General features: G+C 41.3%; 3 protein-coding genes and 1 pseudogene across 3 annotated transcripts; 1 reads left to right on the plus strand and 3 right to left on the minus strand.

Moving 5' to 3' along the window:
* Nucleotides 1-22,142: 22,142 nt before the first annotated feature.
* LOC131354318 (tripartite motif-containing protein 16-like) lies at nt 22,143-25,757 on the minus strand. The gene is made up of 6 exons (XM_058391825.1): nt 25,082-25,757; nt 24,367-24,462; nt 23,958-24,200; nt 23,693-23,882; nt 23,484-23,543; nt 22,143-22,930 (listed from the first exon to the last, which is right to left on the minus strand). Exons 1-6 carry the CDS (start codon nt 25,673-25,675, stop codon nt 22,392-22,394), a joined length of 1,722 nt encoding a protein of 573 aa, XP_058247808.1. The 5' UTR covers nt 25,676-25,757; the 3' UTR covers nt 22,143-22,391.
* A 6,931-nt stretch (nt 25,758-32,688) lies between these two features.
* On the minus strand, nt 32,689-38,016 carry LOC131354322 (tripartite motif-containing protein 16-like). The gene is made up of 6 exons (XM_058391830.1): nt 37,310-38,016; nt 36,719-36,814; nt 36,315-36,548; nt 36,043-36,202; nt 35,834-35,893; nt 32,689-34,764 (listed from the first exon to the last, which is right to left on the minus strand). The coding sequence occupies exons 1-6, from the start codon at nt 37,910-37,912 to the stop codon at nt 34,232-34,234; spliced, it is 1,686 nt and encodes a 561-aa protein (XP_058247813.1). The 5' UTR covers nt 37,913-38,016; the 3' UTR covers nt 32,689-34,231.
* Nucleotides 38,017-47,152: 9,136 nt separating this feature from the next.
* Nucleotides 47,153-48,203, plus strand: LOC131354334 (uncharacterized; the record flags this gene model as incomplete). The annotated part of the gene is made up of 1 exon (XM_058391854.1): nt 47,153-48,203. A coding segment is annotated over one exon (672 nt), but the record flags the coding sequence as incomplete, so codon positions are not given.
* Nucleotides 48,204-70,937: 22,734 nt separating this feature from the next.
* LOC131354323 (tripartite motif-containing protein 16-like) overlaps nt 70,938-72,089 on the minus strand; it is a 2,660-nt pseudogene continuing 1,508 nt past the window's right edge.

Raw genomic sequence — 72,089 nt, forward strand, 5'->3', positions numbered from 1 at the left:
TGAATGCAAACTTTTGGAAAATGGTGCAGGACATGCATGAGGATGAGATCACAAATGTTGTCTGCAAAGAGAAATGCATATTAAAGTTTGGAGAACATCTGTTTAATAAACATGGGCACGATGTTACAAAACACGAATACATCCGACAAAAGATACGTGAGACAGGGAGACTAGTTCTCCAAGGAAAGATAAATGGCAAGTTGAAGATGCTGTCTGATTTCTTTGTACCAGCTAATTTTCCTCACCTAATTAAAGCTGTTAGGAATGTGGTTGGCTTAAATGACGACACAAACACCTTCAAAACACCATCTGTGGCACTGAAATTAGGTCACAACCTAAAATAAATTGCAAGTGTTCTAGAATGTAAAGCAATGATTTCTGGTGATGAGAATGTTGTTCACAGTGTTCGTGTGTTCAGACAAATATGTGATGCCAAATGGAGTGAGTGTGTATCGTCCCAGGCCCTCAGGAACTTGAATGAGATAGAATGGAATGCCCCACAACTTCTTCCCCTTGCTGAAGATGTGAGAAAAATGCACCAATATCTTGACACACAAAGAGCAGAGTGGCAGACAAAACTTGAAAACCAACCACGTAAGAAGCACTGGGCAGAACTGGCAAAAATCACTCTTTGTGATGTGATACTTTTTAATCAAAGAAGAGAAGAAGTATCCAAGATGACCCTTAATGCTTTTACTCTGAGAGACACCTCGTTGCCCCATCCAGATATAGAGCTTGCTCTGTCTAAGCTTGAGAAGAAGCTTTGTAGGCTTTGCACTTCCAGCGAATCTGTAACAACACACCTCAGAGGCACAAGGTGAAGTGGACGCACTTTTATTAAACTGGCAGACAAAAGGCAATAAGGTAACTCAAGCAAAATGTAGACTTAGGCAGGCAGGTAAGAAGTCACTACTGGCAGGCAGGCAGGCAAAATGTAACTTAAAGGGATCACAGACAGACAGGTATTTTAAACAGTCTTATTACTCGTCGTTGTCACTGGCGAGTGAGCGCTTTAAATACGTGTTTGGTAGATTGGATGCAGGTGGTGATTAGTAGTCAGGTGACTGAGAGTGAGGAAGTGCTGCTGGGGCCGGCATGCCCGTTACAGTACCCCCCACGGGCATCTCCAGACATCCGGGAACAACGACGGGGGTGGTCGAGGCCTCGGGGAGCGGGATGGTCCAGACGGCGCTGATGGAATTCGCTGAGTAGTGACGGGTCAAGGATATCATCTCGATTCACCCACGACCTTTCCTCCAGTCCGTACCCTTCCCAGTTGACCAGATAATGCAGGCGACCACCTCGACGCCTTGAGTTCAGGATGTCCCGGATGTGGTAGACAGTGTCGTCCTTGTCGATCTCGGGCGGCGGCGACACCTCGGGCTCTGTGGAAGAATGGACAATAGGGTTTAGTATACGGTTTTAGAAGGGATACATGAAACGATGGCGAGATCCGGTAGCGCTCCGGGAGCTCGATCTCATAGGTCACTTCGTTAATGGGCCGCCGAATGGTGAAGGGACCTACACTATATTGCCAAAAGTATTCGCTCACCCATCCAAATAATCAGAATCAGGTGTTCCAATCACTTCCATGGCCACAGGTGTATAAAATCAAGCACCTAGGCATGCATTTGTGACAACATTTGTGAAAGAATGGGTCGCTCTCAGGAACTCAGTGAATTCCAGCGTGGAACTGTGATAGGATGCCATCTGTGCAACAAATCCAGTCGTGAAATTTCCTCGCTCCTAAATATTCCACAGTCATGAAGTGGTAGGCCATGTAAACTGACGGAGCGGGGTCAGCGGATGCTGAGGCCCATAGTGCGAAGAGATCACCAACTTTCTGCAGAGTCAATCGCTACAGACCTCCAAACTTCATGTGGCCTTCAGATTAGCTCAAGAACAGTGCGCAGAGAGCTTCATGGAATGGGTTTCCATGGCCGAGCAGCTGCATCCAAGCCATACATCACCAAGTGCAATGCAAAGCGTTGGATGCAGTGGTGTAAAGACTCTAGAGCAGTGGAGACGCGTTCTCTGGAGTGACGAATTGTGCTTATCCATCTGCCAATCTGATGGACGAATCTGGGTTTGGCGGTTGCCAGGAGAACGGTACTTGTCTGACTGCATTGTGCCAAGTGTAAAGTTTGGTGGAGGGGGGATTATGGTGTGGGGTTGTTTTTCAGGAGCTGGGCTTGGCCCCTCTGAATGCTTCAGCATACCAAGACATTTTGGACAATTCCATGCTCCAAACTTTGTGGGAACAGTTTGGAGCTGGCCCCTTCCTCTTCCAACATGACTGTGCACCAGTGACCAAAGCAAGGTCCATAAAGACATGGATGACAGAGTCTGGTGTGGATGAACTTGACTGGCCTGCACAGAGTCCTGACCTCAACCCGACAGAACACCTTTGGGATGAATTAGAGCGGAGACTGAGAGCCAGGCCTTCTTGTCCAACATCAGTGTGTGACCTCACGAATGCGCTTCTGGAAGAATGGTCAAAAATTCCCATAAACACACTCCTAAACCTTGTGGCCAGCCTTCCCAGAAGAGTTGAAGCTGTTATAGCTGCAAAGGGTGGACCGACATCATATTGAACCCTATGGATTAGGAATGGGATGTCACTTAATTTCATATGCGAGTCAAGGCAGGTGAGCGAATACTTTTGGCAATATAGTGTATGTAGCAGGGACTGAGCTTCTTGCTTGGGAGTTTGAGCTGGATGCCCCATGTAGAGAGCCAGACTCGGTTGCCTGGATGATATTGGGGTGTTTCTCTCAGATGCGAGTCTGCTTGGCTCTTCTGCTGGCGCACCGCCCAGCGCAGGTGGCCGTGCACTGACTCCCAGACCCTCTCACTCTCTCTGAACCAATGGTCAACTGATGGTATTTCGGATGGCTCACCTGACCATGGGAACAGAGGTGGCTGGTAGCCGAGTACGCACTGAAATGGAATGAGTCCGGTGGCTTCTTGGAGGAGTGAATTTTGTGCGTACTCATGTTGGCGATAATGGCAGTATGCTCGGAGATAGCATGCGATTTCCTGGACTTTACACTCAGTCTGCCCGTTAGTCTGAGGATGGTAACCTGACGACAGACTTACTCATACCCATAGCTGTTTAAAGAAGCCATGCCATACTTTGGAGACGAACTGAGGTCCTCTATCGGATATGATGTCTTTGGGGATCCCAAAGTGCTGGAAGACGTGATTGAATAGAGCCTCTGCGGTTTCCAGAGCAGTGGGTAGACCCCTGAGAGTTATCAGTTTGCATGCCTTAGAAAATTGATCTGCCACGATGAGGATGGTGGTGAAGCCATTGGACGGGGGCAGATCTGTGGCAAAATTGATTCTGAGGTGGGACCAGGGACAGTGAGGAATCAGAAGGGGCACGAGCTTACCCTCCGGCAGACGGCGTTGTGTGGAGATCACGGCGCAGTCTGAGCATCCTTTCATGAACTGCTCAACATCGTGGGCCATGTTGGGTTACCAATACCTGCCCTTGATGAGTGAGAGGGTTCATTGTCTGCCAGGATGCCCAGAGCCCGGAGAGGAGTGCACAGAGTCTTGAAGAGATAACCGCTGAGAGTTTGGGACATTCGTCTTTCCTTCTGGACCTCCCGGCGGAGCAGGTCCATTGGTGGTGGCGGCACAGATTTTCTCGTTGACGGCCCATATAAGAGGGCAGACGAAGGGATCAGGAGGGAGTATGGGCGCGTCTTCTTCCAGCTGAGGCTCGGGTGAATGGATCCAGGATAGCACGTCAGCCTTCATGTTTCGGTTTCCTGGGCAATATGTGACTGTGAAACAAAACCTGGTGAAGGACAGCGCCCAGTGAGCTTGCCACGGATTCAAGTGTTTAGCTTCCTTAAGGTACTGAAGGTTTTTGTGATCCGTGACAACCTCAAATGGGTGGTTAGCTCCCTCCAACCAATGCCGCCACTCTTCTAGGGCCAGCTTAATAGTGAGTAATTCCCGATTGCCGATGTTGTAGTTCTGCTCTGCCGGGGATAATTTCTTGGAGAAATAGGTGCTCGGGCGGAGAGCAGGCGGTTCACCTCCTCTTTGTAATAGCACCGCCCGTACTCCTGAGGATGTCATCCACCTGGAAGCATCCACCTCCACCACAAATGGTCGACTGGGATCTGGGTGCACTAGGGTAGGAGCTGAGCAAAAGGTGGCTTTCAGCTTTTCGCAGGCTTCGACTGTGGAAGTCGTACAGTGCAGTGATTTGGGTTTGCTGTGCAGAAGGGATGTAAGTGGTGCGGTGTGCACGCTGAAGTTGGCAATGAACCAGCGGTAAAAGTTCGCAAACCCCAGGAAGCGCTGAAGTTCCTTGATTGTATGAGGTTGCGGCCAGTTCCTCACAGCTTCCACTTTAGATTGGTCCATCTGAATGCCCCTTGTGGAAATGATGTAGCCCAGGAACTGGATGACGGGTTGGTGGAACTCACACTTTTCAAGTTTCAGATAGAGGTGGTGATGGCGGAGACAGTTGAGCACCTGGAGCATAGTGGAGCATATGGTTGATATGCTCTGACCGGTTGGATGAATAGATGAGAATATCGTTGATATATACAATCACAAACCAGTGGAGCATGTCACAAAAAATTTCCTTCATGAAGTTCTGGAAAACTGCTGGAGCATTGGAGAGACCATATGGCATGACTCTATATTTGTACTGATGCAGGTGGTGATTAGTAGTCAGGTGACTGAGAGCGAGGAAGTGCTGCTGGGGCTGGCATGCCTGTTACAGAATCGAGATAAGAGGCAAACATCTTCTTACACCTGATATGCTGGCATCAATGAATTTACTTTTTAAGACTCGTCGCAACTGTGAAGTGTTGGATGAGAATCCATTCATGTTTGGGAGACCACAAGCCCTCAGCCACTTCAGAGGATCAGATGTTATTCCGACAACTCTGGAGCATTATCTTCCACTAAATTAAGAAAGCATGTGGCCACTATGTCCGAGGTTCTCAACTTAAAGGACAATGAAATGGATGACCTTGCTGACTTCCTTGGCCATGACATCAGAGTGCATCGCCAATATTATAGGCTGTCTGAAGGCACACTACAACTGGCAAAGATAAGTAAAGTTCTTATGGCCCTGGAAAGAGGACAGCTGTCTGAATATAAAGGGAGGAATCTGGATGAAATCAGCATGGATGTAATCAGCATTGATCCACAAGGTAAAACAGACTGCACAAATACCTAAAACACATCTATTTATGGTAGTTTTGCAGTTGTTAAAATTCTAAAAATTGAATTGTCTGATGTACTGTACACTCTCTAGCATCATAATCTACTAGCTATATTCCTCAGCTCACATTATTTTGTGCAGTGTTGCTCGTTTAAAGTGGTTTGTGCTAATAGCTTTATCCACATGGTTGTTGTTTGTCCTAGAGGAAATAGCTGAGGGCAGTGAAGAATCAGACCGTGAAGGGGAAGAGATCACTCTGAAAGATGATGCGTCTTTATCTTCAAGTTCACTTACATCTTCATCTTCACATCTTCAAAGGTGAGCTGTTCAAAATGTTGTCCAGTGGCTTATGAATGGGTCTGTCCCCTCCAAAGTTGTGATGGAGGACAGGTGAATGGGACTTGAGACAACACCCCGTTATCCAGTGTGCTTAATACAGTGACGGCCAAAAGTATTGAGACAAAAGTTTGTAAAATAATGACAATCAAGACAATAAGAATAATGTGTTATTTTATAGAATGAAATTTCTATACAGCAGTCAATATTTAGTTTGAACTTCTTTCAAAACCTGCTGGATCCAGCTGGGCATAGATATAGTCTCATAACAGGTCCTGTCACTCTGTGTGTAAAATGTCGCTCTTTTTAAAAAATACTGTCATTTTCTCATTTTATTCAGGATCAGAATAAAGGAAGTGGTCAACAGATGAGATACAAGCTGTGGAGAACACTCTCATGGACTATATCAGCTCTGGGAAGCTTCTTGGGAAAGCCCAGTGTCTCAGATGTATTGAAACATCACCCCTGGCACTTCAAGGCAGAAGTTGGGAAGGTGTAAAATTTTATGTTAAAAATCGCATTGATGCTTTGAAGCAGGAGGCTATGAAAAGGTAAGCTTTGGCCTTTGAACTTTCCAAGCGATACAGCAGACAATCCTCATTTTACCTCTGAGCATTGCTTACTACCTCTGATGGCCACTGGTACAATCCTCCAATTCACCTACTTCACTCGTTTACAGGTATCTATTGACTGTAAGAGTTTGCTGTCTGATGGCTTTACTATTATTCTTTTGTGAATGGAGGCCAGTTTAGGGCATGAATGAGAAAGCTTTAGCACTTTGACTGTAGCATTTAATATGTGGGACATTTCTTTTATTTTTTTAATGGTTAAATGATCTAATTAGCAGATATCTGCTTTTTCGTTTATGAACACAAACAGTTATGTGTTCATGTTGCACACGTGTGTGTGTGTGTGTGTGAATGTGCATTTTTGTGTGAGATTGTGTGTGAAAGTGTGTGTATGTGTGTGTGTGTGTGAGAGAGAGCGAGAGAGAGAGAGAGAGAGAGAGAGAGAGAAATTGTGTGTAAAAGTGTGTGCATGTGATTGTGTGAAAGTGAATGTGTGTGTGTGAAATTGTGAAAGTGTGTGTGTGTGAAAGAGAGATAGAAATTGTGTGTATGTGTGTGTGTGATGTAAGTGTGTGCGTGTAATAGATTGTGTATGAAAGTGAGTGTGTGTGAGATTGTGTGAAAGTGTGTCTGTGTGTGTGTGAGGTTGTGTGAAAGTGTGTGTGTGTGTAAGATTGTGAAAGTGTGTGTGTGAGAGAGAAAAATTGTGTGAGTGTATGAGTGTGTGAGTGTATGAGTGTGTGTGTGTGTGTTTGTGTATAAGTGAGTGTGTGTGTGTGTGTGTGTGAGAGAGAGAGAGAGAGAGAGAGAGAGAGAAATTCTGTGTAAAAGTGTGTGTATGTGATTATGTGTGAATGTGAGTGTGTGTGTGAGATTGTGAAAGTGTGTGTGTGTGAAAGAGAGAGAGAAATTGTGTGTGTATGTGTGTGTGAGTGTATGTAAGTGCGTGTCTGTAATAAAGTATGAAAATGTGTGTGTGTGTGTGTGAGGTTGTGTGAAAGTGTGTGTGTGAGAGAGAGAGAGTTATTGTGTGTAAAACTGTGTGTGTATGTGATTGGGTGTGAAAGTGAGTGTGTGTGTGTGTGTAAGATTGTGAAAGTGTGTGTGTGAGAGAGAGAAATTGTGTGAGTGTATGTGAGTGTGTGTGTGTGTGTTCTGGAACACATATGAGTTCAAAATTCAACACAAACCGTGTCGCCATCGCTCAAGATACACACAAACAGACCAGTTGCTGGAAATCGCTTGGATTATCGCTTGGAAACATGGAGACATCTTCAGGACATGTTGAGGGCATGAGAGAGGAACGAGCCCCGCACTCTGCCTCAGGTACAAACTCTCCTCTCTCTCTTTCCTCTGCTCACTAACTCACTAACACTGCTTGACTGAACCTTTTTGTCATGGTGGTGTTCATTTTTTGTGTAAATGTTTTGGTTTAGGTTGTGAGGAAGAGGAAGAGGGAGGAAGAGCAGCAGGAAGTTGGACAGGAGGTGACCAAACCTGAGAAAAAGCCTTTGGTTGAAAGTCCTGCTCCGGTGTCTGACCTCCAGCAGCAGCCGTCTGCTTCTGCTGGCAAAAGAGTGAGTTATTATTATTATTATTATTATTATTATTATTATTATTATTATTATTATTATTATTATTATTATTATTATTATTTCCATGTACACACCTGTATAAAAACACAGAGATGGCTCATAAACATGTGAGGAGACCATTAAAGAGGAAAAGGAGAGAGAGACATTTCTCTGAGGGACAAGAGGGTGGGTGTTTTTTTTTTTGTCTACACCAGGAAGAGATCAGTGACTGGTGGAACAGAAAGACGTGGATGAGTGTGAATGGAGTGAAAAACAGTGAAGAAAGTGAAGAAAATAAGATTGGATTAGATTTTGTTGTCATATTGTCATGTAGAGAGAAAGAGAGGTGTACACAGAAGCCAAGGGACCATGAAACCCAGACCACCTGCTGTTATTGTTTAAAAACTCTACTACTACTACTAATACTACTACTACTACTGCTTCTATCTATCTATCTATCTATCTATCTATCTATCTATCTATCTATCTATCTATCTATCTATCTATCTATCTATCTATCTGTCTGTCTGTCTGTCTGTCTGTCTGTCTGTCTGTCTATCTATCTATCTATCTATCTATCTATCTATCCAAAAATAAAATTAATAAAATATTGGTATTTATTCAGTGCATATTTCAACTCTATCTTAATGAATGTGATCACATTTTTGATATATGGAATGAAAGTGATAGATTGTAATTATGCCACTTTAACAAAATTTAATAAATTATTTGATAGATAGATAGATAGATAGATAGATAGATAGATAGATAGATAGATAGATAGATAGATAGATAGATAGATAGATAACCTTGAAAAACGTCTTTCATTTAAGTTTAGAATGCAAAATCTGCCCACTGCTTGGGCCCTTACACAAAACCCGAAACCCTCGGTTAAGTTGTATAAATAAATAAATAAATTAATGTAAATAAATGAAAGACCTGGAGCTGCTTGTAAAAGGGGTTTCAGTCTGCATAGGAACAAACCGACTTCCAGACTCTTGTTATGTTTCTTACCATGTTCCTATCACCTTGGCCTGGGTTTAGCTTTCATATGTAAATGACTACAGTGAGCTATACAAATGAAAACCAGGGTAGTGTGTGGAGGGGGGACTCACTGATTGAGAGTGGGCTTATTAACAAAAAAGAAAGAAAATCTAGTATAAAAAGCTCAGTCTTATTTTAATTATAGACTTTTAAATTGTTGCTTGAATTTTGAATTGAGATTTGTCTTACATCGTGTCCTAACTACACGCGACATGATGCAGAGACACGCGAGTAAAATGTATCTTTTACATGTTAATCACTTTTTGTCCTGACCAGACTAACCAGTTTTAGAAAATGGCTGACAGCTGACAGCTCCTATACAGAGATCTCAATAAAAGTTCTGTGCATTAATAATATTAATCATCAAAAATGGATGAGGAGAGACTGATTATAGATGTTTAATAGCAGAAATATATAATAAATCCCTCAAGTTTTATAAGGAAAGCCATAAGAAGCAGAGGGGTGTATCTCTCTATGCATGTGTGCTCTTGTATGTAAGTATGTGTGTGTGGACTGTGATCTCTTCACCTGCAGTATGAGAAAGCACACAAACAGAGCTGATTGTCAAAACTGTTATGATTGGCTGTGTTTTATGATTGATCGTGTTCAGTATGGACACAAATTTCCTATTGCTGGAATCATATCACATCGCATCTAGTTAGACTAATTACCTTGTGTACCACTAAAAGACACAAAACATTAATAATAATAAGCAAATAAGTGTGTGTGTTATATATATATATATATATATATATATATATATATGTATATATATAAATATAAAACACACACACACACTTATTTGCTTATTATTAATGTTTTGTGTCTTTTAGTGGTACATTATATATATATATATATATATATATATATATATATATATATATATATATATGCACACTGTCCCTGTTTCTGATCCCCGCATATGCCCTCCTCTGTAAAACTGCTTCTATCAGCACAAAAGTCATCAAAACTTGGCCTGATGGTGCCTCTCAGCAGCTGCAGGACTGCTTCGACAGGACCAACTGGGAGGTGTTTGAACATAAGGACCTGGGAGTGTTCACAGACAGTGTGCTGTGCTACATAAAGAACTGTACAGACACTGTCACAGTGGACAAATGCATCTGGGTTTTTTCCAATCAGAAGCCCTGGATGACCCGGGAGGTCAAGCGGCTGCTCAGAGAGAGAAACACCGCTTTCAGGTCTGGAAATCGGGAGCAATACAGTGCTGCCCGAGCTAACCTGAAGAGAGGCATCAGAGAGGCCAAGCTGGATTATAGGAGGAGGATCGAGGACCATCTGGACAGTAACAACAGCAGGCAGGTGTGGCAGGGAGTCCAGCATCTCATTAATTTCAGGACCAACCCTGGAGCTGCTGAGGGTGACGCCACACTGGCAGAGGAGCTAAACCTCTTCTTTGCACGCTTTGAGGTGGAGCCACCAGAGACAGCCACGCCACACCTCAAGGCCCTGAGCAGCTTAACCCTCATTGTCAACGAGAGGGAAGTTAGGCATACGCTGAGGTCCGTGAACCCAAGGAAGGCTGCTGGACCGGATGCCGTCCCTGGCCGGGTACTGAAAGACTGTGCGGATCAGCTGGCTGGAATCTTCACCAAGATCTTCAACCAGTCGCTGGCCCTGTCCACTGTCCCACCGTGTCTGAAATCCTCCACCATAGTCCCATTACCAAAGAAATCTCACATCTTGAGCCTGAGTGACTACCGGCCAGTTGCACTCACACCAGTGGTAATGAAGTGCTTCGAAAAACTGGTCCGGAGTCACATTACATCATTCCTGCCACCAAGCTTCGACACTCGCCAGTTTGCCTGCAGGGGAAACAGATCCACAGAGGACGCCGTGGCCACAGCCCTCCATGCTGCACTTTCCCACCTGGAGAAGCAGGGGAGCTACGTCCGGATGCTCTTTGTGGATTATAGCTCAGCGTTTAACACCATTCTTCCCATCAAACTGGTGGACAAGGTTAAGGACTTGGGGCTTCCACACTCCACCTGCATGTGGATTAATAGCTTTCTGTCTGATCGCAGTCAGAGGGTCAGAGTGGGCCAACACACCTCTACAGCCCTCAGCCTCAGCACCGGCTCCCCACAGGGCTGTGTTCTGAGCCCCCTGCTCTACACTCTTTACACCCATGACTGCACCCCCGCTCACCATAGCAACACCATTGTGAAGTTTGCAGACGACACTATGGTGGTGGGACTCGTATCAGGAGGGGATGAGTCAGCTTATAGGGATGAGGTGGAGCGGCTCTCATGGTGGTGTAAGGAGAATAACCTGCTCCTCAACACCACAAAGACCAAGGAGCTGATCATTGACTGCAGGAGGAAAAAAACGGACATTACCCCACTTTCCATCAGTGGGGACTGTGTAGTGAGGGTAGCTGACTTCCGGTTTCTGGGAGTCCAGATAGAGGAGGGCCTGACTTGGAGCACAAACACCTCTGAGCTGCTGAAAAATTCCCAGCAGAGACTCTACTTCCTTAGGGCGCTGAGGAAGAACAACGTCACTCAGAGACTACTGGTGTCCTTCTATCGGTGCTTTGTAGAGAGCATCCTAACCTACTGCATTGGCGTATGGTTCTCCAGCTGCACAGTGGCTCAGAGGAAAGCGCTCCAGAGGGTCATAAACATGGCACAGAAGATCGTCGGCTGCCCTCTCCCAACACTGGAAGATCTACACACTTCACACTGTATTAAGAAAGCCCAAAGCATCCTCAAAGACACATCACACCCCGGACATGATCTGTTTGAACTGTTACCATCAGGGAGGCGATACAGGACAATCAGAGCCAGGACAAACAGACTAAAAAACAGTTTTTATCCAACAGCCATAACCACTCTCAATAATCATGAGATGTGAAACAAAAAAAAAGATGGTGAATGTGACTGTGTACAATTTTCCGTGCCTATTTATTTATTTTTTATCTTATTTATTTATTTTTTATATACTAATTAGTACTTTTTTTAAATTGTTTGAATGTATGTATGACTGCTGCACTTTGACTGGTTGGCACTTTTAAATTTCGTTGTACATGCAAATGGTACAATGACAATAAACCTCTATTCTATTCTATTCTTGTCACAAACACCAGAGACAAACGGAGTAGTTAAACCCCGGAAGGGTCTGTTTATTGAACACAGAAAGTGGGTGGAAAAGGAAAGAGGGGAATACTCAGCTTGGCACACATGGCGACTGGAAGATGGAGGCAGATGGAACAAAGATGAGATGATAACGCGGAGGAAGGAGGGATGTGGCGATGGGGAAATTATCAGAAAGGCAGGGATAGCGGAGTTAAAGCTATATGGGAATGCTTTAGACTATAGCTAATGCTATGGCTAGCGAGTCAGCGTCTACGTGTGAGACCACACGAGGAAGGGGTGAGAAAGTGGTGAATAAATAGGGGAATGTGTGCACAGAGAACAAGGTGCAGGTGAACTCAATTAAAATTCGGGTGAGTGAGTGCGCTGGCGAGGGGTGGAGTCTGGTGTGCCCGTGACAATTCTATTCTATTCTATTCTATTCTATTCTATTCTATTCTATTCTATTCTATTCTATTCTAAAACTCTTACATTTAATCAGCATGTCACTGTCAAATGTCTGTTTTCCTAATATTTACTATTAGCCTTTATGACACCTATATTGTTATAATATACACTATATTGCCAAAAGTATTCGCTCACCTGCCTTGACTCACATATGAACTTAAGTGACATCCCATTCCTAATCCATAGGGTTCAATATGAGGTCGGTCCACCCTTTGCAGCTATAACAGCTTCAACTCTTCTGGGAAGGCTGTCCACAAGGTTCAGGAGTGTGTTTATGGGAATTTTTGACCATTCTTCCAGAAGCGCATTTGTGAGGTCACACACTGATGTTGGACGATAAGGCCTGGCTCTCAGTCTCCGCTCTAATTCATCCCAAAGGTGTTCTATCGGGTTGAGGTCAGGACTCTGTGCAGGCCAGTCAAGTTCCTCCACACCAGACTCTGTCATCCATGTCTTTATGGACTTTGCTTTGTGCACTGGTGCACAGTCATGTTGGAAGTTCATTCCACCACCTTGGTGCCAGAACAGAGAAGAGGCTAGATGAGTACCTACCTTTTACCCTGAAAGATGGTGGGACCAGTCGGGCAGTGCTAGTGGATCAGAGGGAGCGAGAAGCAGTGCGAGGAGTAATAAGATCTTTGAGGTAAGATGGTGCTGGTCTATTCTTGGCTTTGTAGGCAAGCATCAGTGTTTTGAATCTGATGCGTGCAGCTACCAGAAGCCAGTGGAGGGAACGCAGCAGTGGGGTGGTGTGGGAGAACTTAGGCAGGTTGAATACAAGCCATGCAGCTGCATTTTGGATCATTTGCAGTGGATGAGTTGCATTCAGATGAAGACCTGCCAGTAAAGAGCTGCAGTAGTCCAGTCTCGAAATAACCGAACAAGCCCTTGAGTAGCCTGTGTGGATAGGAATGGTCGGATCCTTCTGATGTTGTACAGAAGAAACCGACATGAGCATGTCACATTGGCAACATGGGAGGAAAAGGACAGTTGATTGTCCATGGTTACCCCAAGGTTGTGAGCAGTGGCTGAAGGGGAGATCATTGAGTTGTCCAGAGATAATGCAAGATCCTTGTCTGGGGATGAATCACCTGGGATGACCAGCAGTTCAGTTGCTGGGATTAAGTTTCAGCTGATGAGCTGTCATCCCGGATGAAATGTCTGCCAGACACTCTGAGATTCGGGTAGAAGCTGTGGTATCTGAGGGAGGGAAGGAGAAGATAAGTTGGGTGTCATCAGCATAGCAGTGGTATGAAAAGCTGTGTGAGGATATCACTTTTCAAGAGTGTGAGTGTAGAGGGAGAAAAGGAGAGGACCAAGTACTGAGCCTTGTGGGACACCAGTAGAGAGTCTGCATGGGGCAGATGTCAATCCCTTCCATGTTACCTGATATGAGCGACCATCCAGGAAGCAAACCATTCCCATGCTGTTCCACAAATTCCAAGACTCCTGAGGGTGGACAAGAGAGTCTTGTGGTTAACCGTGTCAAATGCAGTAAGGTCAAGGAGGATGAGGACCGATGACAGCTTGGCTGATCTAGCAGTATGTAGTTTCTCAGTGACCACCAAAAGGGCAGTCTCTGTGGAATGTGCTGCTTTGAAGCCAGACTGGTTGGGATCATGAAGGTTATTCTGCAAGAGATAGTCAGACAGATGATTATAAACAATTCGTTCGAGAATTTTTGAAAGAAAGGAGAGGAGTGATACTGGTCTGTAATTATTGATGTCAGAGGGATCCAGAGCAGGTTTCTTTAGTATAGGGATAACACTTGCTTGCTTAAAGGCAGTTGGTACCTGTCCTGATGTAATGGATCTATTGATGACTGTGGTGATGAAGGGCATGAGGTCAGGTGAGATGGTCTGGAGCATAGTGGAAGGGATTGGATCCAGTGGGCAGGTGGTGGGATTGGAGGAGTGGATGATTTGCAAAACCTCTTCTGCTGCTATGGTTGAGAGATGCTTCAGTGAAGGAGAGGCTGAGTCCTGGCTGTGTAATGCAGATGAAGTAGGGGCGGACGTCTGGCAGATGTCTGATCTTTCCCTACAGTTTTCAGACCTCGAATCTGGCATTTGTAAGACTTAATCTGGTTTTGTCTGGCTTTGTCTATCAGTCTTGATTGCTTTTCTGTGCTTTCGAAAGGTTCTCTTACTGAGTTCTAGATCAGCATCTGGCTCCGGATCAAGACGCACTTTCTGCAGTAAAGGAAGGATGTGATTTTGATGAAGGATTTTGACTGGTCCACTTCTGTTCACTGGTCTTAATCGGAACATAGGCAAATTTGTCATCTGACTTTCCACCACATAAGGTGTAGAATTCCAGCAGTCTGCCAACTTATGTTTTCCAAGTAATCCCAAATTGCGTATTAAGACTCTGTCTTCAGGCAACAGCTGGGAAAAATGGATCTTTCAGTCATAGCTTTGTTTGTTCACCTCATTCTGCTTGACTGCAGCTGTCTCTGCAAGTTCATATGCAACTTTCAACTCTTTTTTCATTTTCATATTTGAGGTAATTTCCCTGTGGTATACTATCATTGGATGTCCCAAGACATAAGTCCACAAGCAGTCTTGCCTCACAGCCAAACATGAGGAAATAGGGTGAAAATCCAGTTGCATCATTGGGAGTAAGGTTATATACATGAACGAGATGTGCAAGGTGTTGACTCCACCTTTTCTTTTTGTTCAACTCTAAAGTCCTAAGCATGTCCAGCAATGTTCTATTGAACCGCTCAGGCTGGGGCTCTCCTTGAGGGTGATAGGGTGTTGTTCTAGATTTCTCAACCCCAAGCATGTTAAACAATTCATGGATCAGACGAGTCTCAAAGTCTCTCCCCTGATCACTATGCATTCTCTTGGGCAAGCCATAATGAACAAAGTATTTCTCCACTAACACCTTGGCTACTGTGGAGGCTTTTTGATCTCTTGTCGCAAAGGCTCAAGCATAGCATGTGTCCTGATCAGTTATGACCAGGACATTTCCTGTATTGCTTAAGTCAGGTTCAACCGACAAAAAAGTCCATACATACAAGATCCATGGGTCCATCACTTTGTAAATGAGACAGTGGAGCAACTTTCTTTGGCAGAGTTTTTCGTTTGATTCATCGCACACATGATTTACAATACTCTTCAACATCTGTCTTCATCCGCGGCCAATAGAATCAGTCTTTTACTATCCATATGTTTTCTCACAGCCCAAATGACCAGAGTCATCATGTAAAGACTACAAAATCACCACTTGATATTTTTCGGGCAAAACCAGCTGTGAATGATGCTGTTTACCAGGTGGACTATTGATTTGGTACATGACACCTTGCTGGAGCTTTAACTGTTTCCACTCTCTTAGAAGCAGAGAATTTTTTCGGCATTTTGTCTGTCCAACCTTGGTGACATCTCCATGGTTCAGGGCTGACCATACTTTACCATTACCAAGATCCCCTTGTTGAGCCTTTGACAGTTCTGAAGAACTCAGGACAGGCATTTCTTTGACACACAAAGTTGATAGATTACAGTAAGCTTGTGGGAAAGCATGTACGGAAAACCCCAAGTGATCAGTGTTTTTGCCAGCACACAGTTCTCTAGGGTATTTCACCCCAGACATCTGACATAAGGTTCTCACACTGATGTTCGACTACAACACAGGGATGTGGTCGACGAGAAAGAGCATTGGCATCAATGTTTTGAACTCCTGATCGGTACTTCAAGCTGAAATCATAGGTCGACAATGCAGCAAGCCAATGGTGACCAGTTGCGTCCAACTTGGCAGATGTGAGCACATAAGTCAACGAGTTGTTGTCAGTCCTTACTTTGCACTTTACCCCTTACCAGTGCAATTTGTCCACTACTGCCCACTTTAGAGCCAAGAACTCTAATTTATGTGCAGGATAATGGCACTCAGATGGAGTAAGGCTGCAGCTAACAAAGCAACTGGTTTCAAACCTTTGTCTTAATCTTGATATAGCACTCCACCTAGACCTTCTTTACTGGCATCGACATGCAGTACATAAGGTAATTGTGGGTTTGCAAAAACTAATACAGGTGCTTGTGTGAGCCTCTGTTTCATTTCCTCAAAAGCTGCTTCACAATCATCACTCCATCTACTACCAAAAGGCTCTGATGGACTTAGGTGGGTTTTGTCCAATTTTGCTTTTGACTTTCTACCAATTGGGGGGTAGCCTGCCAGTAGTTGGTTCAATTGGTATGCCACTTTGGAATAATCCTTCACAAAATGTCTGTAATACCCACAGAATCCAAGGAATGATTGCAATGCTGACACAACTGTTTTCTTCACAGCTTCTGTTTTCTTTGGATCTGTAGATACACCATCCTGAGACACAACATAATTGAGTCCCAAGTAATTCACAGATGGTTGGCAAAACTGACAATATTTTTAATAGGTTACAGACCTAGTTGATGTGCAAAAATTGGTTATGTGCAAAAACTGCGTGTTTATGAGTCCTGTGCAAATCCCAGTTTATTGAGAGTTCTGTATAAACTGGAGTGTATTATGTGTAGTGTGTGGTTTATTGTACAGTCCAGGCTTCAAGTTTTGTTTGTTTATTATATTGAATGTTGAAAGAAATACAAACAAGGTAAAATAATAGCCATACTTACTAACAGAAAAAAATGACAGTCAGTAAAATAAAAATAAATTAAAAAAATCATGGATTAATGTCAAAATCAATAAAAACAAACTGAAGATGAAGATTCACTTTTAACCTTTTAACACGTATAGGCTTTGACTCTATTCCTTAAAATGCTTAAAACACCAATAAACATAAAATAAATTGTTTTTAGAACTGCAACTTTAAAACATAGCAGTTCAACACTGGATGGTCTTCCCACCTTTCAACAATGTAACATTGCCAAGAATGTCAACATGTTCCTTACAAAATACACTGCGATCAGCATTACAATTTTCACAAATTTCACAAACAATAAACTAAAAAAATAGTACGAATACAAATGAAATTCAAATAAAATGGCATAATAAAGAATGTGAAAAGATGAAAAATAAATACACAATCAACAACAAAACAAATTAAATAAAAATGACATTGTAAGACATTATATTCACTTTTCAACAACTCGGTTGAACAATCATTTTGATTAATTAACATTTTAACATTAAGATGCTAATATCTGTTTAACTTCAAAGATGCTCACACAAGATTTCAACGTTCACAGAAAGAGTTTAGTTTTCAGGGACTGTACTCTTGCAGAGTAGTGAGTGCCCATTTCCATAAACACCTTTCAATTACCTCAAAAGTATATTTGAGTTCTTTTGGGTATTGAAAATCCAAGGCAAAGATAAGGCCAAACAGGTAAGAAACAGCAGATTGTAGGTCTGAAATGTCTTTCAGAAGATTCAATTCAAGATTCAAGATTCAAGAAGCTTTATTGTCATTTCAACCACATATAGCTGGCGCAGTACATAGTGAAATGAAACAACGTTTCTCCAGGACCTGGTGCTACATAAACATACAACAACAAGTTCAACATAAACAACACCACAGAGCTAGGACAGAAGTTTGTCTTAGCCACGTAAAATGCACAGTGTGCAGCTAGGTGTAAACAGAGCATAGAAAAGACAGTGCAAAAGACAATAAATACAAGAAAGACAACACAAAAGAATACAAGACACTTAGTGCCGAAAAGAATGAAAAGAACATGTGTACTGGAATGTAAGTGAAATAAGATAAGATAAAGTGAAATGATGTAAAAAAAAAAAAAGTAATTGTGCAAAAAAATTGTGCAAAAATACACAGCAGCAGTTGAGGTAGTGCAAATAGAAATAAACATAAATATGACTATAGCAGCGGATGACAGGTAGAGGTAGTGCAATAAGTAATGAACAATATAAATTGTGTGTGCGTGTGTGCATCCACACAGTCAAGAGAGAGTGTGTGTGTATCTGTGTGTGAGAGAGACAGACAGTTGATATACAGTTCAGTCCTGAGTGAGTGTGTGTGTGTGTGAGAGAGTGTAGAACAGTTCAGTCCAGGGTGTTGAGGAGCCTGATGACTTGAGGAAAGAAACTGTTACACAGTCTGGTTGTGAGGGCCTGAATGCTCTGGTACCTCTTTCCAGATGGCAGGAGGGTGAAGAGTGTGTGTGAGGGTGTGTGGGGTGTGTAAGAGTGTGTGTGAGGGGTGTGTGGGGTGTGTAAGAGTGTGTGTGAGGGGTGTGTGGGGTCGGCCACAATGCTGTTGGCTTTGCGGATGCACCGTGCGGTGTAAATGTCCGTGATAGAGGGGAGAGAGACTCCGATGATCTTCTCAGCTGTCCTCACTATCCGCTGAAGGGTCTTGCGGTCTGAGACGGTGCAGTTCCCAAACCAGGCAGTGATGCAGCTGCTCAGGATGCTCTCGATGGTCCCTCTGTAGAACACAGTCAGGATGGGGGAAGGGAGATGGGCATTCCTCAGCCTCCTCAGGAAGTAGAGGCGCTGCTGGGCTTTCTTGGTGATGGAGCTGGTGTTGAGTGACCAGGTGAAGTTCTCCGCCAGATGGACACCAAGGAATTTGGTGCTCTTGACGATCTCCACCGAGGATCTGTCAATGGACAGCAGAGAGTGGTCACTCTGTGCTCTCCTGAAGTCAACAACCATCTCTTTGGTCTTGTCAACGTTCAGGGAGAGGTTGTTGGCTCTGCACCAGGCTGTTAGATGTTGCACCTCCTCTCTGTATGCTGACTCGTTGTTCTTTCTGATGAGACTCACCACGGTCGTGTCATCAGCGAACTTGACGATGTGGTTGGAGCTGTGCATTGCTGCGCAGTCGTGAGTCAGCAGAGTGAACAGCAATGGACTGAGCACACAGCCCTGAGGATCTCCAGTGTTCAGTGAGGTGTGCTGGAGATACTGCTCCCGATCCGGACTGACTGAGGTCTCCCAGTCAGGAAATCCAGGATCCAGTTGCAGAGAGAGGTGTTCAGGCCCAGGAGACTCAGCTTCTCAATCAGCTGCTGAGGGATGATTGTGTTGAATGCTGAACTGAAATCTATGAACAGCATTCGAACGTAGGAGTCTTTACAGTCCAGTTGTGTGAGGGCCAGATGGAGGGTTGTGGTGATGGCATCGTCCGTGGAGCGGTTAGGACGATATGCAAACTGCAAGGGGTCCAGCGAGGGTGGTAGCTGTGATTTGATGTGCCTCATGATGAGCCTCTCATCATGAGGCTCATGAAGCATTTCATCACGATTGGTGTGAGTGCGATGGGACGGTAGTCATTGAGGCAGGAAACCGTAGACTTCTTTGGCACAGGGACGATGGTCGTTGTCTTGAGGCATGTAGGGATGATGGAGCTGCTCAGCGAGATGTTGAAGATGTCAGTGAAGACATCTGCTAGCTGCTCTGCACACTCCCTGAGAACTTTGCCGGGAATGTTGTCTGGTCCAGCAGACTTCTGTGGGTTAACTCTGCATAGAGTTCTCCTCACGTCAGCCGTGGTGAGACAGAGCACTGGGTCATTAGGAGGAGGGATGGTCTTCCTCGCTGTTGTGTTGTTCTGTGCCTCAAACCGAGCGTAGAAGTCGTTCAGAGCATCTGGAAGGGAGGCATCACTGTCACAGGCAAGTGAAGTTGTCCTGTAGTTGGTGATCACCTGGATGCCCTGCCACATGCACTGGGAGTCTCTGCTGTTCTGGAAGTGGCCGTGGATTCTCTGGGCGTGTGCACGCTTCGCCTCTCTGATGGCTCGGGACAGTTTGGCCCTTGCTATTTTTAAGGCCGCCCTGTCCCCTGATCTGAAGGCAGAGTCTCTCGACTTCAGGAGAGCACGCACTTTCGCAGTCATCCACGGCTTCTGGTTGGAGCGTGTTGTGATGGTCTTGGAGATGGTCACGTCATCGATGTACTTCCTGATATAGTTGGACACAGATGCTGTGTACTCCTCCAAGTCAATAGAGTCGCCGTTGGTTGCAGCCTCCCTAAACATGTCCCAGTCAGTGCACTCAAAACAGTCCTGAAGAGCAGAGATGGCTCCTGCTGGCCAGGTCTTAACCTGTTTCAGAACCGGTTTAGAGCATCTGACAAGTGGTCTGTATGCTGGAATCAACATAACAGAGATGTGGTCTGAGTAGCCGAGGTGGGGGCGGGGCTCCGCACGATATGCGCCAGGAATGTTTGAATAAACAACATCCAGCGTGTTCGCCCCTCTCGTAGCAAAGTCCAAATACTGATGGAATTTAGGGAGCACTGTTCTGAGATTTGCATGATTTAAATCTCCGGCGATGATAAACAGTCCGTCGGGGTGAGCATTCTGCAGCTCGCTAATAGCTCCGTAGAGCTCACACAGAGCCTCCTTAGCATTAGCGCTGGGTGGAATGTACACTCCAATAATGAAAGTAGTGGTGAATTCCCGGGGTAAATAAAAAGGTCTGCATCTAACAGTCACAAACTCCACTACCGATGAGCAGTAGTTAGACACAAGCACAGAGTCCTTACACCATTCCGTATTGATGTAAACACACACGCCACCACCGCGAGTCTTACCGCACAGAGCTGCATTCCTGTCGGCACGAAACACGGTTAGCCCGGCTAGCTGAATGGTGGCGTCCAGAACTCTGTCGCTGAGCCACGTCTCCGTGAAAACAAAGACGCAGCAGTCTCTGAACTCACGCCGTGTAGTTCGCTGGAGTCGGATGTAGTCCAGTTTATTATCCAGTGAGCAGACGTTGGACAAGATGATGGAAGGGAGTGCCGGCCGGCCAGGGTTGGTTGTTAGCCTAGCACGGACACCCGCCTGTTTACCGCGCTTCCGCTTCCTCGAACACCGTTTGCGACGTCCTCTCTCCCGGCCACCGGCATCAGGCAACGCCGAGGACTGAAGGCCTGAACTTCGCAGCAAGCCGAGTTCGCGAAGTTTGCAGAGTAGTTCATCATGCAAGTTAGTAAGTGCGTGATTTCTGTACTGTAATATCGTCTGGCGGTCGTATACATGAACACCACTGTCTTTGGTGTCCATGCACTTTTAATTTCGTGCTAAAACAAAAAGAAAGCACCATTTTGGTTCCGGAGTGGCCGCTGCATGCTACTGCCGCGCCGCCATCTTGGGGCCCAAGAACAACTGCCTCCTCCAAAACAACAGCAAAGTTTGTAAAATTAGGCAGTGCGCTAGGGGCAACATCATCCTCAGTTATAGCAAGAATTCCCATTTTCATCCCTCTGGTCTGTCTGTCTGCTGGAGATGTGTCCTAATGAAACAACAAATACATCATTATCAGCTGATTTCAGTTTTGTATCTTTTTTTCTGAAAAACCCAACTAATTATATGAAACAACCAAATATAAGTTTTAAATAATATGAATAATAAATAATATCCAAATATAGTTTTAGTGTGGACGGTTTATGAAGTTTTCTTTTTAAAATTTCATGGAAAACATTTTGCTTATCCTGCATGTGGATAAGATGTGGATGCAAATGCAATGTACATACTCAACTGTTCTTTTGTCTGTTACTAAAAGTTTTGAAACCTATTGACCTACATTGTATGAACAAAACACCTAACACATACTTCATATCTTTGTATTCTATAGTGGTTGGACTGTAACATGAGTTTGAGATAATATATATGACAAAAGGTTGCATATTCTTTTCATATTGTCTTTTGTTGCATTGCATCTCTCATGTGCGATGTATATATAATTTTAATATTAAATGAATAATAATAATTTAATGAATATTAAATTTCAATATTTAATAAAATTATATACTTGATATATTGCTATAACTTGTACTGACTAGGAGATTACAGACTAAAAACACAGTTCTATTCATTTCAATTCAAAACACTTTTATTTTCATTTCATCCTCACAGATTACATTGAGTTTTACAAAATAATTCAATTGTTTGTTAATCTAATAATAATCAATAGTATGAAAATATGGAAACAGTGACATGCCATCACTTAGAGCAGCTGTTTACTAGAATTCATATCTTTAAAATAATAATGTTCTTTTATCTATTTTATGAAGGTCACATTCATAACATTAAAATCTCCTAAAAGTCAAAAGGATGAAGATCTAACATTATTAATGAAAATTAGGAAATCTAAACTGAGTTACTCATGTTATATCTTTATTTGAATTAAATTTATTATAAAAAGGTAATGTTATTTTATTTTAATTTAAAATCACATAATCTCACAGATGATCCACAATAGCGCAGCAAGAACCCAGCGTATAGAGGCTGAGTGAATGTGGTGTGGACTCTGTGGAGGAGCTTCATGGTGTCAGAGACGCTGTAGAAGGACAGAGTTCCTGCACTGTGATCCACATAAACTCCTATTCTGGAGGATGATGGAACTCTGAGATCAGTCCAAATGTTGTTGTGATAGAAAGAGAGAGAAGAAGAAGAACAATACAGACTCCAGGACTGATTGTTGCCTCCAAACACACACTCATCCCCCCGTCCTTTCCTGCTGATGTCTTTATATGAGACTGATATGTACACATATCCCTCACTGCTCCACTCCACCTCCCAGTAACAGCGTCCACACACACTCTCCTTACTCAACACCTGACTGTAGTAGTCGAATCTCTCTGGATGATCAGAGTATCGCTGCTCTCTCTTACTGTATCTCACCGCTCTGTTCTTCTCAGACAGAATGAGGTTATAATGTACTGTGTTGGGATCCAGAGTCAGATCACAGAAATCTAAACACATGAGAAATGTGAACATGTTAGATATTAATGATATATTGATGTTGGTGTGTGTATGTCTGTGTGTGTGTTTCTGTGTGTTTCTGTGTGTGCATGCGTGTGTGTTTGTGTCTGTGTGTGTGTCTGTTTGTCTGTTTGTGTATGTGTGTCTTTGTGAGAGTGTTTGTGTATGCATGCGTGTGTGTTTGTGTGTGTCCATGTGAGTGTGTGTGTGGGGGGGTGCTTGTTCAAGTGAGTGTGTGTGAGTGTGTGTGTGTGTGTGTATGTGTGTGTGTTTAAGTTTGTGTCTGTGAGTGTTTTGTTGCATGTATGTGTGTTTGTGTGTCTGTATGTGTGTGTAAGTGTGTGTGTGTACGTGCATGTGTGTGTGTGTGTATGTGTGTGTGCATGTGTGTGTTTGTTTAAGTGTGTGTGTGTGTGTGCGTGTGTGTTTGTGTGCATGTGTGTTATACCAGTATGTGTGTGTGCGTGTGTGTGTGTTTGTATGTGAGTGTGTGTGTGTGTGTTAGTGTGTGTGTGTGTGTGTGTGTGTGTGTGTTACACGTACAATACAGAAAATCTTCTCTGCTCTTTGGTTCTGAGGGTAAAATCATCTGAACTGCTGCAGCTGTGGAGACACAGAAACAAAATGGAGATGAAAAATCAGATGCTGTAAAAGACAGAAACAGTTTAAAGTGATAAAATTTGTGTCTGATGTTTAATCAGCTTTTTATTTTAGAAAACACATTGTCAGGACATCAGGACGATTTCTCTCACCATGTTCAGGGATTTTGATGAATTCCTCCTGGAAGATTTCCTCCAGTCTCTTTTTCAGATCAGAGAGAGATTTCCTCACTCCATCAAATGAGAGATGTTGATTGACAGTGATGCTGGATGAGTCCTCACAGAGATCAGACTGAAAATTCGGTCTATTATTTGGGGGAGAGCGACGAGCAGAGACTAAAGCCTGCATACAGCAATTACACATAAACTTAGGAGAAGAAATCAAAAGATTGTTTCCATATATGAAAATGTAGGTTACCTTTATTTCCTGGAGGAAGTGGATGTGATCATGTGTGTGTGAAAGCTTCTCCATCTCAGTGTCTCTCCTCTGAAGATCAGCAATCTCCTGCTCCAGTTGCTCCAGGAGTCGTTCAGCTCGACTCAGTTCAGCCTTCTCCTGAGCTCTGATCAGCTCTGTCACCTCCGAGCGCTTTTTCTCCATGGAGCTGATCATCTCAGTAAAGATCATCTCACTGTCATCTACTGCTGTCTGTGCACTGAGCTGTTAGGACACACACACACACACACGCACACACACACACACACACACACACACAGAGAAGATTTAAATCTCATCTATCATTCCCTCTCTTACTGGGACTCTAAATGACTGGTTGTCCATGTTGTGTGTGTTTCTAGGAGCAGCTCTGTCTCTGCTCACTGCTCACCTTTATAGTGTTCACAGTCTGTTTCAGCTCCTGCACCTTCTTCTGCTTCTCCTGGATTCTCTGCTGGAATTTCATCTGATCCTCCTTTAACTCACTCTGAGGACAAATAAAATACATCTCACTGTTTATACATTATGAGTTTCTGAGCTCAGTGGATGAACATTAACTGTAGAACTGAAGTTCATTCTGCTTCTATGGAGTACCTTATTAAAGTATAAAAAGCTGGATGTTTGGTGTTTAAAGTTCATTTTTGCAGAAATGAAGAACTCAGTAGATCCACATCCTTCAAGTGTGTTCAGCTGCTCTGTGAAGTCGCGTAAGCAGCAGTTCAGAAAGATGTAGAGGCTTCATGTGTGTCAGAGGAACCACATGTTCACCTTCAACCTCCCCATCTGGTAGATTTCATGTGACATAAAGCTCGCTACTGTGATTCTCAATGTGGAGTTCAGAGACCTCCAGGAGTCTGTGAAGCCATAACCAGGTGTCCTGTGATGTTATTTTAGTGACAGTGGTGAAAATCACAACCCACCATTATTAAAGTTCTTCTATTCACTAGTGAGCATGAATATTCAGTACTGAGTTATAGCTCACAGACTGGTCTTTCAGGAAACTAAACAATTAACAGTGTGGAATAAGGTGTGGCTCCTGCTTGGAGTGAATTTGAAATATAAACTGCCTGAAATGACTCTGAATAGATTAGACATGTATTTCTCACCTCTTTCTCAGTTCTGTAAGCTTTAACTGAGACGGTGTCGTGGCTTTTGTGTTCATCCGTCATACACAGATAACAGATGAAGCTTTGGTCAGTACGACAGTAGATCTCCAGCTCTTTATCATGTTCAGAGCAGATCTTCTCTTGTAGATTTCCAGAAGTTTTGACTAACTTGTGCCATTTCAAAGCAGGAATTTCAAGATGAGTTTTCAGATGAGTTTCACAAAAGGAGGCCAGACACATCAGACAGGACTTGATGGCTTTGTGTTTTCTCCCAGTGCAGAAATCACACTCCACATCTCCAGGTCCAGTGTAACAGTGAGCAGGAGAAGCAGCTTGGACTTCAGTCTTCTTCTTCAGTTTCTCCACCACTTCAGCCAGCATGTTGTTTCTGCGTAGAACAGGCCTTGGAGTGAAAGTGTCTCTGCACTGAGGACAGCTATAAACTCCACTCTGATCCTCCTGATCCCAGCAGCCATTAATACACACCTTACAGAAACTGTGACCACAGTGGATAGTCACCGGATCCTTCAGGAGATCCAGACACACTGGACAGATGAACTGATCCTGATCTACTGAAATACTGGCCTCAGCCATTTTCCTGAATTCACATGTTGAGACAGAGAGAGAGATTGAGCTCTGCTTTGAGTTTTGTTTCTGTTGAAATGAACTTCCTGCTTCCGTATGTATATGAGAGAAAGATAGAGGGAGGGAGGGAGGGAGGGAGGGAGGAGCACAAGGACAGAGAGGTTATAAACACTCCTCTTTTTAACCATTTCTTCTCCTTCAGATTCAGACCCTCATTATATTAAAATCCTGAACTCTCTCAGACTGATTCCTGTGTTTTACAGAACTCTGCTCCAGCCCTAAACAAATTACTGATGGGCAGAGAGAAAAATTCAAGACTCATTTCAATGTATTACAGTTCAGATAAAGAGCTAAATTGTGTGATGTGATTTTTAGTTCCTCAGACTTTTTTGTTATCACCAGTGGGCAAAGTACATATCTTCTGTACTTTGGTGAAAGTAGAGATACTGTAGTTAAAATGTTACTCTAGATAAAGTAGAAGTCCTTAATTTGAGTTTCTACTTGAGTTACAAAAGTACAAAAGTACAGCGTCATGTGAAAGTGTGGGCACCCCGTGTCAAAATTTCTGTTAATGTGAGCAGTTAAGCATGTGAAAGATGAAATGATCTCCAAAAGCCATAAAGTTAAAAATGAAATTCTCTTTTGCTATATTTTAATCAATAACAGTGTATTGTTTTTGTTTTCTACAATTTTAAATAAAAAAGGGAAAGCATCACCCTGAAAATGAATGGGAACCCCAGGATACCTTAGCTCTCAGATAACTTTGACCAAATTATGACACCTTCATTAGCCTGTAAGGGTCATGGCTTGTTCACAGTCATCATTAGGAAAGGCCAGGTGATGCAAATCACCAAAAAAGCTTTATAAATACCCAGACTCCTCTCACCTTGTCCCAACAATCAGCAGCCATGGGTTCCTAGTTGCCAGTTGCCTAGCACACTAAAAATGAAAATGATTGACACCCGCAAAGCAGGAGAAGTCTACAAGAAGATAGCAAAGTGTTCAGCTACCGATTTCCTCAGTTTGGAATGTATTTAAGAAATGGCAGTAACAGAAATAGTGGAGGTCAAGATAAGTTCTGTAAGAGCAAGAAAAATATCAGAGGGAATTGCTCATAGGTTTGCTAGAAAAGCAAGTCAGAACCCCCGTTTGAATGCAAAAGACCTCCAGAAAGATTTGGCAGACTCTGGAGTTGTGGTAAACTGTTCAGCAACACCTGCACAAATATGGCCTCATCAGAAGAAAACCTCTCCTGCATCCCAATTTTGCAAAAGAACATTTACACAGGCCTGATGCATTTTGAAAAAAAGTTCTGTGGACCAACGCGGTTAAAATAAAACTCTTTTATTCCGCAAACTTTATAAAACTCTCTTGGCAATGAGCAAAGGTATGTTTGGAGAACAAAGGGCAAATAATTTAATGAAAAGAACTGTTAAGCATGGGAGGATTGATGATGTTTTGCGGTTGTATTGCAGCTAATGGCATGGGGAACATTTCACGGATAGAAGGAAGAATGGGTTCGAATAAATTCCAACAAATTCTGGAGGCAAAAGGATTGTTTCTACAAATGGGTAATGATCCTAAACACACCTCAAAATCCACGGTGAACTCCCTCAAGAGGCGCAAGCTGAAGGTTTTGCCATGGCCCTCACAGTCTCCTGACCTTGACATCATTAAAAATCTGTGGATAGACCTCAAAAGAGCAGTTCATGCAAGACAGCCCAGGAATCTCACAGAACCAGAAAACTGTTGTAAGGAAGAATGGGCGAAAATCCCTCAAACAAGAACTGAAAGACTCTTGGCTGGCTAAAATAAACGTTTATAAGCTGTGATACTTGCCAAAGAGGGTGCTACTAGTTACTAACTATGAAGGGTGCCCAAACGTTTGCTTTTTATGAAAATAAAAAAATGATTTTGTTTAAAATGTAAATGGAATGTGTCTGTAACATCCAGGAGACCCCGCCTGAAGGAGGGATCGAACCTGATTCTCCATGGTGGTAATGAGTTTCAGCACGCCGAGCATCAGACCCATATGCAGGATAAAACGAAACTGCTTTACTGACAAGGAACAAACTAACACAAAGCATGGAACGACTAAACCTGATTCCTAGACCGTAACATGGACCTTATGACTTGACAGCGCTTAAACAAACAAATAAATAAATAAACATAGAAACACGAGGGGACAAACAATGACTGACAAAGACAGGTACATAAGGGATCCTATATATAATCCAGGATATTAGAGCTAATGGGAAACATGTGAACAAAACAATGGGAGGGGCGTGGCACAAACACGTGGGGGATACACCAAAGCAGGCTGTGAAGAATCACTTCTTGTGGTCTGGCAGGGAACTATCCCAGTGGTTCCTGACAGTGTCCTCTTTAACTTCATGCCTTTTGGATCTTCCACCTGCTTAACTGTTCACATTAACAGAAATTTTGACCAGGAGTGCCCAAACCTTCACATGCCACTGTACTTGTAACCAAATGAACTAAAGGAAAAAAGTTCTACATTTATTCTAGTTCTAATGTTGTCATTTTTTTTTAGAAATAATTATTAATTTTATGTGAAAAGAATCCGTCACTCTATTCACACATGCCTGTTAATAACTAAGACTAATGACTAAGAAATGAACATGATACAAACATGATTCTGAGCAGTCGAGGTGCACAAGGGGAACCTGGGGCAGTAAAATAGCAGGATTTGAGAACAAATAGGTTTTCAGTTATGATTTATGTTATTCTTAAGATAGTTACAAATTAAAACCTGATAAAACACTTTGCCATGTAGATGTTCAATGTTTGTTGGTTTTTTTTGTTTGTGTGTGTTTGTGTGTGTTTGTGTGTGTGTGTGTGTGTTTACAGGGCACAGGTATTTGTGCATGAGCGCCACACAAAAAAAAGGACCCTTATATAAAGACAGGGACCCGAGCTTGTAAATTGTTTCCTACATAAAGTGCTTAAAAATGAAAATATAAACATCACGGCAGAAGAAAATATGAAGTACTACAGCAGGACAGTCTGATTTTGGAAATTGTACAAAATAACTAATGTGTGCTGGACATCCTTGTGTCCTGAGAATCAGTTTTAAGCAAAGTGAGGATCTAAGCAGATTCACTTTAACAGAAACTTGATGCTCTACAGATTCAGAAGAAAAAAGTTGTGCAGGAATCTTATTTTGCTTTACATAAAAAATTTTTTGAAAAGAAGATTTACTTTGAGACTGGTTAAATATCAACATTAAAATTGGTTTATTAGGTTGCTGTATAAAATCAATAATGTTAATATAGACTGCTGCTCAAAAGTTACTGTTTATGTTAGCTTACTTAGCTAGCTAAAGCACAACTAGCCATTCACCACATAATTAATATAATGACAGATTTATTCACATACACAATAAAATCCTTCATTGTTTTGAGCTAACATTAGATTTTATTTTAAAGAAAATGACCTTTATGATTATAACAGGACGTTCTCACCTCTACATGTTTTTCTCAAATATGATGTTGAATTCTTGTAATAAGAAATCCTATGTTACTGAGGCAGAGCAGGAATCTGAATATGAAAGACTCCTTATTCTCTTCTACAACTTAAACTAATCCTTCAGGTAAGGCCATGGGTGTGTGGGTAGCAGGATGGAGTCAGGGTTTTCTTCCATCACAGGCTACAGTATTTCAGGATGTGACACTGCAATGTTACTGTACTGTTTTCTGATCACTGCATTTAGTCAAACCAAAAAGATACGTAGGTCAAAAATAATGTGTGTGTCATACCTCAGTGTAACATCCCAACACGAATGCGAACCCTCTCCGGAATACTAATTGCTCACGTGACTCACTGACTGGTTTCCCACGGACATAAATACCCCACGTTTCTGTGTTTGAGAGTGATTTTTTGTATGATCCTTGCCTGTTTTCCACGTCCGATTCTTGCCTTGCCTCCGATATTGATTTCCGTGCATGACCCTGCCTCTTTCTCTGACTACGCGCTTCGTTTTGTGCTTTCAGTTTTGTTTTCTCGTCCCAGTGGTTTTCCGGTTTTTGACTCACGTTTGTTTTTTGACTGCGATTTTGCCTGTGTGATTATTATTAATAAAGATCCACTTATGGATTCGACTCCTGCGGCCTCCGGCTCCTCTTTACAGGATACTTCACCAGCTGAGAATCCAGCGGAATTACACGCCACTATCGTCCGCCAAGGACATATGATCTGCGCATATCAAGACCAGCTCGCGGAACTACAGGCCGCCAATGCACAGCTGCAACAACGACAGCCTCAAGCCCAGGTATCGAATGCTGCTCCTCCTGTTTCTCAGCCACCTGCTCCTGCTGCACGTAGTTTAACTCATCAAATGGCATGCCGAGATCCAAACACCACACTGTCCCAATTCATCGGAATGGCGATCCGACTCGACAACCTGTGACGCCAGCACCGTGTCACTGCTTCCTCTCGTCTTCCGCCCCGCTACTACCAGGATGTCCCAACTGCCCCAGAGGATACTTCTGAGCCCATGCAACTGGGTCGAGCCAGAGTGTCAGAGAAAGAACGCCAGCGCCGTACCGACATGCGCCTGTGCTACTACTGCGGTCAACCAGGTCACCAAGTATCACGCTGCCCTGAGAAACATCAACCATGCTCTTTCACCAGGTTTTCCGTCACTACGGTCTCCCGGAGGACATTGTGTCAGACAGAGGCTCTCAGTTAACCTCACATGTTTGGCGGGCCTTCTGCTCTCAACTGGACATTAACGTGAGCTTGAGTTCTGGGTACCACCCTCAGTCTAATGGCCAAGTAGAACGACTTAATCAGGAAATTGGGAGGTTTCTCCGCTCCTACTGTAGTCGCCAACAACACCGCTGGAGCGAGTTTCTTCCCTGGGCCGAATACGCCCAGAACTCCCTCACCCACTCATCCACGGGTCTCATGCCATTCCAATGTGTCTTAGGATATCAACCGCCATTGTTTCCCTGGTCTGGGGATCCCTCCTCGGTCCCCGCTGTAGATGACTGGTCCAGACGCAGCCAAGAGATATGGGAAAGAGCTCATGTCCGGTTACAAAGGGCTATTAGACGACAGAAAGATATGGCGGATTGCCGCCGCCGTCCGCACCCCACCTACAGGGTAGGGCAGCAGGTCTGGTTATCTACCCGTAACTTGAAGCTCCAGCTCCCTTGTCGCAAGCTGAGCCCACGTTTCATCAGCCCATTCACCATCATCCGCCAGGTCAATCCAGTCTCCTACCGTTTACAGCTGCCACCCGCATACCGTATTTCTCCCACCTTTCATGTCTCTCTTCTTAAGCCTGCCTATGATCCCCCATCTAACATCCCCAGTCAGGATGAGCCTCCGCCCCCGCTGGACATTGACGGGGCTCCGGCCTATCGAGTACGTACCCTCCTGAACTCTCGCCGCATCCGCAACCGCCTACAGTATCTGGTCGATTGGGAGGGCTATGGTCCTGAGGAACGCTCCTGGGTGGACTCCTCGACCCCTCCTTAATGGAGGAATTCCACTCAGCTCACCCAGATCATCCTGCCCCCCGCCCTCAGGGGATACCACACCATAGAACACCGGGAGGTGTTCGTAGAGGGGGGGGACTATGTAACATCCCAACACGAACGCGAACCCTCTCTGGAATACTAATTGCTCACGTGACTCACTGACTGGTTTCCCACGGACATAAATACCCCACGCATGCAATGTTTTACGCGAAGTATCGTCCTCACGTGACCTACTGAGCGTTTCAAATTTAACAAATCCCAGAAATCTCTGAGGTTTCTGAGCTGATTTGGGAACAAGCCATTTTTCCACCATGTTGATATTCACTTGGTCCATGAACACCCCGTATTTACTGCTAATGTGTCCCAGGAACATGACCTCATGAACCTCATCCAGAAACTGTTTCTTCAAGTGTGTTACCAGCAGAGAATAGATGAGAAATCTGCTGATATAAGTGCAGATCATTTTCCCAATATATCCCTCAGAACATTGCTATTGAGAGCCTGGTACAGAGAGAGAGGGCAGTAATGACCTCAAACAGCTCAAACAGCATTATGCAGTATTCATAGTGACCTGAGGCATTGTTGAAGCCTGTTTAACACTCATCTACCTCACAGATGTAAAGATATGACATTTGCTAATATATATATATATATATATATATATATATATATATATATATATATATATATATATATATATATATTAGCAAATGTCATATCTATATATGTTTGTGGTCTGGTGGAACCAGAGGTAGAGGATAATGGTAAGTGACAGTCACTAGGTTTGATCCTTTGTAATTAATCTAAGGTCGGAGCACCTTTTCTTTCTTTTAGATGAAAATGAATTCAGCTGATGATGTGGAGCAAGGAATATCACCCAATATGAGAGCTTCAGAGATGTACACATCTGTGGCTTTGTGCTTTGTGGTATGGATGCACTTACATGGCAAAGTGGAACAGGAGAAGAGGTTGATGACAAACTCGTAAGATTTAGTGAAACTCATTATGTTTGAGTGAGGTGTTGAATGGAAATATAAATAAAAGTACAGAGAGATTGCTTTCCAGTTGTACGTGTTGGCTTGTTAGAGACATGCACTTTTCACTATGCTAAAATGCTATGCTAAAGTTCCCTTACTTATTAGCTACAGTATCACAGTTGGTGACTTAAGGTAAAAAAATGTGTGTATATATATATATATATATATATATATATATATATATATATATATATATATATATATATATATATATATATATATATATATATATATATATATATATAAAACTCCCGTTTGACTGATCTTACAATAAAAAAACATGATTTCTGAAAATTAATAAAAACAGAGTTATATGTTTTTGGAAATAAACTCTTCATGTACACTACTCACAAAAAGTTAAGGATATTTGGCTTTTGGGTGAAATTTATGGAAAATGTAAAAAGTTCACACTACAGTGATATTACTGTATATCATGAAAGTTGGGCATTTAAGTAGACGCATGCAATGGTGATTTCCTCATCTCGAACAATTTATTGAAACAAAAGCCAACAACAGTGTTGGGTACATCGTAACAAAAAATGTCAATGTCTCAATAATTTGTCATGTGCCCTTGACCATCAGTTACAGCTTGACAAGCAGGGTTACAAGCCTCTACACAGCGACTCAGCTGATCCCATAGGTTTTCTATGGGATTCAGGTCTGGAGAAAGTGCAGGCCACTCCATTTGAGGTACCCCAGTCTCCAGCAGCCGTTCCCTAATGATGCAACCTCGATGAGCTGGAACATTGTTGTCCATGGAGATGAAATTAGGCTTGTGTTGTTCATGCACAGGCACAATGACTGGATTAATGATGTTATTCAGGTAGTATTGACTTGTCACTGTACCATTCACAAGATGTAGGGCAGTTCTGTATTGAGTAGACACACCTACCCAGACTGTAACACCACCACAACAGTGGCTGATGCATATCGCTCTCCTTGACGTCTCCAACATTGTTGGCGGCCATCATTTCTGCTTAATGTGAATTGACTTTCATCAGAGAACAGCACTGAGGCCCACTGGTCCCTCTTCCAGCATAAATGCTCCCTGGACCGACACCTGTACTTGGTGATGTGGTCAGGTACCCTTGCAGGTCGTCTAGCACCAGACCACGCTGATATAAACGGTTTCGAATGGTCTGAAGTGACACTTGGGTGCCTCTCATCTCCTTTACATGTGCCTGGAGTTGAGTGGCATTCATCATCCGGTTCCACAGGGCACTGTTCACAATGAAGCGGTCATCAACATGGGATGTGGCCAAAGGACGTCCACTTCTATACCTTTCTGTGACTCTTGCAGCCCCTCTGTATCTCTGTCACAACCTGCTGATGACACTCTGTGACACTCAAAGCTTAGTGGCCACTTCCCTCTGAGAACATCCTGTTTGAAGCCTCACAATGGTGAGGTACTGTTGATCAAACTACTGAAACACTGAACAGTTGGACATGTGCATTCAGAAGTGCAGAGAAGGTCAAATTAAGTTCACCTGTAAAGGTTATAGTGCATTTTAGGTGCATCCTGAAATTTCACCTGAAAGCCCAATATCCTTAACTTTTTGTGAGTAGTGTATATACACTTGATATATTGCTATAACTTGTACTTATGAGGAGATACAGACTACAACATTTCTATTCATTTCTATTCAAAACACTTTTGGATGAAAGGATGGAATTTTCATTTCATCCTCACAGATTACATTGAGTTTTTCAGAATGATTCAAATAATTGTTAATCTAATAATAATCAAAAGAGAAAAGTATGAAAATATGAAAACAGTGACATGCCATCACTTAGAGCAGCTGTTTACTAGAATTTATATCTTTAAAATAATAATGTTCTTTTATTTATTTTATGAAGGTCACATTTATAACATTAAAATCTCCTAAAAGTCAAAAGATCTAAAATTATTAATGAAAATTAGGAAATCTAAACTGAGTTCATGTTATATTTTTATTTGAATTAAGCTTATTATAATAAAGTAGTTTTGCTATTTATTTTAATTTAAAAATCACATTGCTAATGTTTTATTCTGGATCACATAATCTCACAGATGATCCATAATAGTGCAGCCAGAACCCAGCGTACAGAGGCTGAGTGAATGTGGTGTGGACTCTGTGGAGGAGCTTCATGGTGTCAGAGACGCTGTAGAAGGACAGAGTTCCTGCACTGTGATCCACATAAACTCCTATTCTGGAGGATGATGGAACTCTGAGATCAGTCTTTATGTTGTTGTGATAGAAAGTGAGAGAAGAAGAAGAACAATACAGACTCCAGGACTGATTGTTGCGTCCAAACCAACACTTGTAACCCCGTCCTTTCCTGCTGATGTCTTTATATGAGACTGATATGTTCACAAATCCCTCACTGCTCCACTCCACCTCCCAGTAACAGCGTCCACACACACTCTCCTTACTCAACACCTGACTGTAGGAGTCAAATCTTTCTGGATGATCAGAGTACTGCTGATTTCTCTCACTGCTCTTCACCGCTCTGTTCTTCTCAGACAGAATGAGGTTATAATTTACTGTGTTGGGATCCAGAGTCAGATCACAGAAATCTAAACACATGAAAAATGTGAACATGTTAGATATTAATGATATACAGTATCTCACAAAAGTGTGTACACCCCTCACATTTTTGTAAATATTTTATTATATCTTTTCATGTGACAGCACCGATGAAATGTAAAGTAGTGAGTGTCCAGCCTGTATAACAGTGTAAATTTGCTGTCCCCTCAAAATAACTCAACACACAGCCATTAATGTCTAAACTGTTGGCAACAAAAGTGAGTACACCCCTAAAGGCTTGGTCACACTACAAGACTTTAACCGTCGGCAGATCACTTTGCTGTTCAGACTACATGACTCCACCGTATGTCTTTTTGTCCTTGTGGTGTTCACACTACGCGACACTTCGTAAATGATCCACAAGAGGGGGTCGCACACCACACCATCTGACAACAACTCTCAACTCTGTTGATTTGCTCTCTCATTGGCTGGAGGTCGTAGCTACAATTGACACCACATGATGTGGAGTCGGCCGACCGTCCCAGATATTTAACATGCCAGATATCTGGATTTTGTCTGCGAGGTGTCAGTGTCAGCCTCTTTGATGCGTCGTTGAGTAGTTCACACATAAAGATTGGCGAGCGCTGATCACCCGCTGATTTTCACATGATCACAGACCGATCTGTCGGAGAGCTCGTTAATTTGCAAATCGGGCTTAAATTGGGCTTTAGTGGAAATGTCCAAATTGGGCCCAATTAGCCATTTACCCCTCCCATGTGACTTGTTAGTGTTACAAGGTCTCTGGTGTGAATGGGGAGCAGGTGTGTTAAATTTGGTGTTATCGCTCTCACACTCTCTCATACTGGTCACTGGAAGTTCAACATGGCACCTCATGGCAAAGAACTCTGGGAGGATCTGAAAAAAAGAATTGTTGCTCTACATAAAGGTGGCCTAGGGTATAAGAAGATTGCCAAGACCCTGAAACTGTGTGTGTGTGTGTGTGTGTGTTTGTGTGAGTGGGTGTGTTTGTGGGTGTGTGAGTGTGAGAGTGTGTGTGAGTGTGTGTCTGTGTGTGTGTGTGAGTGTGTGTGTGTGTGTGTGTGTGTGTGTTACACGTACACTGCAGAAAATCTTCTCTGCTCTTTGGTTCTGAGGGTAAAATCATCTGAACTGCTGCAGCTGTGGAGACACAGAAACAAAATGGAGATGAAAAATCAGATGCTGTAAAAGACAGAAACAGTTTAAAGTGATAAAATTTGTGTCTGATGTTTAATCAGCTTTTTATTTTAGAAAACACATTGTCAGGACATCAGGACGATTTCTCTCACCATGTTCAGGGATTTTGATGAATTCCTCCTGGAAGATTTCCTCCAGTCTCTTTTTCAGATCAGAGAGAGATTTCCTCACTCCATCAAATGAGAGATGTTGATTGACAGTGATGCTGGATGAGTCGTCACGTCCAGAAGAGACACGGAGAGACTGGAAACTCTACAGAGAGAAAGACAAACATCATGGAGAAGGAGAAAGGTGGAGAAATATATACATGATTATACAGACAGGTGTGTGTGTGTGTGTGTGTGTTTCAGACAGTGAGTGTTACCTGGAGGAAGTGGATGTGATCATGTGTGTGTGAAAGCTGCTCCATCTCAGTGTCTCTCCTCTGAAGATCAGCAATCTCCTGCTCCAGTTGCTCCAGGAGTCGTTCAGCTCGACTCAGTTCAGCCTTCTCCTGAGCTCTGATCAGCTCCGTCACCTCCGAGCGCTTTTTCTCCATGGAGCTGATCATCTCAGTAAAGATCATCTCACTGTCATCTACTGCTGTCTGTGCACTGAGCTGTTAGGACACACACACACACACACACACACACACACACACACACACACACACACACACAGAAGATATAAATCTCATCTATCATTCCCTCTCTTACTGGGACTCTAAATGCCTGGTTGTCCATGTTGTGTGTGTTTCTAGGAGCAGCTCTGTCTCTGCTCACTGCTCACCTTTATAGTGTTCACAGTCTGTTTCAGCTCCTGCACCTTCTTCTGCTTCTCCTGGATTCTCTGCTGGAATTTCATCTGCTGCTCCTTTAACTCACTCTGAGGACAAATAAAATGCATCTCATTGTTCATACATTATGAGTTTCTGAGCTCAGTGGATGAACATTAACTGTAGAACTGAAGTTCATTCTGCTTCTATGGAGCACCTTATTAAAGTATAAAAAGCTGGATGTTTGGTGTTTTAAAGTTCATTTTTGCAGAAATGAAGAACTCAGTAGATCCACATCCTTCAAGTGTGTTCAGCTGCTCTGTGAAGTCGCGTAAGCAGCAGTTCAGAAAGATGTAGAGGCTTCATGTGTGTCATAGTAACATGTTCACCTTCACCCTCCACATCTGGGAGTTATTCTATTAACTACTGAACATGAATTTTCAGTATTGAGTTATAGCTCACAGCCTGATCTGTCAGGAAACTAAAAAATTAAAGGTGTGGAATAAGGTGTGGCTCCTGCTTGGAGTGAAAACTTTCAGCTACTTTAGATTGAAAATATAAACTGCATGAAATGACTGTGAATAGATTAGACATGTATTTCTCACCTCTTTCTCAGTTCTGTAAGCATTAACTGAGATGGTGTCATGGCTTTTATGTTCATCCGTCATACACAGATAACAGATGAAGCTTTGGTCAGTACGACAGTAGATCTTCAACACTTCATCATGTTCAGAGCAGATCTTCTCTTGTAGATTTCCAGAGGCTTCAACTAACTTGTGTTTTTTTAGTCCAGGAACTTCATAGTGAGGTTTCAGATGAGTTTCACAAAAGGAGGCCAGACACATCAGACAGGACTTGATGGCTTTGTGTTTTCTCCCAGTGCAGAAATCACACTCCACATCTCCAGGTCCAGTGTAACAGTGAGCAGGAGAAGCAGCTTGGACTTCAGTCTTCTTCTTCAGTTTCTCCACCACTTCAGCCAGCATGTTGTTTCTGCGTAGAACAGGCCTTGGAGTGAAAGTGTCTCTGCACTGAGGACAGCTATAAACTCCACTCTGATCCTCCTGATCCCAGCAGCCATTAATACACACCTTACAGTAACTGTGACCACAGGGGATAGTCACTGGATAATTCAGGAGATCCAGACACACTGGACAGCTGAACTGATCCACCGAAAGCTGATCTACTGAAATACTGGCCTCAGCCATTTTCCTGAACTCACACGTTGAGAAAAAGAGAGAGATTGAGCCACACTCTGAGTTTCGTTTCTGTTGGAAGGAATGAACTTCCTGCTTCCATGTGTGTACAAGAGAAGGACAGAGGGAGAGAGGAAGGGAGGGAGGGAGGGAGGGTGGGAGGAAGAGCAATAGTTCAGAGAGGTTATAAACACTCCTCTTTTTAACTGTTTCATCTCCCTCTAACCCACCTTCAGATTCAGACCCTCTTTATATTAAAATCCTAAACTCTCTTTAAATGATTGTGGTGTGTTACTGAACTCTACTCCAGCCCTAATGAAAGCTACTGATGGACAGAGAGATAAAATGTAAGACTCAATTTAATGTTTTACAATTCAGATAAAGCTGAATCGTGATTTGTATTTCCTGAAGCTGAAGTGAAATGGAGTTTTAAATCTTTATTTTTTTAGTGGTGGGCAAAGTACACATCTCCTGTACTTAGGTGAATGTAGGGATATTCTACATTATATGTTACTCCAGCTAATATAGAAGTCCTCAATTTAAGTTTCCACTTGAGTTAAAGAACAAAAGTATGTGTAACCAAATGTACTTAAGTAAAAAAAGGACTACATTTATCCTAATTCTAATGGTGTCAATTTTTGTAAATAAGTATTTATTTTATGCGAAAAGAATCTGTCACTCTACTCACACATGCCTGTTAATACAAGGTCTGAGAAATGATCATGATACAAACATTATTCTGAGCAGTCAAGGTGCACAACATGGGGGCAGTACAAAAGCAGGATTTGTGTGTGATGGGCATTTGCAGTATTTGTGAAATAACCTTATCCAGCTTCACATAAAAAATATGAAAAGAAGATTTACTTTGAGACTGGTCAAATATCAACATCAAAATTGAGCTATTGGTTTATTGGGTTGCTGTATAGCAGCAAGTGAACATTTTGTCCTCAATGTTGATGTGTTAGGAGCAGGAAAATGGGCAAGCAAAAGTGCCAACAATGGGCATTGTGAGCATCAGAACTGGACCACGGAGCAATGGAAGAAGGTGGCCTGGTCTGATGAATCACATTTTCTGTTACATCACGTGTGCGTCGCTTACCTGGGGAACACATGGCACCAGGATGCACTATGGGAAGAAGGCAAGCCGGAAGAGGCAGTGTCATGCTTAGGGCAATGTTCTGCTGGGAATCCTTGGGTCCTGCCATCCATGTGGATGTTACTTTGACACGTACATACAACTGAGCATCTGTGGGATGTGCTGGACAAACAAAATCCAATCTATGCAGGCCCCACCTCGCAACTTACAGGACTTAAAGGATCTGCTGCTAACATCTTGGAGCCAGATACCACAGCACACCTTCAGGGATCTAGTGGAGTCCATGCCTCAATGGATCAGGGTTGATTTGGCAGCAAAAGGGGGACCAACACAATATTAGACAGGTGGTCATAATGTTATGCCTGATCAGTGAATAAAATAATGACAAATGTATTCCCATTCACAATAAAATCCTTCATTGTTGCGAGCTAACATTAGATTTTATTTTAAAGAAAATTGTCATTATGATTATCACAGGACGTTCTCACCTCTACATCTTTTTGCAAATATAATAATAATAATAATAATAATAATAATAATAATTATAAATGTATATGCATACCCACGTATATACGGACCGAGAAATTATGCTCTCCCTATTAAGATCTAATAGAGGGAAGAACTATAGGAGAAGTGAGGAAGTGGAACATAGTTTGAGTTCTACTGATTTATTGGATGATTGTTGTTCTGTAGTACAGTCATGTTTATTTGACATTTCTAGTAATGTGGGGTGGATGTTGTGGAAGGGTTTTTTCCATTCTTAAAACGGGGGTGATTTAGTGTATTGCTCACATATCCGTAATACAATGTGCATAGAATATTCTTTTACTAAGTTGGACCCTGAAGGTGGTCTTATCCTGGCTTGTATTATGCACTTGCACAGTGTGGGGCAATTCATTAAAGAATGGCGCTGTTCACAGAGCAGCATGGCTCTTCCAGTGTCTTCATTCAATACACAACAGAAACCAAAACAGAATTAACACAAAAATACAGAAAGAATATACAAAAGTAAACTAAAAGGTTAGCTGAAGCCCCATATTGGAAACAGAACAGCACGGCCGACCAGAGCGGACTAGAGTACAATTACAGGCCTTCCTGGGAAACTAATCGTTGAATATGTTAAAAGGAAGTGTTTCGTAGCGAATTAAAGCAGGAAAATCCCAACCCAGCTGCTGCATCAGGCTCTGTTGTCCAAATCTGGTTCGTACAATAATGTCAACGACCCCGTAAGCGAAGGATAAGGCCGGCAGTAGCAATTGAAAGTGAAAGCATACTCGGAAATCACAGTCTCTTACTGACACAGGTATCCCTGTTCAATTCCTACAACAACGACAACAGCATGTTAATGACGCAACGGTCTACCACAAATGACATATCTCAGGTGGCACGCATGCTTCCATTTTTTTATACGCTACCAAGTGCAGCTGATTGCCTAAAGCGCCAAACAATTAACTATAGAGGAAATTGCCCCTCCTGCCACACATGCAAGCTCAAGCCATGACACTACCACCACCACCATGTCCACAGAAGAGCTTGTGGGTTTTGGATCATGAGGAGATCCTTTCTTTCTCCACACTTTTCCCTTTCCATCAGTGGTAGACGTTCATCTTGGTTCCAGAACGTTTGTTGAGCGTGGTTTCCTGATTCTTTCTGCTTATGAGAGGATTGCATCTTGTGGTATGGCCCTTTATATTTCTGCTCTGAAAGTCTTCTCCAAACGGTGGTTTGTGAGACATTCACCACTGCCCTCTGGAGATTGTTGGTGATGTCACTGACTGTTGGTTTTAGGTTTTGGCCTTCAGCTGCTGCTGTTTTCTTTGGTCGACCTTAATGGTGTCTGCGATCAGTATGTCACTGGTTTCTTCCTTTTTCAGGACATGCCAAGTTGTTATACTCCACTGATAATGTACTGAACTCCATTTTTACTACTTAAAATGCTCCACAGTGTGGTGCTCTTCACACAGAGGCGTGTAGGGAATCGAATGGACAGCAAAGTCCACATGTCACCTGAAAACAACCCATATTTTATTTAGAACTACAACAGATTATTAGTAGTTTCATATTTCTCAGGAGATTAGAACCATTCTAATAAAGTACCCTAGGTTCCTGTGAGCAGGGAAGCTATTTTCGCTGCTCACACCCCAAATCTTTGGTCCCACCTTGCTATTCAGTTCCGTACTTCTCCACTCCTCAGGTAGCACCATTGTCTTGAATATTGTCGATTTCTCTAAGTCCCTAAGCCTCATCCCTCTCCCTGACCTTCCACTCGTGTTTGCAACAGCTGAGCTATTGTTTAATCATGTGTTCTGTTACTTTGGGCTCCCATTGACACGGTTAATGATTGTGCGTGTGTTTTCGCAAAGTTCCAAAAATTACACCAGACATCAACGATACACAAACCCATATTTGATGCAGTGACCATTTCAAAATATGATGCTGTTTCACTGCCCCATAGTGGCCATAGCCGGTAACTACGGTTCCTAGAATTATTATTAAGGAAGATCATCTTCTTTATATTCATGAAGATCTAAGGTTTTGTGTGAAGTTTGTTCTTGTAAGTGTATTCATGGAGAGGCAATGCCCTGAAGAATTAAAAAAGAACATATGTGAAAACATGAGAGTGAGCCTGAATAGTCCTGGAAAGCTTTATTTTGGTTTCTGTGTTCATTAATTACAGCAGGTAACCAAGGTAACCAATCAGAATGTGTACAGTCAGGGAATGTCACTGTCTACAAAAGTATTTATTATATGTTGAGATCTTTCCTTCAAACCAACCCATATTTCTCTTAACACTAAAACAGATTATTAGTAATTTCATATTTCTAAGTTATATCTAGATATTTTAAAGGTTTATTAAAGCCCGTAAAAATTCTAAATAAAGTATTATTACCATTTTTACAAACTATCATATTTCCAGACATAATACATATAGAACATTCTGCTACACTTATTTCAGAAATCAGTACAGATTTTATATATATCATTAGCAATATGATCAGATCTTACAATTTAATTTCCTTCATATGTTAGTGACACATAACTGACCATAAAACACCACAATCCCATTATTTTTTTGGATCACACAATCTCACAGTTGGTGCTGATTTCAACCAAATATACCAGGAAATCCAGGAAACCAGGAAATCCAGGAAACCAGGAAAGCCAGGAAAGCCTAACAGCTCTTTCCTAACAGGAAAGAGCTGTTAGGAGGATTCGCTATCTTACTGGGACTCTAAATGACTGGTTGTCCATGTTGTGTGTGTTTCTAGGAGCAGCTCTGTCTCTGCTCACTGCTCACCTTTATAGTGTTCACAGTCTGTTTCAGCTCCTGCACCTTCTTCTGCTTCTCCTGGATTCTCTGCTGGAATTTCATCTGATCCTCCTTTAACTCACTCTGAGGACAAATAAAATACATCTCACTGTTTATACATTATGTGTGAGTGTGTGTGTGTGTGTGTGTGTGTGTGTGTGTATGAGTGTGTGCATGTACGAGTCTGTGTATGTGTGTAAGTGAGTGTGTACATGTGTGTGTGTATGAGTGAGTGTGTGTGTGTGTGTGTGTGAGAGTGTGTGTATCTGATGACTTCATTACAGACTTCATTACAGTCATGTGTACTGCATGCTCCTCCTCCTCTCTTTCTTTCTCTAGGTCTTTCCACTCCCTTCCTTACACACACACACACACACTCACACACATAAGCAGGAAGACACTCGTCATTCCAGAGAAAACAAGTTTTTTCTGTGTCACTGTGTGAGTTCAGGAAAATGGCTGAGGCCAGTATTTCAGTAGATCAGGATCAGTTCCTCTGTCCAAGGCCTGTTCTACGCAGAAACAACATGCTGGCTGAAGTGGTGGAGAAACTGAAGAAGAAGACTGAAGTCCAAGCTGCTTCTCCTGCTCACTGTTACACTGGACCTGGAGATGTGGAGTGTGATTTCTGCACTGGGAGAAAACACAAAGCCGTCAAGTCCTGTTTCGTTCAAATTCAAAGTTCTAATTTTATTTGTCACATTCGTAATGGTACACAGTATGATATGCAGTGAAATGCTTACACGACTGTTTGACCCTTGAAAAAGGAAAAAGGAAAAGGAATAAGGAGAGAACAAAAGACAAGGATAAAATATAAAAATACGAAATATAAAATATAAGAATATGAATTATACTAAAAAATACAAGGTAAATATACATATACAGCAAGCGGTGCTGGACCAAAGCCAGCAAGATTATGAAGGACCTCAGCCATCCCAACAATGGACTCTTCTCTCTGTTGAGGTCAGGGAAACGTTTCCGTTCCTTGAAGGCGAACAGGAGCTTCTTCCCGCAGGCCATTCGGGCCCTCAACCAGTACACCTTGGATCTGGACTCTCTGGTCTTACCCCCCACACAACATAACATAACATTCTACCTCAGCTGATTGTTGCACATGCTAATACTGCACTACTCTGTACACACAATAACACTCACTGTACATCTTCTCTCTACATCTTTGTGTGTGCACTGCACTGTCACTTAAACTGGACATTATATTTTGCCTCATATACACTTCTACAATATATTTATATATTTATCTTACATTTGCAAACTCTTTTGCAACACCATTTCAATGTTGACTTTAGCAGACCATTTTATCTACATATATTCATATACTGTATCTTCTGTACATTATAGAGTCTACACATATATATTTATATTGTTTTATTTTTCACATATACTACACATATACTATATTGTACTATACATATTTATATATATATATATATATATAATTTTTTTTTGTTTGTTTTTGCTTTTATACTTTTTATATTTTTTTCACTTTTATATTTGTTACACATTTTTCTGTTACACATTTTCTTTTTTACTCTTTCCTCTGTAGTGAAAAGCATTTCACTACATGTCGTACTGTGTATGATTTCGTATGTGACAAATAAAATTTGAATTTGAATTTAAATACTCCAGGTAGGCCATCTCATTGTTGTCGGAGATCAATCCAACCACAACGGTGTCGTCAGCAAACTTGATAATGTTAGTGGAGTTGGTAGTGGCCATGCAGTTATACGTGTACAAAGAGTACAGCAGAGGGCTCAGAACACAACCCTGGGGGGCTCCAGTGCTGAGAATGAGTGAGTCTAAGACATGTCTGCCCATCTTTACTGCCTGTGGTCTACCAGTTAGGAAATTGGTGATCCACTGACTCAGAGATGGACTGAGTCCCAGGTGTTCTAGCATGGTGGTGAGTGTGGAGGGGATTATAGTGTTAAACGCTGAGTTGTAGTCACCAAACAGCATTCTAACATAATTCCCCTTTCTAGTGTCCAGGTGAGTGAGCAATGTGTGAAGGAGGTGGGAAATGGCATCATTGGTTGACCGGTTCGGACGGTAGGCGAACTGTAGTGGATCCAGTGTGTCTGGTAGTGAAGCAATGATGAAGTCTCTGACCAGCTGTTCAAAGCACTTCATCACTACTGAGGTTAAGGCTACAGGGCGGTAGTCATTGAGGGAAGCAGGATGGGGTTTCTTCGGGACAGGAACAATGATGGACTCTTTGAAGCATGTGGGGATTGCTGACTGGGTTAAGGAAAGGTTGAATATATCTGTGAACATGGGTGCTACCTGGTCAGTGCAGGCTCTGAGGACTCAACCTGATATTCCATCTGGTCCTGCTGCTTTCCTGGTGTTCACTTTCCTGAAGGCTCTCCTCACGTCATGCTCAGAGATGATGAACGCATTAGTGTTGGCAGTCTCTTCCTGTCTGCAGCCATTAGCATTAGCTGTAGCATTAACTTTAGCATCGGTAGCTGCAGCCTCAAGGTGAGCATAAAAGCTGTTCAGCTCGTCTGCCAGAGACACTTCTGCATTCATCATACTGGATGTTGGTGCTTTATACACAGTTATTGTCCTTATTCCCTGCGACAGGCTCCTAGAGTTACTCTGTTGGAGCTGTGACTCTAGTTTCCTTCCGGAGTACTGCTTCACCTCCTTTACCACTTTCCTCATGTTTTATGAGGCAGCCTTGTATGAATCCATGTCACCTGACGCGTGTTGTAGGCAGCAGTGCGAGATCTCAGAGTGTCACGGATGGTCTTATCCACATCCGGCATCTGATTGAGAAATGTTCTGATGGTTGTTTTTTGCACAGTATCATCTGCTAGTGTCCCTATGAATCCCACAACCGTTTCCGCAAACACATTGATTTCATTAGAGCTGTGCTGGAACATGTCCCTGCCCTTCATCACCACAGTCATCAATGGATCCATAACATCAGGACAGGTACCAACTCTCTTCAAGCAAGCAAGGTTTATCCCTATACTGAAGAAACCTGCTTTGGATCGCTCTGACATCAATAATTACAGGCCGGTATCACTTCTCTCCTTTCTCTCCAAAAATTCTTGAACAAATTGTTTTTAATCAGCTGTCTGACTATCTCTTGCAGAATAAACTCTGTGATCTCAACCAGTCTGGCTTCAAAGCAGCACATTCCACAGAGACTGCCCTTTTGGCAGTCACTGAGAAACTACATACTGCTAGATCAGCCAAGCTGTCATCGGTCCTCATCCTCCTAGACCTTTCTGCAGCATTTGACACAGTTAACCACAAGACTCTCTTGTCCACCCTCAGGAGTCTTGGAATTTGTGGAACAGGATGGGAATGGCTTGCCTCCTACCTGGATGGTCGCTCATATCAGGTAACATGGAAGGGATTGACATCTGCCCCATGCAGACTCTCTACTGGTGTCCCACAAGGCTCAGTACTTGGTTCTCTCCTTTTCTCCCTCTACTCCCACACTCTTGGCAAAGTTATATCCTCACATGGCTTTTCCTACCACTGCTATGCTGATGACACCCAACTTATCTTCTCCTTCCCTCCCTTGGACATGTTTTTCTGAGCATGCTAACCCACTAGCCATGCTATTAGCACACTAACCCACTAGCCCGGCTATCTTGAGTCTGCTTAGATTTTACATTTCCCCAATTATCTCTGTTATTCTACTTCATTTTAACACTATGTCGGTTGTGGGTTTGCCTTTGAGTGCTGGTGAGGATTCCTTCGAGCTGCACTCGGCGGATGTGGAGCTGGAGGCCGTGGAGAAGCAGATCCCCGACCTTCAGGTGAAGTTAGCCCAGCTGCAACAGTGGAGAGCCACGCTGGAATCATCCCGGGCTGACTCTCACCTGTCCCAGTTAAATCCGCGATGTGATTCGGTCACTCCCACAACCTCAACACCGCATGTTTCTCTGCCCAGGCCCAGCGCAGCTAGGAGGCGGCCCGCCCAGGTTTTGTTCACTTTGGCGGAGCCTGGATGCAGCAGCAGCGGAAGACACACGCCTTGCCCTGGCAGAGGACCTCTCCCCCTCTGCCGCCACCTGTCTTCAAGATCTCGACCCGCAACAGCTTCGCTCCCCTTCGCACAACGCGGTGATCATCAGAGACTCCATCATCCAGCACGTCCACGCTACCGCGGCTAAAGGTAATGTGCGCACTTGTTTTCCTGGTGCTCGTATTGTTGATGTCGCTGCACAGGTACCCGCGATCCTCACCAAGAACATCTGAGCTGTGGTCCTCCATGCTGGCACGAATGACATCAGGCTGAGGCAGACGGAGATCCTGAAGAAGGACTTCAGGAACCTAGTGGAGAAGGTTCGCACCACATTGCTCCCGACGAGGATCATCGTGTCAGGACCACTTCCCACGTTCCAGCAAGAAATCGAAAGGTTCAGTAGGCTTTTCGCATTTAATGAATGGTTACAGTATTGGTGTCAAGAACAGAATATACCATTTGTTGATAATTGGAATGTTTTCTGGGAGCGTCCTAGGCTCTACTGTTATGATGGCCTCGGACAACATATCCAGGACACTGCGCACCATCTGACTGGTAAGTCATTCCTCAGATTATATCTATAATAGCTACTGTTCAATTTACCAGACTAATACAAGTTCAAACATAGCTCGTCCTATAGAAACTGTGTCTGAAACTGTTCCCCGATTAGTGAGATTAAAAGATAAATTCGTTAATAACTCTCGAAATAATCTTATCACAATTAATCCTGAAAAAGACCAAATAGGTAAAGAAACACAATTTCTTAAATTTGGGCTTCTGAACATTAGATCCCTTGCACCGAAAGCACTTATTATTAATGAAATTAGACCAAATGAATACATTGGCCTAAATGAGTCTACTCCGTCAGGATATTCATATAAGTATGAGCCCCGTCAGACAGGTCGTGGTGGTGGTGTTGCAACGATTTATAATAATTCTCTTACCGTTACTCAGAAAACAGGATCCAGGTTTAACTCATTTGAAGTGCTTGACCTTAAAGTTGCACTCTCAGACAGGCATAAAAAATCCCTACTATATCTTGCTCTGGCCACCGTGTATAGACCCCTGGGGCCTTACGGTGTTTTACTTAATGAGTTTTCACATTTACTCTCAGATCTTTTGATCAGTTTTGACAAAGTGTTAATCGTAGGAGACGCATTTATAGATTTACTAAATTCCTTTGGGGTTAAACAAAACATTAATAGACCAACTCATCGTTTTAATCATACACTAGACTTAGTTATATCACATGGGACTGATGTTTCCAATATAACCGTTCTACCTCAAAGTGATGACATCACAGACCATCAACTCTTAGTGTACACTCTACGTGTAGAACATATTAGACACGTCTCTCCACATTATAAACTTGGTAAAACTATAACTCCGACCACTAAAGACAGATTTACAAACAATCTGCCAGATCTGTCTCAACTTCTTACTAGACCCCGAAATGCAGATGCACTAGATGAAGTAACCAACAGCATAGGAAATTTTTTACCAGCACACTAGACACTGTTGCCCCCATCCGACTAAAAAAGGTCAGAGATAAAACACCTGCACCATGGTACAATAGTCATACTTATGCCCTCAAGAGAGCAACCCGTAACCTCGAGCGAAAGTGGAGAAAAACCAAATTAGAAGTTTTTAGAATTGCGTATAAAGACAGTCTGGCCAACTATAGACAGGCTCTAAAAGCTGCTAGGGCTGAGCATCTGAGCAATCTGATTGAAATAAACCAGAACAATCCCAGATTCTTATTTAGTACAGTGGCTAAACTAACAAAGCATCAGATTTCTGGAGAGAGTATTTCAGCACAGTTTAGTAGTGAGGACTTTATGAATTTCTTCACTAAAAAAATTGATAGTATCAGGAACAAAATATTGGATGTTCAACCAGTGACGGCATCTGTTGATCCAGACCAGCCTATAGCCCCACATTTAAAGCTACAATGCTTTACCAGCTTGGGGCAGGAAGAGCTAGTTAAACTTATCACCACGGCTAAACCAACAACGTGTTTGCTAGATCCAATTCCAACCAGATTGCTGAAAGAAGTGATACATGCAGCTGGAGAGCCTCTTCTTAATATTATTAACTCTTCGTTATTTCTAGGTCATGTCCCAAAATCTCTTAAGTTAGCAGTTATTAAGCCTCTTCTTAAGAAACCGAAACTAGACCCTGATGTAATATCAAATTACAGACCGATTTCAAACCTTCCGTTTACATCTAAAATATTAGAAAAGGTGGTGTCAGCTCAATTATGCTCCTTCCTACAGAAAAACAATATCCTTGAAGAATTTCAGTCAGGTTTTAGGCCCCATCATAGTATAGAAACTGCACTAGTTAAAATCACAAATGACTTGTTTTTAGCTTCGGACCAAGGCTGCATCTCGATTTTAGTCCTGCTTGATCTTAGTGCTGCATTCCACACTATAGATCATAACGTTCTCGTAGATCACTCACAAAATCACACAGGTATGCAGGGACAGGCATTAAAATGGTTTAGATCCTACCTGTCTGATCGATACCACTTTGTAGATTTAAATGGAGAACTGTCCAGTGTAGTGCCAGTGAAATACGGGTCAGTTTTAGGACCTCTGCTTTTCTCAGTATACATGCTTCCATTGGGTAACATCATTAGAAGGCATGGGATTAGTTTCCATTGTTATGCCGATGATACCCAGTTATATATTTCATCAAAACCAGATGAAATATCTAATTTGTCTAGACTAACTGAGTGTGTCAAAGATATTAGAGATTGGATGACCAATAATTTCCTATTATTAAATTCTGACAAGACAGAGATATTACTTATTGGCCCAAAAACAAGTACACGAAGCTCTCGCAATTCAGCTTGCATCTAGAAGGATGCACTGTTACCACTAGCTCAACAGTGAAAGACCTGGGTGTAATATTAGACAGCAACTTATCCTTTGAAAATCATATTTCCAATATCACAAAAACAGCCTTCTTCCATCTTAGAAATATTGCCAATCTTAGGAACATTTTATCTGTATCTGATGCAGAAAAACTAGTTCATGCATTCATGACCTCCAGACTGGACTATTGTAATGCATTACTAGTTGGTTGTCCTGCATCTTCAATAAACAAGCTACAGTTAGTCCAGAATGCAGCCGCCAGAGTTCTTACCAGATGAAGAAAATTTGATCATATAACCCCAATATTATTATCTCTGCACTGGCTACCTGTGAAGTTTAGAATTGACTATAAATTAGCTCTACTCACGTACAAGGCTCTAATTGTTTTAGCTCCCACCTATCTCTCCAGTCTTCTAACATGTTACAATCCACCACGCTCTTTAAGATCGCAAAATTCCGGACTTCTAGTAGTTCCCAGAATATCAAAGTCCACAAAAGGGGGTAGATCGTTTTCGTATTTAGCTCCAAAACTTTGGAATAGTCTTCCTGACAGTGTTCGGGGCTCAGACACAGTCTCCCAGTTTAAATGTAGACTAAAGACTTATCTCTTCAGCCTGGCATACATCTAACACTTCCCATAACCTTGTACTCCAGTACATCTGATTAAATGCACATTCATCTAGTACTGCTAATATTATGAACAGCAGCTACAATTGCAATGCAATTGCATGCAATTATCCGTGCATACCAGAACCAGGTGGTGGCACTCCAGGCCGAAAATAGCCAGCTGCAGCAACAGGCCGCCACCCAGGCTGCACCCCCACCCACTCCCTTTAGTTGAGTTCTCCACTCCCAGAGAGGACACCTCTGAACCCATGCAGCTCGGGAGGGCACTCGAGTTTCGTCGGAGGAGTGCAGTCACCGTACTGAGCAGCACCTGTGCTACTACTGCGGCAAGCCAGCACACCAGGTCTACCACTGCCCTGAACGGCCCTCCAAATCTCAGGTGGGATTCCATATTCCTCATTCCAGCGTTTCAGTACCTGCTGTGTTGAGCCCCACTCATGACCATTTTTCTGTATCAGTGTTAGTAGATTCTGGGGCAGCCGTCAACATCATTGACAGCAGGTGAAGTTCCATCTACCCACCATTCCGTGCACCCCACCTCTACTAGTGACGGCCATCAACAACCAGCCTATTGGAGAGGGATTCCTCTACCGCCGCATGATACCATTGGAACTTACCGTGGGATTATTTCATCAGCTCCCCTGCTAACCCCATCATTTTGGTGCTACCCTGGTTACAGCTACATGATCCCCACATTTCCTGGAGGAATAAGGAAATAACACGCTGGTCATCTCACTGTTTGAAATCCTGCCTATCATCCACTCAGCCTAGTCCATGCCTCACCACTTCTGTTGAGAGCCCCTCAACCAGCACGACAGTCATCCTTCCCAGGGAGTACAGTGACCTATGGGAGGTATTCTGTAAAGAAAGAGCTACTCGCCTCCCTCCTCATTGTCCCTGGGACTGCGTCATTGAGTTCTTCCCCAATGCTTTTCCATCCAAGAACCGAGTGTATCCTCTCTCTCTCCCTGAGACTATGGAGGCCATGGAGGACTACAGTACATTGAGGAAGCACTCTCGGCCGGATATATATCTGCCCCTCTACCTCCCTGGCGGCAGAATCCTTCTTTGAGGAGAAAAAAGATGGCGGACTAAGACCCTGCATTAACCGCACATTATCCGTATCCTCTTCCCTTAGTGCCTGCAGCCTTGGAACAGATACAAGGGGCCAACATGGATTTAAGGAGCACACACAATCTCATGTGGATCAAGGAGGGTAATGAATGGAAAACGGCGTTCCACACAACCAGGGGCCGCTATGAATATTTAGTCATGCCCTATGGACTTACAAATAAATGTATTTTATTGGAGAATACAGAAATTTGGCTTCATTTCCACTGGTACCATGTATATGATTTAGTTTTAAGGCACACTCCCTGATGCAACTTTTTCCCATCTCATTGTTTAGGATTTTTTAATTTATACTTTCACCATTTATTTTTTTTCATTTCTTTTTCAGTTTTGTTTTGGTTTTTATTGATTCATCTTTTTACCTTTGATTGGTCTTGTTTGATGTGTACAACTTGCAGATTTTTAATCATTGAACTTTCTCCACCAAGGCTAATTTTACATAATTTGCATTTTGCACCAAATGTATGCATGTTGCATGATATAGCAGCGGCTCAATGTAACACTCTCCATAGGTGTGCATGTTTCTTTTCACACATTTTTTTAAAACATTACTGTGTTGAACAAAAGCAGAACATCTATTCTTATAGGCTATAAGAAGATTGCCAAGACCCTGAAACTGAGCTGCAGCATGGTGGGCAAGACCATACAGCGGTTTTACAGGACAGGTTCCACTCAGAACAGGCCTCGCCATGGTCCACCAAAGACGTTGTGTCGGAACTCAGAGCCCCCTTCGAGTGGACATATCACAGGGTGGAATTTTAGATTGTATCTATTTCTCTTAGCTTTCCATAATCTTGCCCAATGAACTCCACAAACATAAAACTTAGCCAAAATAAAAGAGATCTCAGTCAACAGATGAGAAGAAGCGGGTTTCTTTATTCAGCCATGCAGTCAACAACATGCATTTCTGAAGAGAGCAGCTGGTCTGAAAAACCCCGAAGAAGTCCCCTCTACTTATACCCCAGGCGCCCCGTGGCGCCTCCTTTTCTCTAATTTAAATATTTCCAGCAATTTCCCATTATATTCAGTGTATGGCTACTTTAGTCCCTCCTTCCTAATTTACATACATTTCCCAGTTCCCATTATTTTCGTATTTGTCCCGATACTGCCCCTAAATTTGTCCCGATACTGCCCCTCCCCTCGATGACGTCAATTTTCCTCCTCTCCAGTTCCCCTTATTTTTAGGCTAAGTCAACAATTTTTAGAAAAAATTGGCGCTTACTTATAGGCGCCACTTCCTCATTGACTTCATTTGACCGTCACCTCTCAAAGGTGCTTCCTCGGCTCATTCTGACCTCGCACGTTGCCCTCCACAACAATGTGTAAGTACCTTGCTCTCTTCCTCTGTCATTATGACTTTTCCCTCTACTTACTTGATCTAAGTTTTATTTATTATTTTTAAACTAAGCTGTGCCATTAAGCTGCCTCATATCCTTTTCTCTTTTCATCACTGTTGGTTACTGGTATTCCAATGCTATTGTCTCCTCTACCTGCCTATCACTGTCATGTCACAGTGACCTGGCCTACTTCCCACACTGTGTTCCTTTTTGCCTTAGTACACACTCTCTTTTGCTGATTACATAGTCACGCAATATGCACTTCACTCATCTCTTCCCATTTCCCATTTTTTCCCTTCTAGCTCAGTCAGCCCGCCGTGCTATCTTCCGGAGAAGTCCCAGGGGTGCTCTGCGATGCTATCGCCAGTATCAGCTATCCTGTCTGGCCATTGAACTTACTGGTTTCCTGGAACACCTATCTGAATCCTCTATCCCTGAGTCTCCACACCTCGCTCACCACATCGTGAGAGATACCATCTGTCTTGATCAGGGCACCCAATTTCACCCCACAACATGTGATCAGTCTACTCAGACCTTCTATTGGCACTGGACACGCACCACCTCTCAAGGCGTCCAGACTGAGGATGTCCCTGTTGTGATCTCCTCTGATGACTCTTCCTCTGACTCTTCTTCATCTCCTAATTCCCCTGACATTCCCCAACCTTCTCCTGGATTTGTGCCTTTGCCTTACAGTGTTCATGATATTCCCCAAACTTCTCCTGACTATTCGCCCCCAACTTCTCCCACTGATTACTCTCCAACTTCTCCTCAGGATCCTGAGGCCCCGTCTTCTACAACTGACCCTCCGGTCCCACTGATCCCATTGGATAGGCTGGCTGACTGAGCTGTAACTCCTAATGTTCCAATAAATTTCTCTTTTTCTGTCCTTTTCAGTCTCAGTGTGGTTATTACGCTAGCATGCTATTATTAATAATTCTGCATGATTATTATAAAGACTATAATTGTCATAAGGCTATACCTGATTATTATAGATTTGTATTAATCAAAGATAACTGCTTAATCAATGGCTAAATAATTCTTGATAGATATACACTACTTTTAGGCAGAATATTGCTAAGTCAGAGCTTAAAGCATTGAGTACATTATTTTTTAAGCTATTTTTAAAGCTAGGTATATAATTCAAAGCTGGGTATGCTATTTTTCTCCGACAGTTGAGTGCACATGCTCAGTGTCATATCCGGAGGTCGTCTTTGGGAAATAGATGTATGAGTGCTGCCAGCATTGCTGCAGAGGTTGACGGGGTGGGGGGTCAGCCTGTCAGTGCTTAGACCATACGCCACACACTGCATCAAATTGGTCTGCATGGCTGTCGTCCCAAAAGGAAGCCTCTACTAAAGATGATGCATAAGAAATCCCACAGTTTGCTGAAGACAACCAGACTAAGGACATGAATTACTGGAACAATGTCCTGTGGTCCGATGAGACCAAGATAAACTTATTTGGTTCAGATGGTGTCAAGCGTGTGTGGCGGCAACCAGGTGAGGAGTACAAAGACAAGTGTGTCTTGCCTACAGTCAAGCATGGTGGTGGGAGTGTTGTGGTCTGGGCCTGCATGAGTGCTGCTGGCACTGGGGAGCTACAGTTCATTGAGGGATCCATGAATGCCAACATGTACTGTGACATACTGAAGCAGAGCATGATCCCCTCCTTTCGGAGACTGGGCTGCAGGGCAGTATTCCAACATGATAACGACCCCAAACACACCTCCAAGACGACCACTGCCTTGGTGATGGACTGGCCAAGCGTGTCTCCAAACCAAAACCCTGTTGAGCATCTGTGGGGCATCCTCAAATGGAAGGTGGGGGAGCGCAAAGTCTCTAACATCCACCAGCTCTGTGATGCCATCATGGATGAGTGGAAGAGGACTCCAGTGGCAACCTGTGAAGCTCTGGTGAACTCCATGCCCAAGAGGGTTGAGGCATTGCTGGAATATAATGGTGGCCACACAAAATATTGAGACTTTGGGCCCAATTTGGACATTTCCACTTAGGGGTGTACTCACTTTTGTTGCCAACGGTTTAGACATTAATGGCTGTGAGTTATTTTGAGGGGACAGCAAATTTACTCTGTTATACAGGCTGTAAACTCACTACTTTACATTGTAGCAGAGTGGCATTTCTTCAGTGTTGTCATGTGAAAAGTTATAATAAAATATTTACAAAATTGTGAGGGATGTACTCACTTTTGTGAGATACTGTAAGTATTTCAACTTTATTTCTGTCTCTTTTTAAAACTTATTTTAGATATTGCCACCCATAAGTTTCTTTTGGGGTGCTTTTTTTTTTAACTGTATTCAACATTTCTGAGTTTGAACGTTGTAACTTCATATTAATAGCTGTGTTTTGTATTTTGTTGTCCAATCTGTAATAATTGTGTAAATATATTAATTTGACAACAGGTTGTAGTGTCTGGTGGAAATGTTTGCTTTTGTTGCATATGTTTAAAGTTTTGTGAGTATTGGAGTGTTTCGCAAACAAAATTAGTCATTTTGTCCAGTGAGCTTCAGTTTCAGCCTGTGTGTGTTAACTGTTTTGAAAATGTTATATCTGAGTGGACAAATATGTTTCAGTAAATGAAAAAAAAAACTCTGTGAACACGGGGTTGCTGTAATGGACTGCTTGGACAATTCCCTGTTTGACCACCAGAGGGCTTTGGTATCTGGTAGGGCTTTTGCTATGTCACTGTGTTTTTGTGCCATGTGCATTTGTTTGTTTTGTGTTTACAAGCGTATTTGCCTCACCCTCTGTCCTGTTTCCCCCCTGCCTTATCTGATTATGTGTAAGTTTTGTTCATGTGTAATCGTTTCGTGTTTGTGCTCCAGTATTAGGTTTCTGTTTTCAGTCAAAATCTGATATGAAGTTTGATGAACATACAGGCTGTTTGAGGACTGGTGGAACCAGAGGTAGAGGATAATGGTTGTTGACAGTCACTAGTGTAACCCGTATAACCCAGGCTACTAGTAAAGATTAAATAGAAATTGAATAAACAGGAATAACAGACGTGAGTTGACGAAAATAATTAGTTAAGCCCTGCCCATGTGCCGTTTCTTGGTGCGTGAGAGAAAGTTCCATTTTTCCCCCTAGAGATGAGAGAGTGAGTGAGATGAAGCAGCTACATGGAGATCCCAACATTCCTCTGCGCTAAATAAAAAATTTAAGAGAGAAAAGCAGCTGAATACGACAAATAAATAAAATTTCTAAGCAGATACAATAACACAGAAAAGCTGTCTTCAGATTAAGAGGAGGATGAGGCAGGGATTTGTGAAATAGACGCCGGTGTAGACTCACAGAGCATCAAAGTGCTAATATTGAACTTCCTTGTTTGAAATATATCAATTTCTCGCCTTGGTAAGTTACATTTTGAGTATTATGCTAATGATATGCAAGGAAAGTGCAACGAATTTGATAAAGAACTGATGCGAAGTGTGTTCATCTAGGCCATGCGAATAGTGCGTGAGCTAAAGCTAATAGAGCATGAGCTAAAGCTAACTTGCATGTAAAAGTGCTAATGAATTCTAACAAAGTATTGTAAAGTGTTGTATTTAAGTGTTGGTGTGTTCAGTAAGGTTGAAATGTTGAGTTAATGTGTTATTAGAAATGCATGTATGTAATTTGATGATAGTGTTTTAAATTGAAGATGAATTATTGTTCTGTCTTGTGTTTCTACAAGGCTGGGTTTTCTTTCTTTTGTGAGATTCAGATCCTCAGTGATGAGTTTTCCTGACTCATGCTGGATTCACGAGGTGAAATTTGTATATGTTGAGCCACACACCCAGTTTGCTGAACTGTGTTTTTGAGCGGTCAAACTGGTAGGAGAATTCTTTCCTTTGTTTCGGACAAATGGAACTTGGACTTGTTGAGATCTGTTTATTTTAAAATATTAATTAATAATTCATTTTAATAATTGAGTCAGTTTGCTAGATTTTGAGCCTTTGGGTACACTGTAAACCTGAGCAGTACTACTAACCTATAAAAACCGAGGACAATATAATTAAAATTGGTTACACAGTTGATGGAACTTAAAACTATTGGGTTTTCTGAACAACTAACTTAGTTTTATTTTCTCCTGGCTCACCATTTCCGAGTAGGCACTGCTGTCGCAATGATAATTTTTAAGTCTAATGATTGACGTTCTCTAACGTCATTAAAAAGTCACAATGTATGGCATCTTTCTAACCGATGCTACCAGAACTATCTTTCCAATATGGCTGACCTTCGCATGGGACAGGAGTTATGTGGAGAAACTTAAGTTTTGTAATTTGCTTTTTGAATTTATTATATAGCTACTAGTATATCTTAACATGGTTCATTTTTCGTCTGTCTTGTTTTTACTGGTAACGAGCAAAGCCTGTCTCAGACTGTGCGCGCCTTTTTTGAACGCCATTAACATCGCTGCCTTATTTAATTCACTTTTAGTAGTGTAATGTTGGCATGATCTGTTTTTGATGGCAATCGTACTGTTTCTAAATGTGTTTATGCTTTTTTTTCTTATGTGCCCTTAATTAGTAAATGCGAGTTTATGTTTACATGTAACTGATAAACTTGTGGCTAGCTATAACTTTTATCCATGATTAAGTTAAGTCTAATAACACAAAGTTAGCAAGATATTTGAAATTAAGTTGTGAAAACCAGTGAAGGTAGTGAAACCGGCAAACTTGTATTAACAAAATTTCCTGTCTTGAAGGCTGAAGTGGACGGAGCGCTTCCTCCAAAGGAAAAAAAAAAAACCCTAAAGTGTGAATTTGGTATGTATTTTTTTCTATTTACTTTGGACTATTTTTAGAAGCTTTACAAATAAACCTGCATTAAATGTTGAATATTTTATGTACCATTCAAGTTAGCAAATAAGTCAATTAAAAAAAATTGTTTTCAGAACTATTATACAAAATACCAGAAACATTCAGATTTGGAGATTTAGTTGAAGCTCCAATGGACCATTAGTTAGCTGGCAAGTTTTGGTTTTGAAGCCTCTGCCAAATCTATGTGTCAGAAAGCACCAGAGAGGAACAGACATTGGAGGGTTTAAACCCCAGAAGGGGTATGTTTATTAAATGGAAAATGCAGGTGGAAAAAGGAGGGTGGAGAATACTCAGCTTTAGAGTGAGAGCTGGAAGCTGGAGCTGGAGGGAGATGAAGATGCCATGCACGGAGGTGAGAAGAATCGGGGAGAGCAGCAAGCATGGTAGTGGTGTGGTAGGGCCACTGCCAGCCATAGCCATAGCCATGGCCATGGCCATGACCATGACCATGACCATGACCATGACCATGACCATGACATAGAGTCAGTGTCTATACAAGACCAGACAGGGCTGAAGTGAAGAGAGTGCTCTTAAAAAGGTGAGTGGAGGTAATTAACTGAAGAGGTGCAGGTGATCTAAATCAATACTCGGGAGAGTGAGGGCGCTGTTGAGGGGTCGGGTCCGGCTTGCCTGTGACACTATGATCAAAATCATTAAAACTGAAATGCTTTTTTCTCTGTTTTCATGTGCAGTCCTCATTATCATTTGATTAAATCAACTTTATTGGTGAGTTACATAACACATGAAATGGTTTATTAATGAAGTCAATGTAAATTTTCATCTGTGAGACTTTATTTTAAGCTTCATTTCTAATCTTCATATAATCTAAGCATTAATGTGTAGGAACAGTTGTTTTAAGAGTTTAAAAGTAATCGTTCTGCTGATTTTGTATGTTTGCTAAAACATGAATTTGACATTTAGGTTACATTTCTGTTTTAACATGAAGATTTTCACTGCAATTGTAGGGTTCAAGTAATTCACTGGAGTGGAAGTGCAAGTTGTGTGCTGTCTCCTCGGACACCTGGGCACAGTTATTTAGGCACTACTGTTTAAAGCACAGTAATTTTTCAAGCGTTACCCCTTTGCGTGTCTCTATGACTCTTGTATTTGTACATTTGTACATGTCGTTTAATGCACTGAAAATTCATTTGTCACAGATTCACAAAGTCAAAATGTTCTGTCATTTAAGGAGTCACTTAAAAAAACATGAATGTGTAACATGCCCATTTAAGAACTGTAGCTACTGCACAAATGTATATTCTTTATTTAATGCTCACAAAAGTAGAATGCGTGCAGGACGTTTAGATTTTTGTGAAGATATTGTATCAACAGAACATGAAAATTCCCCAGTCACAAGCACTGCTGACCTTGATGTTGAGGATCCTATTTATTGTTGTGATAAAGACGTGTCAGCTTCTATTCCTGAGGCTGACAGGTATGACACCAGACAGTTAAGAGACCAGTTACACCGTAATTTATCTTCCTTATTTCTGAAGATGCAAATTGTTCATGTTTCTGACCTGGTATGTCAGGAAATAGTTGATCATCTGTCTGAGATATTTTCCTTGTCTCAGCCTCTTATCAAATATAGTATTAAAGAGATACTACAACAGCATCATATCTCTCTGACTGAAAGTATCCTGAATGATTTGGTAAATGCTGTTAAAAAAAAAAGTATTTTTGTCAGTGCCACAGCTAAAAATAAGGACTTGTCTTCAAATAAACGAAGAAAAACATATTTTGCAAAAAAAATTTCCTGTGGTAATGCCAGTGGAGTATGTGTTGGAGCCTGGGTGCACAGTGGTTTATATCCCTATACTCCAGATGATCCAGGAAATGTTCAAGCACACTGTTATCCTCTACAGAATAAAGGAAACAAAGGTCTCACCAAAAGGTCATTACATGAGCCATAAAGATGGCATGTATTTTCAGGAGAATAATTTGTTGTCATCTTCGGAACTGTCACTGCCATTGATTTTATACATTGATGATCTTGAAATTGCTAATCCACTTGGTACTTCACAGAAGATCCACAAACTGTGTTTGGTCTATTGGGTGGTTGCTAATCTACCATCTAAATACCAATCAGCACTGCATGTGATTCAGCTAGCAGCACTATGTAAGGTACCTGATCTCTGGAGCTGTGGCTATCGAAGAGCACTTTCTCCTTTGTTGCAAGACCTTTGCTGTCTTGAAAAGATGGTGTTTTTATTGAGTCACTTGATCAGTCAATTCGGGGCACTGTTTTGTGCGTTGTGGCTGATAATCTGGCAGCCCATTCCTTAGCAGCAGTGTTAATTTCACTGACGAAATATTTTCCTTATAATTTTTGTCAACGACAAGTTTTCACTGATGAAAATGAGTCGATAACTAACTGAAAATTACGTGATTATGACAAAAACTATAATTAAAAAATGCGAGTCCACGATATCATTTTGCATACATTGAGTGTCTGTGTGACTTAAACTATAATGAAATGGCAACAGTTAGTAGAGAAGATATATGGGTCAATTTCATGTTTGATGTCAAGACAAACAAGACCTTGTGTAAACCATGTGGAGTGGAAATCACTGGTAAAAACACAAATCTAAAGCGACATCTGCAAGGGAATCATGTTGAAATTCCCGTAAAGGTAAGCACGCCATTTTTGCTAATGCTATTTTGTCAGCTTATCTGAGTCTGTGTGCTTTTGCATAGCTTCAGCAGCATAGCCTCTCACTGACCTGTACTAACTAGAGAAGTGTCTCTGTTAGACCTTACATTAAAAGTGTTTGACATGCTAAAGATAATAAATGGTATTTGTTGCAGTCCTCAAATTGAATCAGTTATGTAACAAAATGAAGAGTGCACGTTTGAAAAAAATGTTTTATTTAATGTAAGACAGTGATGTTACGTTTGTGAACGAATCTGCCTTTTTAAGTTTTTGGTAGGCATAAACAAACTCGTTCACTTGATGCACTGACTCATATTTGTCGTTCACTGACCTCCCTCTTTGGTATGACAGTACAGCGCCGTATGTGCGCAGGCGCAGCTCTGTCAGTTCGCGAATCAGTCATCAAAATGTTAATCAATCTTGTTTATGTTTACAGGTCTGTTAGTTTAATTTTATATTGGCCTCTACTGTCAATGCTGAAAATAAGATAAGTTGGTTTTTAGTTCCATGCATTGCTGGCAATGTAGCCTCAGTTTTTATTTTAATATTAAATTAGCACCAAAATAATATTTTGTTCTGTTTTGTTGAGGTGTAAGAAGGAAGGGACTGTTTCAGTACATTTGCTGTTTAACATATTCCTTATGATATAAATGAACTGTTTATTATTAACAGAGAACTGTTGATTTGGTTCATTGTTTCCAGGTCATACTTTATTTGCAATGGCATTACTGCCAAATACAGTTTTTCTTTTCATTCAGTTTTTTTATTCAGTTATTTTAGAGTTGCACTTTTGCTTTAACAAATGAAGAATGTCATATGCAAGTCATAAACAATGCATATCTTTTGGTCTTTTATGGAAAGGCTATATTCCATATATTGAATGAGACTTGGTTTTATTTAATTTTAAGTTAGAATATTAGTTTAACTAAATTACACTTAAATTAAACCAAATATATTTTAGTCAACTAAATCTACAGTAGATTTGGTCGACTAAAATCTTATGCTATTTAGTCAACTAAAACTAGACTAAAACTAAAACAAAGCATATGACTAAAACTAAAATTGCATTTTAGTCAAAAGACTGTGACTAAAACTAAATTAAAATCTGCTGTCAAAATTAACACTGCTTAGCAGGTTTTGTGCAGTCTTTCAGAGCAGGTTATATTATATGTAGGTTCTGCAAAGCTACACGAGAACAAATTCAGTCTTATGATGTTGGAGATGGTGAATTTAGCCTACGGACAAAAGGCAGTCATGATCATGATCTGCAGGATGTTATAAAAGAGGATGGTCATAGCCAGTTTGGTGTCCAAGGAGACTGTATCTTGAGAGACAGTTTGCAATGTTTTCATACAATGACTGGTTTCCCACCTGATGTCCTACATGATCTTTTTGAAGGCATTGTTCCTGTAGAGTTGGCCCTGTGTATTCAGGAGATGATTAAGCTCAAAAATTTTACCCTGAAAATTGTGACATTCCCATACCAACATTCAGACAAGACTGACAAACCACATCCCATCTCAAAGAACTTTGCTGGAAAGAAAACCATTGGTGGCAATGGTCATAAAAATAGCACATTATTGAAACTACTCCCACTCATGATTGGTAACATGGTTCCTGAGGAAGATGGTGCATGGAATGTTTTGATGAATTTGAAAGAGATTCTGGAGCTTGTGCTGTTTCCAAAATTTGATGATGTATCTATTCGGTATTTGCAAACTAAGATATAAGATCACAGACAAATCCTCCAGGAGGTTTTCCCTGAGTTCTGACTGCTCCCTAAGCATCATTTGGTCATCATCTGGAGCACTACCCAGATCTCATACATTGTTTTGGGCCACTTGTCCATTTGTGGACTATGAGATTTTCAAGCAAGTAATGCATGATACACAAAACTTAAAGAATGTGCTAAAAACACTTGCAACTAGGCATCAGCACATGGTGGCATACTATGTCAATGCACCATCATTCTTTAAACCACATCAGCAGATATCAGATGTCTCTTCTGTCTTGGTATCAGAACTTCCTGTGGTTGCAAAAGTAAACATCGAACAAAAAACAGACTGCAACATGATACACAACACAGACAAAGATCATTATTGAAGGAACTAATTATTGTGTTGTAAAGTTTGTTTCTGTGGGGCAGGAGAGGGGACTGCCCCAGTTTAACAAAATCGAATGGATTCTCCTTGTTAACAATAATGTCACATTTCTTTGCCAAGAACACAAATCATGCTATGTTGAACACCTGAGATCATATGAGCTTTCCCCTAGGAATGTGACTGTCCATGGCATGTCTGAGCTCAATGACAGCTAACCACTCTCTGCATACATGGTTGAAGGAAAAGTGCTGTTGACACGCAATATTAACACACGTTTTAATATTTTGTACTGCTCCATTAATAGTGTATGTACATCTTGTGATTTTTTTTTATTATTATTGACTGTTGATCTTAAAGACTATCATTTCATATTTTTGTCAGCAAAGCATACAAAATCAAAAATCTGTTTTTCCTTATATACTAAGGTCTTGATACTACGCATTCATAACATAATACTGTGAGAGAACTGTGTTGAAACAATTTTAATGAATATGACACATCCGTTTTAATATTCTATTCATGGGTTTGTCTTTCAGATGATGGCAGCACCCCAGAAATTCATGCTGCGTGTTTACATTGCCACAGATATTGCAGCGAAAGTAACTTTGATGGGGCAATCAGAATCAGTGGATGAGCTAATTGGCATACTGCGTGAGAAATTCAAGCCAAGACTGGATTTTGAGTTTTTCGCTTCAGTATGAGGATCCAGATTTTAGTGGACAGCTGACCTATTTAGTTGATATTCAAGAGTTACTAGAGAAGGGAACACTCAAAGTTGTTCAATCAGAATCTGATGCCAGTTCACTTGCAAGTTCTGATACAGAAATCCTCCCTCATGTACCTGTAAGCCAGCGTCAGAAGGCCTGGCCTGATATTTTCCCTGTTCTTACTTTTTCCTATGAAGTGGAGCATGTGCTTAAACAGGGAAACATTGCCTATGACAGGTCTGGAAAGACACTGAAATTATCCAGGGCCCAAAAGCACAACATCCTAGAGAGCATGGCTGCAGTGATCCACAGCTTCAAACCTTACCCAAGTGACAGGGCTGTAGGTATGGTAGCAGAGGCTCTTGTTAATGCTCATCCATGTCTTAAAGAGCCTGGAAGTGCAAGTGGATTGGTACGGATGGAAGATAAGCCTTAAGTTTAAAATGGGGAATTATCCTACCATGCTAGCTAGATCTGGATGTCTGGAGGTGTCTGTTAACACAGGCAAAAGAAGCAAGAACAACCCTGACAAAGAGCATCCCCACTCCCACATAAAAAGAGCAAGATGGGCTGAAGTGAACTTCCTTCCAAACTTTTCATGGGGACAAAATCAGGCCAGTTTGGAAGAAATGAGAGTAGAGATTCTACATGAAGTTGAGAAGAGTGAGAAAAGCCTATTATTGATAGATAATCTTATGCAAACAACATTTGCCCTTCGACACCAGGAGATTGTTCAAGAAAACCCATTGGTGAAGGACCAGCACTTCGGATTGAATTGCAGGCAATCGCATTTCAGTTTTCCTCTTTTCTGCCCCATCTCTTCTAAAGGCTTAAGCCGGGCTCACACTGTGTGATTTTGGCCATGATTTAATTGTCTGAGACAGATTTTAAAATCCCAAAAGGTTTCTATAATCCTAGGCTAAAATCTGTAGTCTTTGATGGCTGGTTTGACCTGTTTACAGACAGCTGATTAATTGCTGTTATGATCAGTTTTTTCCTTCAGGGAAACTCAACAACCATCAGACCAGTAGGAACGCTGAACCTGATGATGCAATTATCGTGGCAACTTCAAACCACCTCAGGGAAAATATCGAATCAAATCAGGTAGACAGTACAGCATTTTTCTGTTTTTATTTTCAAGGCATGTCATGAACAAAATTAACGCTACAGATTGTTTTTGTTTGCTGCTAGCTACCATTTGAGAATGCGGGTCTGAACATGTCACGGATTGATGTAAAACTCTGTATGAGTCTTCTTGTGTGTGTCTGTTTTTGAGGCATTTTGACTGTAAACAGTCTGACATTATGACAACTGAGTCAGTCTGATAAGCAACAATCGCAAAGGACTATTAAAAATCGCACAGTGTGAACCTGGCTTTATTCACACTGATCCAACAAATAACAAGTTTGTTGGGTCAGTGTGAAACCCCTGTTGGCATTTGTTGGTGTTAATATTTGAAGTTTGTTGGAATTGGCCTACAGAGTCTCTCTATAATGCTTCCCATGATAACCACCCCCTTTTTTCATTTAGACATTTGTGTGTTTGATTTTGTAGATTTGTGCAGAGTTCCATTGCATCACAAATGTTAATCTTTGAAACCAGTTCTATGCCGAACTGGACAGGCACACACCACGGTTCTTTGCCTTGTACCGACAAAAGGCGTCATGTACCGGCAAGATCTCTGAGGTACTGCGTGACATCCTGTGGAGTTATCTTCAGTTAAGTTAAAGATAAACTTTGTTATTTTCAACTCAAGTTCTGACAGGGCAGCATGGTGGCTTAGCGGTTAGCACTGTTGCCTCACAGCAAGAAGGTACTGGGTTTGAATCCTGGGTTCCCAGGGCCTTTCTGTGTGGAGTTTTCATGTTCTTCCCATGCTTGTGTGGGTTTACTCTGGTTTCCCACAGCCCAAAAAAGTGTACATTAGGTTGATTGGTAATTCTAAATTGTCCGTGAGTGTGTGTGTGGCTGTCTGTCTATGTGTGGCCCTGTGATGGACTGGTGACCTGTCCAGGGTGTACCCCTCCTTTCACCCAATGTGTGCTGGGATAGGCTCCAGCAGATACCCCTGACCCTGATTAGGAAATAAAGTGGGGAATAGACAATAGATGTATGGATGGCTGGATCAAGGACAGCTAGGACAGGGTTAGAGTCTTTAACGTTTACACTTAACCCCCACAATAAAAGACAGGCATAAATTGTGTACATATAAGTAACTCAAAATAAATTTTTAAGGATGTACGTGATGTCAACATAAGGGGCACTGTAGTGCTTCGTGCCCTTGCAATATACTTGCGTGAGGATGACCCACAGTTTTTTAAATATTGGAATGTAACTACACTATATTGCCAAAAGTATTCGCTCACCTGCCTTGACTCGCATATGAAATTAAGTGACATCCCATTCTTAATCCATAGGGTTCAATATGACGTCAGTCCACCCTTTGCAGCTATAACAGCTTCAACTCTTCTGGGAAGGCTGTCCACAAGGTTTGGGAGTGTGTTTATGGGAATTTTTGACCATTCTTCCAGAAGCGCATTTGTGAGGTCACACACTGATGTTGGATGAGAAGGCCTGGCTCTCAGTCTCCACTCTAATTCATCCCAAAGGTGTTCTATCGGGTTGAGGTCAGGACTCTGTGCAGGCCAGTCAAGTTCATCCACACCAGACTCTGTCATACATGTCTTTATGGACCTTGCTTTGTGCACTGGTGCACAGTCATGTTGGAAGAGGAAGGGGCCAGCTCCAAACTGTTCCCACAAAGTTGGGAGCATGGAATTGTCCAAAATGTCTTGGTATGCTGAAGCATTCAGAGTTCCTTTCACTGGAACTAAGGGGCCAAGCCCAGCTCCTGAAAAACAACCCCACACCATAATCCCCCCTCCACCAAACTTTACACTTGGCACAATGCAGTCAAACCCAGACTCGTCCATCAGATTGCCAGATGGAGAAGCGCGATTCGTCACTCCAGAGAACGTGTCTCCACTGCTCTAGAGTCCAGTGGCGGCGTGCTTTACACCACTGCATCCGACGCTTTGCATTGCACTTGGTGATGTATGGCTTGGATGCAGCTGCTCGGCCATGGAAACCCATTCCATGAAGCTCTCTGCGCACTGTTCTTGAGCTAATCTGAAGGCCACATGAAGTTTGGAGGTCTGTAGCGATTGACTCTGCAGAAAGTTGGCGAAAATCACCTGAAAGAAAGAAAGAAAATCACCTGATTCTGATTATTTGGATGGGTGAGCGAATACTTTTGGCAATATAGTGTATTTAGTGCATTTACCAAACATTTAGTATCAGTTTTTATGCCTTCTGGGGTTGTTTAGTTTTTACCCCATTAACTCATATCTTTCTGTACAATACCTACATGTATATATGCACCTTAATTTTATGGTACTATTGCAAATTCTCTATATATGTTCTTAAATTATTTTCTATTTTTCAAGGGCCAATTCCATGTAAATTGGAAAGGCCTGTCCATACTAATTGTTCAAATGTTCATAGTCTCAACAATATCATATACCATTTAGTAGATTACAATCTTAAAAACAATAAAATTTGCAATAATGCCAAGTGCTGCATTCTATTTGTAGAATTTGTATATATTTCTATATACATTCAATTGAATTAATTTTTTTAATTAAAAATTTTATTTAATTTTATTTTCATGTTTTGTTTTAATTACCTACCTGTGTATTCTTATACTTAATTGTTAGACAAGTTTACATTTGGATCTTCTATATACATTCCAGGTGGAGGAGTTGGGTGAGCCAGACATCACTGACACCCTGTTGCTTTTGTGATGATGGTCACTGAGAGCAGTAGTAGTTCAATCAGTTTCAATCTGGCAAGTACTGCTATTGTGGTGGAAGATGAGCAACATTCCCAGGTTTTCTGAGGCATTTTTACTATTGTTTGGCATTTGAATGTTTGGATTTGGTAGGTTGTCTTGGCCACCAAATCTATCTACCTAATCTACCTAATCAGGTTTTGTTTGTTCATCTCAATGTGTTTTACAAGTGTATGTTGTTGAACCTACAGTTGAAAGCACTTAATTGTTTACATTTAGTAGGTTGTGTCTTGGCCACCAAATCTACCCCAGTTGCACTTTTAATGTAGCAATACATTTGAGCAATACTTGAATTTGTAATCAGGTTTTGTTTTAACTCAATGTGTTTTATAAGTATGTTGTTGAACCTACAATTTAAATCATTTGAATGTTTACATTTAGTGGGTTGTATCTTTTTCACCAAGTCTACCTCAGTTGCACTTTTAATTCAACAAAAAAAGTGATTTTGAAAACAGGTTTTATGTATAAGCTATTTTTACAAACATGTTGTAAAAATGTCTTTTAATTGTGTTTTGCCTTTTAATGTATTTCTTGTCTTTATTTTCTGTATTTTATTTATTTATTGCATTTTATTTATTTATTTATTTTTAAAATATTCTTGTTTTGTTATTTATTGGCTTTTGATTTCAACTTCATTTGCATTTTGATGGCCATTGCTGTATGAATGTTGTTTTAAAACATAAGCATTACTTATAATTTAAGATGAACAGTTTCCAATTTCTCTTTGTTGATTGTCACATGTTCACAGAGGTACATTTAAACAGTCTTAGGGTTTTAAAAAAAACATATTGCTGTTAACATTTTCATACAAGATACACTATTTTAACAGTAAATTAAAAAAAACAAAAAACCTTTAGTTCTACTACCAAAGGTGTGTTTGGGTTTTTTATTTATTTATTTTTTTAGCATTCTGAACTCATAAATTTGTTAGCCTATGAGTTAAAAAACACAAAGATTACTCATGGTGAATAATTTATTTAAGTACAGGGCACTTAAACATTTTAAAAACATTAATTTATTTTTAAGTTTATTTTCATATAGATATATATATATATATATATATATATATATATATATATATATATATATATATATATATATATATATTTTATATATACATATATATACATATATATATATATATATATATATATATATATATATATATATATATATATATATATATATATATATAAACTTTAATGTAATTGTAATTTTTAACATTTACTTAAAAAAATCTTAGGTAATCAGTTTCCACAAAAGTTTTGAGTACTCTGAACTTGTCAGGTTTTACAGTGTATCTATTTGATCATATTTCCTCATTATTAAAGTCATTGAATACAATATTTTGTTTGAAATCTTATTTAATGGTTTTTTTTTTTGTATTTTGTTGTATTCCAAGAATATCTGTCCCAGTGTTGAGTTTCTACAGTGTTTTATTTTATTCCTTTTTATTTGTACGAGTGTGTGTGAGAATTTGTTTCCATTTGAGTCGACTGTTGAACTGTTAAAACTGCTGAGTCCACACACCTGTAAAAGCATAACAAGAGTGCAGGTAATATTCTCAATTATTGTCATTCATTGTACTTTTTATTTAATTTTTCATAATTGAGATTCCTACAAAAATGAAGCAAAGAGCAAAACAAAAAATATTAAATTACTATTATTAAATTAAACTGATGTATATGATAAGATTTTGTATTGGTTGTTCACTCACAACTGTGAGCTGTGCTGCTCTCCTCTCTCCAGTAGTCACATCTTTCTTCTGATCAATTGGTCCATACTGAACATTGTACAAGTGTGACACGACAAACCCGTTACACACTACACTAGGTTTGGTCCTCTGTAATTAATCTAAGGGCGGAGCCTCTTTCCTTTCTTTTGATTAAAAATGATTTTAGCAGATGCTGCTGATGTGGAGGGATAAATATCACCATTTGAGAGCTTTATCTAACCTTGGTGACTTACACTGAGAAAACAAATATCAAGAATTTTTGATAATTTAATATTATACACTTGATGTAATTCTATAATGATACAGTCAGTAGACAGATGACGTGTGATACAAACAGAATAACAACACATTTCTTCTGTTTATTTTTATTTCATCCTCTGAGATTTCATTACAAGTTTTGAAGTGATACAAGTGAGCAGTAATCTAATAATAATACTGTCCTATTCTGGAGGATGATGGAACTCTGATATCAGTCTTTTGAGAGAAGAAGAAGAACATTGCAGACTCCAGGACTGATTGATTCTCTTCACCGCTCTGTTCTTCTCAGACAGAATTAGTTTATAATTTACTGTGTTGGGATCCAGAGTCAGATCACAGAAATCTAAACACATCAAACATTTGATCATTAGATGTTAATCAGAGAATATATTGATGAGTAGAGTGAGACTCTCTGTGTGTGATTCACTTTAACAGAAACTTGATGCTCTACAGATTCAGAGGATAAAAAGTTCACATTCAGCACAGTCAATATTTCAGTATTTAGTAACTAATACTTATGTGTGATGGGCAGTTACAATATTTGTGCAGGAATCTTATTCTGCTTTACATAAAAAAACCTATGAACAGAAGATTTATTTTGAGACTGGACAATTAAAGTTGGCCTATTGGGTTATTGTGTTGCTGTATAACATCAGTAATGTTATTATAGACTGCTGCTCAAGAGTTACTGTTTATGTTAGCTTACTTAGCTAACTAAAGCACAACTAGCCATTCATGACAATTTATATAATGACAGATTTATTCACATACACAATAAAATCCTTCATTGTTTTGAGCTAACATTAGATTTTATTTTAAAGAAAATGACCTTTATGATTATAACAGGACGTTCTCACCTCTACATGTTTTCTCAAATATGATGTTGAATTCTTGTAATAAGAAATCCTATGTTACTGAGGCAGAGCAGGAATCTGAATATGAAAGACTCCTTATTCTCTTCTACAACTTAAACTAATCCTTCAGGTAAGGCCATGGGTGTGTGGGTAGCAGGATGGAGTCAGGGTTTTCTTCCATCACAGGCTACAGTATTTCAGGATGTGACACTGCAATGTTACTGTACTGTTTTCTGATCACTGCATTTAGTCAAACCAAAAAGATACGTAGGTCAAAAATAATGTGTGTCGTACCTCAGTTTGATCGCTGTGCTGTAATTGGACAGCTGCTTTTTTTCCATTTTTAATAGAAGTAATGAAAGATGTGACATAATGCAGTGGAGTAGAAAGTACGATAAGTTACTTCAAAATGTAGTGGAGTGAAAGTAAAACGTCTCAAATGAATGTAATACTTTAGTAAATATCAAGCTCTTTCCACCTGTCTGTCTCCCTTTGGGTGGTACCTCGGTGTGAGACTTACAGTAATCACCAGTTTCTCTATGAACAGTGTCCTGCTCTGTTGGGAAAAGGAAGATACAGTCTACTCAATCCATAGAGTCATAGAGAGCTGAATCCAAGATTGAAACTTAACAAATCCCAGAAATCTCTGAGGTTTCTGAGCTGATTTGGGAACAAGTCATTTATCCACCATGTTGATATTCACTTGGTCCATGAACACCCCTCATTCACTGCTAATGTGTCCCAGGAACATGACCTCATGAACCTCATCCATTCTTCAAGTGTGTTACCAGCAGAGAATAGATGAGAAATCTGCTGATATAAGTGTACTGTAGATTATTTTCCCAATATATGCCTCAGAACAGTGCTATTGAGATCCTGGAACAGTGAGAGAGGGCAGTAATGAACCAGAGGTAGAGGATAATGGTAAGTGACAGTCACTAGGTTTGATCCTTTGTAATTAATCTAAGGTCGGAGCATCTTTTTTTTTTTCTTTAGGATGAAAATGAATTCAGCTGATGCTGGTGATGTGGAGCAAAGAATATCACCCAATCTGAGATCTTCTGAGATGTACACATCTGTGGCTTTGTGCTTTGTGATATGGATGCAGTTTCATGAAGAGGTTGAGGACAAACCCGTAAGGTTTAGTGAGACTCGTTATGTTTGAGTGAGGTGTTGAATGGAAATATAAATAAAAGTACAGCGAGATTGTCACTGCTTTCCAGTTGTATGTGCTGGATTGTTAGTGACATGCACTTTGCTCTATGCTAAAATGCTATGCTAACGTGTTATGCTAACTTTCCCTTACTTATTACCTACATTATCAAACCTCGTGACATCAGGTACAAAATTATATATATATATATATATATATATATATATATATATATATATATATATATATATATATATATATATATATATATATATATATAAACATAAACATTACAATATTTAATAATTATTTTACACTTGATATATTGCTAAACTTGCACTGATAAGATTACATTGAGTTTTTCCAAAATGATTCAAGTGATCATTAATCTAATAATAATCAAAGAGGACATTATGAAAATATGAAAACAGTGACATGCCATCATTTAGAGCAGCTGTTTACTAGAATTTATAGCTTTGAAATAATAATGTTCTTTTATCTATTTTATGAAGGTCACATTTATAACATTAAAATATCCTAAAAGTCAAAAGGATGGAAAACCTAACATTATTATAAACCTAACAATATTAATGAAAATTAGGAAATCTAAACTGATTTCTCATGTCTTAACTTGGATTAAACGTAATACAAAAAAAGTGAAGATTCTTATTTTAATAAAAAATGCTAATGTTTTATTCTGGATCACATAATTTCACAGATGATCCATAATCAGGTAGCCAGAACCCAGCGTATAGAGGCTGAGTGAATGTGGTGTGGACTCTGTGGAGGAGCTTCATGGTGTCAGAGACGCTGTAGAAGGACAGAGTTCCTGCACTGTGATCCACATAAACTCCTATTCTGGAGGATGATGGAACTCTGAGATCAGTCTCAATGTTGTTGTGCCAGAAAGTGAGAGAATAAGAAGAACATTCCAGACTCCAGGACTGATTGTTGAGTCCAAACCAACACTCAATACCCAGTCTTTTCCTTCTGATGTCTTTATATGAGACTGATATGTACACACATCCCTCACTGCTCCACTCCACCTCCCAGTAACAGCGTCCACACACACTCTCCTTACTCAACACCTGACTGTAGGACTCAAATCTCTCTGGATGATCAGAGTACTGCTGCTTTCTCTCACTGCTCTTCACCGCTCTGTTCTTCTCAGACAGAATGAGGTTATAATGTACTGTGTTGGGATCCAGAGTCAGATCACAGAAATCTAAACACATGAAAAATGTGAACATGTTAAATATTAATCACAGGATATATTGATTGGGAGTGTGTGTGTGTGTGTTAGTGTGTGTTAGTGTGTGTGTGTGTGTGTGTTACACGTACAGTGCAGAAAATGTTCTCTGCTCTTTGGTTCTGAGGGTAAAATCATCTGAACTGCTGCAGCTGTGGAGACACAGAAACAAAATGGAGATGAAAAATCAGATGCTGTAAAAGACAGAAACAGTTTAAAGTGATAAAATTTGTGTCTGATGTTTAATCAGCTTTTTATTTTAGAAAACACATTGTCAGGACATCAGGACGATTTCTCTCACCATGTTCAGGGATTTTGATGAATTCCTCCTGGAAGATTTCCTCCAGTCTCTTTTTCAGATCAGAGAGAGATTTCCTCACTCCATCAAATGAGAGATGTTGATGGACAGTGATGCTGGATGAG

The sequence above is a fragment of the Hemibagrus wyckioides genome, linkage group LG06 (assembly GCF_019097595.1).
Source record: "Hemibagrus wyckioides isolate EC202008001 linkage group LG06, SWU_Hwy_1.0, whole genome shotgun sequence".
NCBI lineage: Eukaryota > Metazoa > Chordata > Actinopteri > Siluriformes > Bagridae > Hemibagrus > Hemibagrus wyckioides.

Coding starts and splice junctions, on each gene's coding strand:
- LOC131354322 (XM_058391830.1), bottom strand. CDS start 37,912: ATGGCTGAGGCCAGTATTTCAGTAGATCAGCTTTCGGTGGATCAGTTC. Junction 36,549..36,718: donor AGACTGTGAACACTATAAAG/GTGAGCAGTGAG, acceptor GTGTCCTAACAG/CTCAGTGCACAGACAGCAGT. Junction 35,894..36,042: donor CATCAAAATCCCTGAACATG/GTGAGAGAAATC, acceptor GTGTCTCCACAG/CTGCAGCAGTTCAGATGATT.
- LOC131354318 (XM_058391825.1), bottom strand. CDS start 25,675: ATGGCTGAGGCCAGTATTTCAGTAGATCAGGATCAGTTCATCTGTCCA. Junction 24,463..25,081: donor CTTACAGAACTGAGAAAGAG/GTGAGAAATACA, acceptor ATTTGTCCTCAG/AGTGAGTTAAAGGAGGATCA. Junction 24,201..24,366: donor AGACTGTGAACACTATAAAG/GTGAGCAGTGAG, acceptor GTGTCCTAACAG/CTCAGTGCACAGACAGCAGT.